The sequence below is a fragment of the Muscardinus avellanarius genome (assembly GCF_963383645.1).
Source record: "Muscardinus avellanarius genome assembly, chromosome: 3".
Taxonomy (NCBI): Eukaryota; Metazoa; Chordata; class Mammalia; order Rodentia; family Gliridae; genus Muscardinus; species Muscardinus avellanarius.
In genome coordinates, this window is record NC_137788.1 from 7,008,562 (window position 1) to 7,078,404 (window position 69,843).

Genomic DNA, 69,843 nt, shown 5'->3' on the forward strand with positions numbered 1-69,843 from the left:
GGACGCCCTGCAGCTCTGGCTGCGGCAGCGTGTCTGGGGTGGCTGCCAGCGCTTTTATCTTTGCATTTTATCTGCCAGAACGGAGCCTTCCCTGCTCTGGCCTCTTGCAGCCTAAGGCCAGGGAAGTCGACCTTGAGCACAGGTGTCTCCTGCTCCCTCCCGGTCTCCGCCCAGCTCACACCCAGGCCAGCTGCCCCCAGTCTCTCCTCCCTCTGCGCCCTTCCCCCCCAGGAAGTCAGGAGCAAAATTTGGGACTTTTCCCCTGAGACCTGGCTCAGGCGGCAGCAGTAGCAGCAGCCTGCCCTCGTGCCCAAGGGCATCGCACAACTCTTCAGACTACGGCCAAGTGGCCGCGTGGAGCCACACACCCCACACAGGGAGGAGAGGACCCTGGCACCTGCACCATGGCTCTGGCTTCCCAGCTCACACCTTATTCCCTGGACAGTGTGTGTGTGTGTGTGTGTGTGTGTGTGTGTGCGCGCGCGCGTGCACTGAGTGGTGCTGAGGATTGAAACCAGAGGAGTTCTAACTCTGAGCTATACCCCCGCAACTTAGTGAGACCCTGTTTTATTTTTATTTTATTTGTTATTTTTTTATTGGTGCATTGTAATCATACATCACACTGGAATACAAGACTTGAGAGGATATACCAGCACACGTCATCCAATTAGCCCTCATCCAGTCCCCATCCCATTCCCTCCCCCTTCCTCCATCCCATGCTTGTTTGGTGATTAACTTTGATACATTTGTTTATGTACCTCCTGCGTTTTAAAGAGGCTCCATCCTCCCCTATTCCATACCCTCTGATTGGTCACCTTAGTTGCTTCACTATAGGGCCCTTTCTATAGCTCGACCACTTCCTGTTGCCCCTTTCCTCCTAGTTTTTGCTGATTAGGGGAAGCATCTGATTTTTATTTTCTGCGATATTTTTCTGTGCATGCCGCATTGCAAGTACCGATCCCACTCTTGACGGCCCCAGTAGTGGCCTGGCTAGCCGGTGGACTGGTCCAGACCTCGCTGGCTCCAGCAGCGGCCTTGCCTCATGGGAGGCCCCGATTCTGTCCTCACTGGTCCCCGCACCAGCCTAACCCCTCAGCTGGCTCTGATCCCGGCCCTGGAGGCCCCAGCACCGGCCTTGCCTCACGGCAGGCTCTGATGCTGGCCATTGGCCCCGGCACCGGCCTAACCCCTCAGCAGGCTCCGATCCCAATAGCAGGGCGTGGTGGCATGTGCTTGTAATCCCAGGGTTTGGGAGGCTGAGACAGGAGGATCGCACAGGTTTGAAGCCAGCCTCAGCTACTTAGTGAGGCTCTCAGCAACTTAGTGAGACCCTGTTTCCAAATAAAATATAAAAAAGGTCTGGGAGTATAGCCCGGAGGTAGAAAAGCCCCTGGATTCCATCCCCAGTACCAAGAAAAAATTAAAATATAAAGAATAAGAAAATAGAGCCAGGCGTGGTGGTGCACGCTTGTAACCCCAGCGCTTGGGAGGCTGAGACAGGAGGATTACACAGGTTTAAAGCCAGCCTCAGCTACTTAGTGAGGCTCTCAGCCACTTAGTGAGACTCTGTTTTCAAATAAAATATAAAATAGGTCTGTGAGTATAGCCCAGAGGTAGAAAAACCCCTGGGTTCCACCCCCAGAACCACAAAAAGGGGAGAGGGATGGGAATGTAGCTTGGAGGTAGAATGCCCCTGGGTTCAATCTCCAGTACTGAAAAAAGAAAGAAAGAAAGAAAGAAAGAAAGAAAGAAAGAAAGAAAGAAAGAAAGAAAGAAAGAAAATCAAAATAGATAAAATAGATATCACCAGAATTAAACACTTTTATGCCTTAAGGACTGTGTCAGGAAAGTAAAGAGATAACCTTGAGGACAGGAGAACCTTTTTACAAATCACATTATCTGGTAAGGAATTTGTATCTAGACTATATAAAGAAGTCCAACAATTCAACAAGAAAGACGCAGAACCCAAATGAAAAATGAGCTAAGAATCTGCCTGGACAGTTCTCCAAAGAAGAGGTTAAAATGGTCAACAGGCAGGTGCGAGGGAGTCCAACATCATTAGCCATCGGGGACAGCAAGTCAGAATGACAGCTCCCCTTCACCCCCACCAGGACGGCCAGACTCCTAGAGTCAGGTAACAGCAAGTGTTGGCCAGGAGGCGGAGGGCTGGAAGCGCACCTGCGCACCTGAAGACACAAAAGGCCGCAGAGTGTGTGAGCCATCTGTACAGAGTGTCCAGAACCCGCAGCTCCATCGAGATAGGAAACAGATGGGCGATTCCAGGGTTAAGGGGGTCGGGGGTGACGGCTAGATGTGTACAGGTTTTCCTGTTGGGGTAATGAAAGTGTCTACATTCGATTGTGGCTGGTTCCATCGCTCCGTGGATGCACGAAACGTCACCGAGTTGCCCATTTCCAAGGGCGAGTTGTAGAGTATGTGAACTGTGCCCGTAAAGATCTTGTGTAAAACGATGTGAAGCTGGTCCTGCAGAATCGAGAGAGACTGAGAATCTGCAAATTTATAATCTGTTGCTGGCGGAGTAACGATGCCCTAAGGTGTCCAGGCCAGTGCCTGTTACCCGTAGGGAAAAAGGGACTTTGCAGATGTGATCCAGGGCACGGACTCTGAGATGGGGAAATTATCTCAGGTCTCATGCACACCCGCAATCCAATCACACGAGTCCTTAAGAGTAGAGACCCTTCCCAGCTGATTCAGAGAGAGGACCTTGATTTAAAAAAAAAAAAAAAAAAAAAGAGGATTCAAAGCACTGGCCCTTCCAGTATTGGCCTTGAAGATGGAGGAAGGGAGCCCCACGCTAGGAAATTCCCCAGCTAAAGCCAGCATCGAAATGGGGATTTCAATCCTAAAACCACGAGGTATCAGATTCTGCCTATACAATATAAAAAAGCAGCAAATACCTGATGCAAGACACCCAGAAGAAGACGGCTTCTCCGCAGGAGCTCAGCCCCACGCACCCCTCATTTTAGCCCAGGGAGGCCCAAATCAGGCTTCTGACCTCCACAACTACAAATTGCTGAGGCTGGCCTCCAACCTAGATCCTCCTGTCTCAGCCTCCCAAGTATTAGCATTACAGGCATGTGCCACCATGCCTGGCGTCTCCACAGCTGTAGGAAAAGAAACCCGTGAGCAGAGTGTGGTGGCTCATGCTTGTACCCACAGAACTTGGGAAGCTGAGACAGGAGGGTCGCGGGTTCAGGGACAGCCTCAGCATGAAGTGAGACTCCCATCAACCTAGTAAGATCCTGTTTCAAGACTAAAAATAAAAAATAGGCTAGGGGTGTAGCTTGGAAGTAGAATGCCCCTGGGTAAAATCTCCAGTATCGAGAAAAGAAAGAAAGGAAAGAAAGAAAGAGAGAAAGAAAGAAGAAAGAAGATAAATCTGTGGGCTAGGCATGGTGGTGATGCAGGCCTATAATCCCAGTACTTGGGAAGCTGAGACAGAAGGATTTCAGGTCTGACCCTAGCAATTTGGTGAGACTGTTTCAAAATGATAATAATAGAAAGAAAGAATGAAATAGGTCTGGGGTTATAGCTCAGAGGTAGAATGCCTCTGAGTTCACCCTCCAGTTCCAAAAAAAGAAAAAGAAAAAAAAAAGAAAAAAAAAAGGAAGAAAAAGAAAATAAACCTGTGACTTGTGCTATTGTTAAATTGTGGAAACTTATTACGGTGATTATAGAAAAGTCATCGTTACTTCATTACTTCATGAAGCCAATTGTAAGAAAATAAAAATTAAAAAGAGTTCTGGCTATCTCTTGCTGGTGATGCAGATCTACCGTGGCTGAAAATGGACAACACCTGCTCCCTCCCTCCCTGCCTGTCCCCTGCAGAAGGCAAGGATCCTGCAAGCTGGCTTAGGGAGTGGTACCTGAAAATAGAAACTGCGGTTTCTAACTCCCCGGACAGCTCCGGGAGTTGTTCATCAACGGGGTCTCACTCGGCATGTCTGCAGAGCAGCGGAGTTAACCTTGGCTTCGGCCTCCCCGCCGCTTAAGGACCAGGAAGAAAAATCCAAACAAAATGAGAATCATAAACAGAGGCCCAGGGGCTTTCTTATGCAGGGTGGGCTAGGGAAACTGCAGAGGCGGCTGGTCACAGGATTCTCCTGCCTCTAGGGGCACCCTCCTCTTCTGCTGGCGTGCTCTGTGGCGGGCTTGGGGCATCTGGCCCTTTGCACTGTGTCCGGGAGTGTAGAGTAGCCGCCAGGCGTACAGAGATGGAACCGGCTTCAGACAGACCAGCGGGCTGACACCAATCACCAGGCCCGCAGGGACAAGGGTTTAGATGTTTATTTTCGGGGACGAGACTCTCCCCCCTCGGCCACTGGCATTACTGTGGCTCAGTTGTTTCCATGATGGGGAGCAAAGCTATGGGCCCATCCAACAGGAAGGCAGAGAGGGGGAAGGAGACCCAGATTGGAGGCAAGGCGAGGCGAGGCGAGGCGAGGGAGGAGAGGTGAGGACCGACGCGCCCTCCCTGCTCACCCGGCCCACTGGTACCCAACCAAGTGGACACGCAGGCACTTCCTTGGGAGCCCAGCAACAACTCAGTTGGTATGAGGATATTTTACTTATTTATTTTTGTGGTACCAGGAATTAAGCCCAGGGATATTCTACCTATGAACCACTCTCCCAGCCCTATTTATTTATTTATTTACTCATGGTACTGGGGATGGAACCCAGTGGCATTCTACCTCCAAGCTACACCCCCATCCCTATTTTATTTGGAAACAGGGTCTCATTGAGTTGCAGAGGGCCTCACAGCTGAGGCTGTCTGTGAACCGTGATCCTCCTGTCTCAGCTCCCAAATGCTGGGATTACAAGCGTGTGCCACCACGCCCGGCCTTATTTTTAAATTTTGAAACAGGGTCTCACTAAGTTGCTGTGACTGGTCTCCAACCTGCCATTCTCCTGTCCCAGACTGCCAGTTGTCGGGATTTACAGGCTTGTGCCACCGCGCCTGGCTAGTATGAGGATATTTTTAAAGATGTCAGCCAGGTGGTACACACCTGTAGTCTCAGTACTTGGGAGGCTGAGACAGGAGGATAGCAGCCAGCCTCAGCTAATTAGTGAGGCCTTTCGCAACTTAGTGAAACTGTCTCAAGTTAAAAGCCAGGTGTGGTGGTGCACGCTTGTAATCCCAGCATTCTGGAGGCTAAGACTGGAGGATCATGATTTGCGGACAGCCTCAGCTACTTAGTGAGGCCCTCTGTAACTTAGTGAGGCGCTCTTTCAAAATAAAGAATATTAAAAAAAATAGGGCAGGGGTGTAGCTCTGATGTCGAATGCCCCTGGGTTTCATCCCCAGACCCACACACACAAAAAAAGAAAAAATAGCCGGGCGTGGTGGCGCACGCTTGTAATCCCAGCATTGGGGAGGCTGAGACCGGAGGATCGCAGTTCACAGACAGCCTCAGCTACTTAGTGAGGCCCTCTGCAACTCAATGAGACCCGGTTTCAAAATAAATAATAAAAAATAGGGCAGGGGCTGTAGTTCAGAGGTAAAATGCCCCTGGGTTCCATCCCCAGCCCCGCAAAAAAAAAAAAAAAAGAAAGAAAGAAAGAAAGAAAGAATAAAAAATAGGGTTGGGGGTGTAATTCAGAGGTAGAATGTCCCTGGCTTCCATCCCCAGTAACACACATGCACACGCACACGCACACGCACACGCACACACACTAGAAGAACTAGAAGATGCCCTCAAGGTAACAGGCTCACCCTGTGGTGACCACATGGAGACTGGGACACATCCTTGGTCCTTCCCTGTCCCTCCCATCTGCACCTTCCCTGGCCTGGGTCTTCATAGCTGTGTTTCACAGGGTTATGGAATACGGAAGGGCTCGCAGCCAAGGGTCTCGGCACCATCCATGTGGGTTCAGCTGACCCCTGCCTTGGGCCCCGATCCCCTTCTAGCTATGGGGTCCTGCCACCTGGTCCCCACTGCCACCCAGCCGCACTCAGCCTTTAGCTTTCTCGGAAGCTCTGCGTCCCCTGAGCCTGGTGACGGGAGCCTGCCTCCCTTGCTCCCAGCCTTCCCGGAATCCATCGCTCCTGCTGGCCAGTGCCAAGTCCCCTCTGCTAGTTCCTCCGGCGCCCTGCTCTGAAGGAACCATCGTGAATTAAAAAGCTGCTCTGTCCAGGCGTGGTGGCACACGCTTGTAATCCCTGTGCTTGGGAGGCGGAGACAGGAGGATCACGCAGGTTTGAAGCCAGCCATGCTGGCTTAAGAGACCCTGTTTCCAAATTTTAAAAAAAATGTATAAAATAGGTCTGGGAGTGTAGCCTGGAGGTAGAAGGGTTTCCAGGAACCCTAGTACCACACACACACACACACACACACACACACACACACACACACACACACACCTGCCCTGGGTGTCCTCTCAGGTCAGAGTCCCCTCCCCAGGGGTTCTTTAGCAGAAGTGGCCACAGGTCTCTGTGCCTGGGGTGCTTGGGAGGTGTCTGGAGAAGGGACAGAGCTGGGGTGCCCCACCGTGGGGATGGGGCACCCGTGTCCAGGTGGCCCTGGGCGGTCTGGCTGCCTTAGCTGGCTGCAGGTCGCTTGGGCTGTGCTGAGAGAAGGAGCAGGGACCACCGTGGGCCCTGGCAGAGCTGGAGGGCTGTGGAGACAGGCCAGGCAGGAGAGGCCAGGACGGACGGGCGCCGGCTGGAAATGACCATCTGCCCCGCGCCGGGAGAAGCAGCCAACACGGTTAGTCAGGTGAACACCTGTCACCTCCAGGGAACGCCTTCTTTCATTTAATGCTCTCTGTGTGTGTGTGTGTGTGTGTTACTGGGGATGGAACCCCGGGGCATTCTACCTCTGAGCTACACCCTCAGCCCTCTTTTATTTATTTATTTATTTATTTATTCATTCATTTATTGTGGTACTGGGGATTGAACCCAGGGGCATTCTACCTCTGAGTAGAACACCGTCAGCCCTATTTTTTATTCTTTATTTTGAAACAGAGGCTCACTAAGTTGCAAAGGGCTTCACTAAGTAACTGAGGCTGGCCACAAACCTGTAATCCTGTCTCAGCCTCCCAAGTACTGGGATTACGAGCCCGCGAGGAGGCGTGACTTCGGGTGTCCCCGCCCCCGAGACCGCGAGAGGGCGTGGCCCCGAAGCCCGCGAGGAGGCGTGGCCTTGGGCTTCGGTCCCCGAGCCCGCGAGGAGGCGTGGCCTTGGGCTTCCGCCCCCGAGCCCGCGAGGAGGCGTGGCCTTGGGCTTCCGCCCCCGAGCCCGCGAGGAGGCGTGGCCTTGGGCTTCCGCCCCCGAGCCCGCGAGGAGGCGTGGCCTTGGGCTTCCGCCCCTGAGACCGCGAGGAGGCGTGGCCTGGGCTTCCGCCCCTGAGACCGCGAGGAGGCGTGGCCTGGGCTTCCGCCCCTGAGACCGCGAGGAGGCGTGGCCTCAGGTGTCCCCGCCCCTGCGCGCCCCCGCCCCGGGCCCCGGAGCGCGCTCCTTCCCTGGGCGCGGGCGCGCGCCTGGCGCTCCGGAGGCTCCCGGGGAGACGCGCGCACCTGCCGGCCGCGGCCCCGAGAAGAGGAGGCCGGCGCAGGCCCACTCGGCGGCCCGCCCGGCCGGCCGCTCCCGGAGCAGCGACGCGAGTAAGCCGCCGCCCCCGCCCCCGCCCGCGGCATTTACAGCCCGGGCTGGCACCCCGCCCCTCCCGGCGCGGCCCCGCTCGGGTCAGCCGGAGGCGGCCAGCCGAGCCCGGCGGCCCAGGTGCCCGCGGCCCGCCCGCCCCCACAGCTGGACGGCTGCGTCCGGTCCCAGCCTCGGACGTCCAGCCAGAAGCGAGGCGTTCTGGGAACTTCCTAGGTCAAACTTCACCCTTTGGACAAACAGCCCCTCCCTCGGGGCGCAGGGATAGCAGATAGCAAAAAACTGGGACCTCGTGTGTGTGTGTGTGTGTGTGTGTGTGTGTGTGTGTGTGTGTGTGTGTACACATACATATAATTTTATTTTTGTGGTCCTGGTGATTGAACCTGGGGGGCGGGCATTCTACCTCCAAGTCACACCCCCAATCCTATTTTTTATTCTTTTTTTTTTTTGTGTGTGTGTGTGTGTGTGGTACTGGGGTTCCTGGAAACCCTTCTACTTCGAGGTTACACTCCCAGACCTATTTTATATTTTTATTTGGAAACAAGGTCTCTTAAGCCAGCGGTCTGGCTTCAAACGCGCTATCCTCCTGTCTCCGCCTCCCAAGCGCGGGAATGACAGGCCTGCACCTCCGTGCCCTACATTCAATTTGTTTTTATCCAGAGACTAGAGTTACTGTTACTGTCAGGTTATTGTTATTAAGTTACTGTTACTGCCAGACATTAGGGCCATTTCAAAGGAAACAGAAAGATACTTTTTTTTTTTTTTTTGCGGGTCTGGGGTTGGAACCCAGGGGCATTTGACTGCCAAGCTATACCCCCTGCCCTATTTTTCATTCTTTATTTTTGAAACAGGGTCTCACTAAGTTGCGGAGGGCCTCACTAAGTAGCTGAGGCCTCCCGAATGCTGGGATTACAACGTGTGCCACCACGCCGGGCTATGGCTTTGCCTTTCATCAGTGTGGTGGGAAGGGCCTGATAACCTAGCTTGAGCTGTGAGCTTGACACATTTTCTTCTTTTTTGTGTTATGAGATAGTTAATTGGTTTTGCAGCCGTTCCAAGAAGCTGGCAAGGCACCCTGTATTTGGGGTGCTGAAGCGTTAGCATTTCTGGAGTCCTTGCTGTTTGCCAAGCCTTGCCCAGGTGACTTCCCAGCATCACCTCCACGTTTGCTTGTAGCCAGCTTGATTTTCCATTCTGTGGCAAGGCACACAGAGGTCAGATATCTTGCCTGAGGTCACCGGCTGCAGATCAAAAGGCTGAACCCAAAGTCCTCACACTTAACCAGTGCTCTGGCAACTAGCCCCTGGCTTCCAGCATTTACTAGAACAACTAGGGCTTCTGCACCATGTCCTTCTGATGTTGGAGCAGGAATCTCTGCAGCAAAGTGGACGGGAGGCTGTGGTCATCAGCCATTAGCGCTCTGGGCAGCCTGGCCCATGGAGCAGAGCTGCTCCCTGTTGGCCAGCTTGTGTGGGATAGATAACTCGTGTGGCCTAACCCGCTGTTAGGCCAGCATTGTGTGTGTGTGTGTGTGTGTGTGTGTGTGTGTGTGTGTGGTACTGAGGGTGGAACCCAGAGGTTTTCTACCTCCGGGCTATACTCCCAGACCTATTTTAAATTTTATTTGGAACCAGGGTCTCACTAAGTTGCTGAGAGCCTCACTAAGTAGCTGAGGCTGGCTTCAAACCTTTGTAATCCTCCTGTCAGCCTTCCAAGCGCTGGGATTACAAGTGTGCGCCACCACGCCCAGCTAGTCCAGCATTTTTTTTGTGTGTATGGTACTGGGGTTCTTGGAAACCCTTCTACTTCCAGGCTACACCCCCAGAACTAGTTTTTTATATTTTTATTTGGAAACAGGGTCTCTTAAGCCAGCGATGCTGGCTTCGTACCTGCGCGATCCTCCTGTCTCCACCTCCCAAGCGCGGGGATTACAAGTGTGCGCCACCACGCCCGGCTAGTCCAGCATTTTTAATTTTGCCATTTGGGGGCATAGCCACACTTTTTATTTATTTATATTTTTGCGGGTCTGGAGATGGAACCCAGGGGCATTCTACCTCTAAGCTACACCCCCGGCCCTACTTTTTATTCTTTAATTTTAAACAGGGTCTCACTGAGTTGCAAAGGGCCTCACTAAGTAGCTGAGGCTGGCCGCGAACCTGGGATCCTCTTGTCTCAGCCTCCCAAGCGCTGGGATCACAAGCGTGCGCCTCCACGCCGGGCAAGTGCTGGTGTTTAGAGCTGACTCCTGTTGGGGTGGGGCTGGTGGTGGGGAATCTGGTTTACAGCCTTTGCCAATACATGTGGTATCAATATTCCCACAATTTCAAGCAGACCAATATAGAATATCCTTACTTTATTGATACGGTAGCCATAGTCAAGAGCATACGCGGCCAGTCATGATGGTGTGCGCTTGTAATCCTCATACTTGGGAGACTGAGACAGGAGGGTCACAAGTTCAAGGCCAGCCTCAGCAACTTACTGAGACCCTGTTTCAAGATAAAAAATAAAGCCGGGCGTGGTGGCGCACGCTTGTAATCCCCGCGCTTGGGAGGCGGGGACAGGAGGATCGCACAGGTTCGAAGCCAGCCGCGTTGGCTTAAGAGACCCTGTTTCCAAATAAAATATAAAATAGGTCTGGGAGTGTAGTCCAGAGGTAGAAGGGTTCCATCCCCAGTGCCACCAAAAATAAATAAATAAATAAATAAATAAATAAATAATAAAAAAATAAAATAGGGCTGAAGGTTCAGAGGTAGAATGCCCCTGGGTTCCATCCCCAGTTCTACAAAAAAAAAAAAAAAAAAAAAAAAAGATTTTTTAGAGCCAGGCGTCATGGCGCACCCTTGTAATCCCAGTATTTGGGAGGCTGAGACAGGAGAGTCACAGGTTTGCATCCAGCCTCAGCAACTTAGGCCCTCCACAACTTAGTGAAACCCTGTTTCAAAATGAATAAAAAATAGAGCTGGGTGTTTAGGTTGGGGGCAGAATGCCCATGGGTTTAATCCCCATCATCACAAGCACACACACACACACACACACACACACACACACCACCACCACCACCACCACCACCACCACCACCAACAACAACAACAACAATAAATGATCTTTAGTTTGACTTCCTTAGTTTTCCTCCCCCACGTCCTTTAAAAGGCCCTCACTAGTGGCCTGTGATGGGTAGAACATTTCTCCCTTCCTGCCTGGCACACTTAGAGAGCTGCAGAGTTAAAGATGTCCCCAGGGGGTGGGGAAAGGGACTGGGCAGCATCCAGAGCCTCTGACCTTTCCCCCCAGCTCCTCTCTCCCGCCCGTCTGCTGGCCGTTGTGGCTCAGGACCGCTCCCCGCTGTGGCTGACCAGAAACCGCTCTGCTGCCGGAGTTCCGGTGCAAGGGCGGATGGTGCGGGCCTGGGTGGGCACAGCTGCATGGGCTCTGGCCAGACCTGCCTCTTCTGGTTAGGCGAATACCAAGAGTCAGAGCCGGATTCCTATCCAAAGCTGCTGGCTGGCCAAGCGAGAGTTGCTTCTCCCGGGAGGTTAGCAGGATCCTCGTCTAACAGGTGAGTCTCTCCCGGGACGACCTCGTGGCCTTGGAGGCTGCCTGGGCCTGGGTACCTGAGCCCTGCCAGTCCTGGCTCCTAGGAGAGCTTGTCTGTTGGAGCATACCCCCTTGGACCTCCCTGCAGGAGCCCCAGCGCTGCGTGTGGTAGGGGGTGAGTTTCTGGACTCAGAAATGGCCCTGTACCTTCCACACTCTTCGGTTATAATATTAGAATTTCTGAATGACACGCAGGTGTCAGCTCTCCATTGCAATTGAGTTCTGTCTGTCCACCCTGCTGCCGGGGCCTCTGGCTCTGAGCATCTCCGGGCTGGTACAGGAAGGGATGGTGTCTCCCTGGTGATAGGGTGGGTACCACTTGTCCCTGGAAAACACAGACACTCACGCCTCCCCCCCAAGGTTAAATGACTTGTTCAAGGTCACGTGGTTACTGGGGGAAGGCCTAGACCAGAAGGACCACATTTTCTGGTTCCCAATCCAATACCCTGTCCTTCCTGCCCTCCAGCTTCTCAGACTTCCCACTAAGGGTTTTCTTATTGATTTCGTAATTTAAAACAAGAGAAGAAAGCTCGTAGTTGGATTGGCCGTTAGTTGGCCACTTCCACGTTTTATGGCTAACTTCAAATGTCCAGTCTGGGCGGATTGTTTTAGAGCCCGTTTCCCTCAGATCGACAAGGAGTCTGGAGGAGAAGTAAGCACTTCAGGAAAACCCTCCAAGCGCACAGCCTCTGGGTGTGCGAGCGGTGCAGCCTGCAGGTGGACAGCTGCCCTGGTGTCTGTCCTGAGCCCGGCCGCTGCTCCGGGGGCCGGGGGCCTGCTCTTGACTCTGCTGAGCACCTCTGGCTCTCCTTGGGAGGATGACTTTGCCAGTCTTCCTTCTGCTGTGGGGCCTGGCACGGGGCCTGGCCAGAGTGTTCCTTGGGTACTGGACTTTGTTCTCCAGGGCCGTCTGCAGGGCTTGGCTCTGTGGCTCCAGAGATCTGAGTGGACTGCAGTGTTCTGGACAGCAGTGGCATTCTGCAGCCCTTGGGGTCAGGAGGCACTTTACATTTAATTAACTTAATCCGCCTAGCGGTTTTTGTTGAAGGCACCACCTCAGGCAGTCTTCACAATGTACCTCTTAGGGTCAGGACGATCAGCCCTGTTTGATAGATGCAGAAACCGGGCCTCATCTGCTCAGGTGGTTTACAAAGGTCTTACATCTCGGGAAGTGTTGTCGGCCCTGGTCCTGGGACCCCTGCTGCTGCATTCCGCTTACTGACTAAAGCTGTTTGTGTGGGGACCCAGGGCCCAGGCTGCCAGACGCCATCGTTTATCCACCTCCCAGTCTCCTATTCTGTAAAACGGTCCTTTGAGCGCCCCCTCTAACATAGGTCACTTGCAGCCTCTGCGTCATCTAACAGCAGCTGTTTCTGGGGTGAGCCAGCCAGGTCATTGAGAGCTGTAGGAAGTACTGTGCTTGGACCTGCCGGGTCAGAATCGCCTGGTCGTGGTGCAGGGAGGAGGCAGGGTGTGCGCACCTGGTTCCGATGCCCGGCTCAGCCTTCCAGAGTCTTGCCACGCAAAGCGTGTGCCCCTTGGACCAGCTCTCAGCCCCCCAGGCCCCTCCCTTGACTCAGCAGCAGGATCTGCATTTTATCTGGCAAGATTCCCAGGGAATTCAGGTGCACCTTGAAGTCTGAGCAACAAAGTTAAGGTAAAAAAAATGGGACGAAGAAACACATGCATGCACACCACCCACACGGGCTGAGGAGAGTCGGCCCTGGTGTTACGCAAGCGCAGAGTGAGCAACCGTGTCGAAACACCCAGACTGTGCAAATTCCAAGGCATGGGGCGGGGGGGGGGGACAGGAGCAGGCAGCGAGGGCTAGCGGAGAGCTGGGCCAGGCCAAGCAGGGCTGGCTGGGGGTGGCGGCATGCCCTTGGAGCGGGCCCTGGATCCGAGGACCAGGAGGCAGAGAGGGCCTGGCGCCTTCCTCCCAGCTGTTCGCAGTCTTCTGGGGGTGTCGAGGGGTGCTGGCCTTGGGCTCCCCCACCTGCCCGGCCTGCACCGTGAGCCCATGGAGCTCCTCCCTCCGACCAGGCCCTTCAGAGCCCTGGCTTGAGCAGGAGTTTTTTTGTTTTGTTTTTTTTGTTTTTTTGCCGTGCTGAGAATGGGACCCAGGAGCGTTCTCCCTCTGTGCTACACCCTCAGTCCTATTTTTAATTCTTTATTTGGAATCAGGGTCTCACTGAGTTTGTTGCCAAGGACCTCACTAAGTACTAACGGAGGCTGTCCATGAGCTGCCTCTCAAATGCCGGGATTGCAAGGGCGCGCCACCACGCCGGTCTTCAAGCGGGAGTTGGAAGCACAGCTTGCCAGCCTGGGGGGATGTGGCACCCTGAATACAAATCCAGCCGTGGCCTGAACAGAAGGCCAGAGGAAGCAAATACTTGGTGCATTTGTGAGCCGCCCCGGGGGCCCGGGCAAGCCAGCCACTCCAGAGCGGCTGAAAAGCTGCTCCCGAGCCAGCGGCTGCAGAAAGGGGCGGAAATAGAGCCACCCACGTGGTTCCTTAGGGCTCCTGGCTGGATTCCGTGAGACGAGGGCCAGAAGCACCTGGTTATGTTATGACTGTTGCAGAATAATAGCTACATGATAGTGCTATTATAAAAGCAATCACTACTATTTCAGAGTAATAGCAACTTTGTACACAGTGCTGAGGAGGGGTGGGCACTGGGCTGAGCTTATTATGAGCATGAAGTGGTTTTAAGTTTGATCTCTGGGGGCTAAGTTAGGGTTGAATAGAAGCAAGAAGGTTTGGGTCACTGCTGCACTGTATGGTGACCAGATAACATAATTATGTATATGCATTTCAGAAAACTAGAGGAAAAGCTTCTGAAGGTTTTTACCACAAAGAATTGGCAAATGCTTGAGGAGATAGATATGCTTACCTGATTTTTTTGTTCCAGTACTGGGGATGGAACCCAGGGGCATTCTACCTCCAAGCTATTCCCCCAGCCCTGTTTTTTAATTCTTTATTTTGAAACGGGGTCTCACTGAGTTGCAAAGTGCCTCACTAAGTAGCTGAGGCTGTTCGTGAACTGTAACCCCCCTGCCTCAGCCTCCCAAATGCTGGGGTTACAAGTGTGCGCCACCACGCCCAGCCTTAACTTCATTTAAACATTGCTTGATATACCCATGTATCAAGCATCATGATGTATTCTGTTAATATATACAACTCTGGCCAGGCGTGGTGGTGCCCGCTTGTAATCCCCGTGCTCGGGAGGCGGAGACAGGAGGATCGCGCAGGTTCGAAGCCAGCCCCGCTGGCTTAAGAGACCCTGTTTCCAAATAAAAATATAAAATAGGTCTGGGAGTGTAGCACGGAGGTAGAAGGGCTTCCAGGAACTAGTACCACCACAAAAAAATTATATATATATAATATTTTTATATTTTACATTTTTATGTGTCAGTTAAAAATAAAAAAGACACAGCCGGGCGTGGTGGTGCACGCTTGTAATCCCCGCGCTTGGGAGGCTGAGACAGGAGGATCACGCAGGTTCGAAGCCAGCCGCGCGCACTGGCTTAGGAGACCCTGTTTCCAAATAAAAATGTAAAAATAGGTCTGGGAGTGTAGCCCGGAGGTAGAAGGGCTTCCAGGAACCCCAGTACCACCAAAATAAATAAATAAATATAAAAAAGACACATTAACTCCTTTTATCCTCAGGACAATCCTGTGTTGGAGGCACTCTTATCCCCATTTCAGATGAGGAAACAGGTGTGGTGAGGTTAAATGATTGTTCAGTTATTAAGGAGATGAACGGGGATTCACTCACAGATAGTGGGGCCCAGCGTCTGTGGGTTTGGGGTTGTTTTGCCTTTTGCAGTGTTGAGGATTAAACCCAGGGCCTGGTCCATTCTAGGCAAGCAGGTGCCGCTGAGCTACACCCCTAGGCCCAGAGTCTCGAATTACTGTGCCGTAGGCATTACTAGCAGTGATTTTGTGCAGAGTCCAGTAGACCTGGGAAGAAGAAGAGCTAGCGAGGTGGTGGCCAGGCCCACTCGCGTCTGGCGCTCACCTGGGGCCGGCTGCCGTTCCCGGGCTGGGGCTGCCCTGCTGCTCCAGGGGCCTGTGCCTGGCTGAGGCCCGCCATGGTTGTAAAGCGGGCAGACACTCCAGGCCCAGCGCGTGACGTGCCCTGGTGGTTTTTCCACTTACCCACACTCCCGGCAGCAGAATGGCCTCTGACCTTCCCAGGCACGGCCCCCGTGTGCCTGGCGGTCTCCCTACCCGCTGACTCCTGGCACAGAAGCCCAGTTGCCCAGGTGGAGGGGGTGTTGGGGGCTGTTGGCTTTTTCTCAAGGAGCCTGGCTGTTTCTCGCCTGGCAGGAGATGTTTGCTGTCCCGGATGCGTTGCGTATCACAGCCGCCTAATCCTTCCTGGTTCCTTGTCTGTCTTCTTCCCTGTGCACCCAGGTCCCCCGGCATTTGGAAGATGCTCCTGGTGGCTATGTGCGTGGTCCTTTTGGGCTGCCTGCAGGCCCAGGAGCTCCCGGGACACGTCTCTGTAATCCTGCTGGGAGCAACTGGGGACCTGGCTAAGAAGTATCTATGGCAGGGGCTGTTCCAGCTCTACCTGGACGAGGTGGGGAAGGGCCATCACTTTAGCTTCTATGGGGCGGCCCTGACTGAGCCCAAGAAGGGCCAAGAGCTGGTGGCCAAGGCCCTGGAATCCCTGTCCTGCCCCAAGGACGTGACAGCCAGTCACTGTGCTGAAGCCAAGGATCAGTTCCTGCATCTGAGCCAGTACCGCCAACTGAAGACGGCCGAGGACTACCAGACTCTGAGCAAGGGCATCGAGGCGCGGGTCCAGCAGGGAGGCCTCCGGGAGGCGGGCAGGATCTTCTACTTCTCCGTGCCGCCCTTCGCCTACGCAGACATTGCCCGGCACATCAACAGCAGCTGCCGGCCAGGCCCAGGCGCCTGGCTGCGGGTGGTCCTGGAGAAGCCCTTTGGCCATGACCACCTCTCAGCCCAGCAGCTGGCTACAGAACTTGGGAGCTTTTTCCAAGAGGAGGAGATGTACCGGGTGGACCATTACCTGGGCAAGCAGGTGAGCTGCAGCTTAGCATCTGCCAGGACTGGGCTGTGCCGCGTGCCGGTGGACCCCGTCAGCAAGGCCGGCGCCACTGATTGTGGGACGAGGTTGAGGAATCTGAGCCCCCACGGTCGCACTCCAGGAGATGAGGGCGAAGGACACCCCGCTGCAGGCAGCACTGCCGGCCCTGTCCCTCTGCCGCTTCCCAGCCAGGGTGTATGCTGATTCCTCGGTGTTACCCGCCTCCACTGCAGAGGAGGCCCAGGGCCTCTGGTGTTTGGACCTGGCTTTCTGTTGGGGATGCTATGAGAATTAGAATTAGCTCTCTTTATCTTATGCCCATCTACCTTAAAAAAAAAATGGGTTTCTAGCTGGGCGTGGTGGCGCACACCCACATTTGTTAGGCTGAGATAGGAGAATCACAAGTTCAAGACTGCCCCAGCAAGTAGTGAAACTCTCATTAACCTAGCGAAACCGTGTTAAAAAAAAATGTATATATATATATATATATATATATATATATATATATATATATATATGGCTGGGGGTAGAGCTCAGAAGTAGAATGCCTCTGGATTCAGATTCAATCCTCAGTAAAACACACACACACACACACACACACACACACACACAGAGTTTTCTTCCTGAATTCTTTTTTTTTTTTGGTGGTACTGGGGTTCCTGGAAGCCCTTCTACCTCCGGGCTACACTCCCAGACCTATTTTATATTTTTATTTGGAAACAGGGTCTCCTAAACCAACGCGCGCGGCTGGCTTTGAACCTGCCTGATCCTCCTGTCTCCACCTCCCAAGCGCGGGGATTACAAGTGTGCGTCACCATGCCTGGCCTTCTTCCTGAATTCTTAAACTGAATACAGCAGCCGGCTGCGGTGGCACACGCTTGTAATCCCAGCATTCGGGAGGCTGAGACAGGAGGATCACGGTTGGAGGACAGCCTCAGCTACTTAGGCCCTCCGCAACTCAGTGAGACCCTGTTTCAAAATAAAGAATAAAAAATAGGGCAGGGGGGTGTAGCTGGGAGGTAGAATGCCCCCAGGTTCCATCCCCAGTACTGCCAAAAAAAAAGCCTGAACACAGGGCAGTGAGATGCTGACCCCTGGAGTCTGGGCACCAGGTAGTGACCTGGGCAGCGGGTTTACTGTCCATCAACCCCGCATGCACTTGCCACAGCGGTAGTCCCAAGTAGTGGTCTCCAAACTGGGGCCTGTCCTGGTGAGGTTTTTACTCCTTGATAATTGAGTGGTACTCCCCAGAGCAGGGCTAGTCCTGGCGAGGTTTCTACTTGTTGATTGCAAAATGAGAAAAAATACTCAATGTATTCAGCTTGAAGCTTTTCTTGCTATATTTTTGGTATTGCATATCTTCATTTTACTAAGACTTGATACTCAGCCAGGGCGTGGTGGCGCACGCTTGTAATCCCAGTCCTTGGGAGGCTGAGACAGGAGGGCTGCAGGTTCGCAGCCAGCCTCAGCTACTTAGTGAGGCCCTGTTTCAAAATAAAGAATAAAAATGGGGCTGGGGATGTAGCTCAGAGGTAGACTGTCTCTGGATTCAATACCTAGTATTATAAAAGAGAGGGAGGGGGAGGGAGGGAGAGAGTCATAGAAGACTGGTGATTTGAAATCCTTCTTTCTTTCTTTGGTGCTGAGGATGGAACCCAGGGGCACTCTGCCTCTGAGCTATACCCCCAGCCCTATTTTATTTTTTATTTTGAAACAGGCTCACAAGTTTCAAGCCAGCCTCGGATCCCTCCCTCTCTCTCTCTCTCTCTCTCTCTCTCTCTCTCTCTCTCCCTCTCTCCCTCTCTCCCTCTCTCCCTCTCTCCCTCTCTCCCTCTCTCCCTCTCTCCCTCTCCCTCTCCCTCTCCCTCTCCCTCTCCCTCTCCCTCTCCCTCTCCCTCTCCCTCTCTCTCTCTCTCTCTCTCTCTCTCTGACACACACACATACACAGTTCTTGGAGTCTTTACTGGGCTGAGACCCCAAAGTCCGGAATATCTGTTACTCAGCAAGCGGCGTCTCCCCCAAGTGGACAGTGGAGAGGTTTGGAGCCAGGGCTGCTTCTCCAGCCCAAGAAGAGCCCGCAGGATGACCAGTCTCCCTTCCTGACAGGCCGTGGCTCAGATCCTGCCCTTCCGAGACCAGAACCGCAAGGCCTTGGACGGCCTCTGGAGCCGGCACCACGTGGAGCGGGTGGAGATCGTCCTCAAGGAGACGGTGGATGCTGAAGGTGGGTGCTGCGCCACCTGCCTGGCTCCGGTGCCTGGCTCTGCCCTCTGAGGGAGGTCGCTGCAGGCGGTGTCCGCTGCCGGGCCTGCAGTGTGGGCTCAGTTCTGGGCCAGCCTGCCCATGTCGTTGCTGCGGCCCCCAGGGAAGGAGTGACCCAGTGCCACGCACCTCGGCGCATTGCTTCCTCGTCTTGGGTTGAGCAGGCCCCTTGGAGCTCAGGCGTCTGTGATGTTATCACAGCTTTTGAGCATCTCCCTGTGTTGGTTCTTACCTCCTAATAAAAGTTCATTTTCACTGTGCCCTTAAGCCCCCAGTACGAGTCATATGAGGAGGGGCTGTTCCTGGCCTCATACAGATGAGTTTGCTGGCACGCCCGAGGTCCCTGGCAGTGGAGCCTCGGCCTGGAGGCAGCAGCGTGGCCCCAGCTCGCGGGCCGGGTCCACAGCACGGGCTGGCAGAGCAGCCTTTTGTCCTGCCTGGTGCTGTGACCAGCTTCTGCCGCTGCGGGGGACGGGGAGGGGCGCAAAGGCCACCACACAGCCCTCCTGCCCCGCGGGAGTGCCCGGCCAGGGCGCGGCGTCCTGAACCCCGGGACCTCGGCCCTGGGGGAGACCAGGAAGCCTGCCTCTTCCCCTTTTTTCTCCAACTGCCTTTTCTTTTTCTTCCTCTCCCCTCGATTACTCTTTGGCTGTCTCTCCTCTCTTTGGATGCGTATTTAGCGTTGGAAGCTCCGTGCGGAGCCTCAGGGCCTCTGTCCCCGGGTACCTCGTGGACAAGCCGCACCAGGGGCAGCAGCTGAGGTGCCAGGGCGGGCGGCCAGGCGGGACCCAAGCAGACCTTGGAGGACATTTCTAGAAGGCACTGAGTTTCTCCACTCCAGGATCTACCTGGAAGAGGGGCTCCTGTTTCCCAGGCAGTGAGCCCTCGCGGGCCGCAGGGACTCCTCGGAGCCCCTCCAGTGTCCGTCCTGGTCCCCAGGAGCGGCACAGGCCCCTGTGGCCTGCTGTCCTGGGGGCTGTGTGCTGGGCCTCATCCTCGCCCCGCAGAGATGAGCTGGCTGAGCTGCGGGCCTGGCACTGAGGGCGGAGTGGGCGGGCGGTGCCTCTGTTGCCCTGCTGCGGCCAGCGACCCGGCCTGCTCTCCTCTCTGCTGCCTGGACTGGGCCCAGGTCCTGACAGCCTGAGAGTGCTGGGAAGATGGGTCTCTCTCTCTCCCTCCTTCTCGTCCTCCTCTTCCCCTTCCTCTCCCCTCCTTCCTCCTCCTCCTCCTTCTCCTTCTCCTCCTCCTTCTCCTTCTCTTTGGTAGTGAGGATTGTACCCAGGGGAGTCTTCCCTCTGAGCTGCACCCCCAGCCCTTTTTATCTTGAAACAGGTCTCACTAAGGTGCTGAGGACCTGGCTAAGTTGCTGAAACTGGCCTCAAACCTATGCTTCTCCTATCCCTGCTTCCCAATCCTGGGATCGCAGGCGTCCCGCCACGCCCAGCTCCTCTCCCATCTTTCTGGCGGCTCCTGCCTGCGCCCACCGTGGGGCAGGGAGGACCTGCCCTGGACACACGCGTGGGGGCCAGTGCTGCCCTAACCTGGAGTCTCCCACCCTCCATCCCATTTCATCTTGTACCAGGTGCCATTGGTGGGTTCTTCACAGGGTCCCTGTGGAGCCAGGGGCTGGGCACCGGCAGGCAAGAAGACAGGCACGCAGAAGGACAGACAGGGCTGGCGGAGGCAGCTGTGGGGGAGGAGCCCGGGCTGCCTCCTGGTCCCTGATGGAGGGACAGGCCGGAGCTCCATCGGCTAGGCGGGTCCTCGCCACCCCCGCACCAGGGCGCCGTGTTCTCCCACTCCTCAGAGCCCTGGTGCTCAGCCCTGGCCAGGACCCGACCAGGGACGGCGCCCCCCACCCCCAGGCTCGACCCCTGGGTGGGGCTGGTCTGGAGTGTGTTTTTGTTAGGATTGGCCTGCAGGCCTGAGGCGGGCTGGGGTTTGGGTCACCCTGGTCACTTTCTGTTCCCCTGCGTGCCCAGCCGGGGCCTCCCCCCTTTGCATGTGTGTGCGGAAGGACAGATTTGTCTGCATCCTGAGAAGGTGCCTGATGCAGCTCTGGGACCCAAGGGCAGCTCACGCCCCTGCAGCCCCCGATTCTGCGTGTGTGTGTGTGTGTGTGTGTGTGTGTGTGTGCACGCGCGCGTGTGTACTTGGGATGGAATCCAAGGGCAGTCAAACTCCGAGCTACACTCCTAGCCCTATTCTTAATTCTTTTTATTTTGAAACAGGTTATCACTAAGATGCAGAGGGCCTCACAAAGCAGCTGAGGCTGGCTGCGAACCCATGATCCTCCTATCTCAGCCTCCCAAGTACTGGGATTACAAGTGTGCACCACTAAGCCCAGCTTATTTTTTATGTTTGAAACAGGGTCTCACTAAGTTGCAGAGGGCCTCACTAAGGAGCTGAGGCTGGCCTCAAACCCCTGATCCTCCTGTCTCAGCCTCCCAAGTAACTGCAGTTACATGTGTGGGCCACCATGCCCGCCCCCTGTGCTGCTTTGAGAGGAGAGAGACTGCTGGCCTACCTGCAGCCTGGGCTCAGCACAGGGCACCTGTTCCATCCTGTGGGGTGGGATGGGAAGCCAGCTGGAGGGAGTCACCCCTGCTGGAGTCCTGGGGCTTCTGAGGCCAAGGCCAGCTTTGGCCTAGTGCTCTCCTGCACAGTGACAGAGCACTGAGCTCCGCACCAGAACCTCAGGCAGAAGCACCGAGTTCATGGGCCCTGCTGCTCCACCTTCCGCCCCAACTTCTGCCCGTCCAGTGTCCAGAGACCCTGCTCCTCCTTCTCCTCTGCGGCTGCTCCCGGCCCCAGGGTGCCTAGACTGCACCCCGCATGCTGGGTGCTGCAAGCCAGGCCCGGACGCAGAGCTCTCGCTCCAGCCTTGCCGCAGCCCTGGGAAGGGACTCAGGAGCTGCAAGGTCGTTCGTATGTCTTCCCCCAACCCCCATTCACCCATCTCCAAATGGGTGGCAGCGTGGCTTCCCTCCCCTGTGTGTGTGTGTGTGTGTGTGTGTGTGTGTGTGTGTGTGTGCGCGTGTTCCCTTCCTTCTGCCGCAGCCTCTGGCCCGGAGGAGCCTGCTGCAGTCAGGCTGCTGCACAGGCTGGGCGGGGGTGGGGGGCAGAAGAGTCTGTCCCTCAGCTAGGCAGCAGCCGTCTGTCCTGGTGCCCCCCCAGGAGTCCCAGATGCCGGGGCCCTGGCCAGCGACCCCTGATGCAGTGGCATGGGCCTGGAAGCGACCTTGGCCAGGTCACTCAGCCGTGACCTGCTGGCCCTCAGCGGCTGCTGAGTCTGGAACCGCAGCTGCAGAACCTCAGCCTCTACCCACTGTGCCTGCATCCCTGCAGGATGCAAACGGGCGCCCCCCTATGGCCCTGCTTCCCCTCTGGCCAGAAGCTGTTCTTTGGCAGGGGAAGGAGGGAGACTTCCTGGGGAGGTGCCCACTGGGCTTTCAGGATCCCTGTCTAGCCTCAGACCTGAGGGAGAGGAGCAAGGTGCGTGCTCACGGCTGAGGGTTGGAGTCACCCTTGAGCACCCTTCACCAGGGGCCCGGGCAGCCAGGTCCTCCAGGTACACAGCACCGGCCTGCCGCCCGCTGTGCCCTGGGGGAGGGCGAATGGCGCTCGCTCAGCAGGCCGCTCCCCTCCCTGCCCATCTGCAGTGCTGCCTGCAGCTGCAGGCAGTCTATCCAGAGCGGGAGCGCCAGCCAGCTGCCCCGCGCTCCCCTTCGCCCCCACCTCTCCTTATTTATGATCCCAGAAGATACTGGTAGGGATGGCAGCCAGCTTTGCTTTTTTCTTTTCTCTTCTTTTTTGACAGCTGGTTTTGCTGGGGAAACCCAGATCCCCGTAGTGTGTAGCAGCAGGGGTGGGTGTGTGGGGTCCGGTTCTGAAGGCAGTGACCCTTAGCACGGCCTCCGCAGAGCCCCAGAAGCCCTGGTACCTCTCTCCACAGGGTTTTAAGGATTAAATCAGATAATGTTCACGAATCTTTTTTTTTTTTTTTACAATTGGAAATGTTGTTCTTCCGAGTTTGTGAGTAGTGGCAGTGCTTCAGGATGTCTGGATTCCATGTGACTTCTACCGGATTCTTATATAAAACCTGTAATTGGTCTACAACGCTCTTCTCTGCCTTTTCTTACCTAAATCTCTCTCTCTTTCTCCCTTACACACACGCGCACACACACACACACACACACACACACACACACGTGCGGACTTGTATAGTACTGAAGTCTCCTTGAATTGACAGTCGGCATAGTCCATCTTTTAGTAGCTGTATATTTCCATATTTCCATTCAGTTCTGTTTATACCACAAAATATGTGATATAAATGATCTAATCACGCATTTTGATTGTTTTCAGTGTTTGCCCATCCTAAATAATATGTTCTGATTTTTTTTTTTTGTGGTACTGGGGTTCCTGGAAGCCCTTCTATCTCTGGGCTACACTCCCAGGCCTATTTTTATATTTTATGTGGAAACAGGGTCCTGTAAGCCAGCGCGGCTGGCTTCGAACCAGCGCGATCCTCCTGTCTCCGCCTCCCAAACACGGGGATTACAAGCGTGCGCCACCACGCCCGGCTTGTTCTGATTTTTTTTAAAATTGAGATAAAATTCACATACCATAAAATCCACCCTTTAAAGTATATAATACAGTCTGAGCATTGGTGGCACACACCTGTAATCCCAGTACTTGGGAGGCTGAGACAGGAGGATCGCAGATTCAAGTCCAACCTCAGCAGCTTAGACCCTCAGCAAGTTAGCAAATTAAAAATAAGTAAATAAAAAGGGCTGGGGGTGTAGTTTGGTGGCAGAGTGTCTTGGGTTCAATTCCCACACATCCCCTGCCCCCAAAACATATATGATCCAGTGTTTTTTTATATATTTATTAAGTTGTAAAATCATGGATTCGCAAACATTTATGAACATTTAATGTTTTTCCCCCTTTGAGTATATTTCTGCGGTGGAATGAGTAGCCAGCCGGTGAAAGGCACTTCCCAGCCATCCTCCCAGCTCGTTAGATTGAGCAGCGTGACCAAGAGAGCTTGATCCTGTTTTTTTTTTTTTTTAAATATATATATCTTTTTATTCTATCGTGGGTGTTAGCCTTTAACCTTCAACCTGGGAAAGGGTGCAAGGAGCCAATATAGATACTTTTCGGGAAGAACCAGGAGCCGGAGCAAAGCGGCGCGCTGGGCATCAGTGGGGTACTGGCCCTCGCTTCCCGCCGGGCGCGTGGACGCACGCGTGCCCTCTTCCCCTGGACGCACCCAGTACTGAGCCGACACAGAAAGGGCAGAGGCGCGCTGGGACGGGAGCAGAGTCCATAAACCTGCAGCTGTGCTAAAAACAGGTGCACCCCTGGGAGCTCAAGTGAAGGAGCAGAGGAAGGCGCGTCTCCCAGCGGGTAGCAGATCCACGGCACGCATTCTCCCCAAATCGAGAATCCAGAGGCTAAAAATAGGAAAAGGGCCACTTAGGGATTTGCTAAATTAATGAACAGTAAGCAGATAATAGGGCTTTTAAGGACTCTGTTACAATTTCTCCATCAAAAATTCATCTCTTCCTAAAACCCGAACCGTCCCCTTTAGACTCAGAGCTACCGTAATGCGCTGATTCCGCGAGACGCCTCTTCTTCACATTCAAGCGTCCGCAGTCGGGCTGGGGCTGGCCACCGGGGCCGCAGCTGGGCCGGCAGCCCACTTCTCAGTGGCTCCCAGCAGCAGTGGTTTTGCGGCTGCCAGCTCTGCAGCTCGCCGTCATCGGCTCATGGCGGTTCCGCCGTCCTCACTGAGCCTCCGACGGCACCCCCGGCCACCTTTCCCCACTTGGAGTCAGAGATTGAAACTGAAACCATCATAATACCAGCTACTTAAAAAAAAAAACAAAACTCTTCTCTTTCTTTTTCTTTTCTTTTTTCTTGTTTTGATTTTTGTACTGGGGATTGAACCCAGGGTCATTCTACCTCCAAGCTACTCTCCCATCCCCCCCCCCTTTTTTTTGAAACAAGGCCTCGCTAAGTTGCCGAGGGTTCCCCGAAGTTGCTGAGTCCTCCTGCAGTCCTCCCGTGTCGGCCTCCCAAGTCCTGGGGTAGCAGGCACGTGCCAACATACCTGACTAACTCCTTTCCAAGCGGCCACAGTGAGCTCGGAGTTGGTTGGCCCCTCTCTCTTACAGCCTGTAAAATAACGAACACACCAGGCACTCTTCCAAGCCTCGTGTGTGTGTGTACAGAAAGATACATGAGCCACAGCCCTGCGAGGGAGGTGCAGTGATTGTCTGGTTTTTCTGTGTGTGGTGGTATTGCTTGGTTGAGATCACAGACCAGAGATGGCGGCGCTGGTGTTTAAACCCTGGCCCCAGAGATCACGCCCCAGACTGCGCTGATCGTAGGTCCAGGCACCGTGGCCCAGTCTCGGCACCGCACCGTCTGCCACGCTGCCTGTGGTACTTTCTTTGAAGGCAGCACTTACAGCCTCCGTGATGCCACGCCCGCCAGCCCCGTCTGGGTCAGTTCCTCTTGTGCGTCACACAGGGCTCCATCCTCCCCAAACACCTCTTTAATGGTACCACATCCCTACTCTGGAATGTTCTTAGAAGTTTTACTGAGATGTAGCCGGGCGTGGTGGTTCAGGCTTGTGATCCCAGTACTTAGGAGGCTGAGACCGGAGGATGGCTGTTTGTGGCCAGCCTCAGCTATTTAGCGAGGCCCTTTGCAACTCAGTGAGACCCTGTTTCAAAATAAAGAATAAAATATAGGGCTGGGGGTGTATCTTGGAGGTAGAGTGCCCCTGGGTTCCACCCCCAGGACCACAAAACGTTTTCATCACCCCCAAAAAAGCTCTATGCTTCTTACTCGTCATCCTGTAAGGGGCTCCACCCAGCCCCCCTGCAACCTCTGGCATGCTCTCTCACCTCGGATTTGCCTATTCTGAGCTTCCTTCCTTCCTTCCTTCCTTCCTTCCTTCCTTCCTTCCTTCCTTCCCTCCCTCCCTCCCTCCCTTCCTTCCTTCCTTTCTTTCTTTCTTCTTTTTTGTGGTACTGGGATGGACCCCAGGGGCATGCTACCTTCAAGCTATACCCCCAGCTCTATTTTTTATTCTTTATTTTGAAACAGGGTCTCACTGAATTGCAAAGGACCTCACTAAGTAGCTGAGGCTGGCCTCGAACCGCGATCCTCCTGTCTCAGCCTCCCGAATGCTGGGATCACAAGTGTGCGCCACCACGCCCGGTGAGATCACTTAGTATTGTTGAAGTTCACCCACATTGTAGCAAGTCTCAGTATATCATCTCTTTGTTTTTACTATTGAAAGATATTTTCTGTAAATATCTAAAGCTGCTATGATGGTGCACGCTTGTAATCCAAGCATTTGGGAGGCTGAGACAGGAAGGATTTCAGGTTCTCGGCCAGCCTTAGATACTTAGTGAGGCCCTCCACAACTTAGTGAGACCCTGTTTCAAAATAAAGAATAAAAAACAGGGCTGGAGGTATAGCTTGGAGGTAGAATTCCCTTGGGTTCAATCCCCGGGGGTGGGGGGGAGCTATTTTCTTACACAGATACGTAGGGTGGAGTATCCCTTATTTGAAGTGCTTGGGACCAGAGTGTTTGGGATTCGGGATGTTTGCAGATATTGCAGTATTTGCATTTACATAATGAGCTCTCTTGGGGATGGGACCCACGTCTAAATACAGAATTCATTTATGTTTCATATACACCGTATCCACATAGCCTGAAGGTGTCTTACACTGTGTATATGTATATATTTATATATGTATGTGTGTGTATATATATATTTTTTCTTTTTTTCTTTTTGCGGTACTGGTGATAGAACCCAGGGGCATTCTACCTCTGAGCTACACCCCCAGCCCTATTTTTTCTTCTTTATTTTGAAACAGGGTCTCACTGAGTTGCAAAAGACCTCACTAAGTAGCTGAGGGTGTCCATGAACCCTGGTCCTCCTGTCTCAGCCTCCCAATGCTGGGATTACAAGTGTGCGCCACCACGCCCAGGTGTGTGTGTGTGTGTGTGTGTGTGTGTGTGTGTGTGTGTGTGTGAGAGAGAGAGAGAGAGAGAGAGATAGAGAGAGATTGATTGATTGATTGATTGATTCTGGGGATTGAACCCAGGGGTATTTTATCCCGAGCTGTACTCCCAGCCCTATTTTTTCTTCTTTATTTTGAAACAGGGCCACTAAGTTCCAGAGGCCTCACTAAGTAGCTGAGGCTGTCAAGGACATGCGCTCCTCCTGTCTCAGCCTCCCAAGTACCGGGATCACAGGCGTGCGCCACCACCCCTGGCGTGTGTGTGTGTGTGTGTGTGTGTGTGTTTTACTGGGGTTCCTGGAAGCCCTTCTACCTCCGGGCTACACTCTGAGACCTATTTTTTATTCTTCATTTGGAAACAGGGTCTCTTAAGCCAGCAAAGCTGGCTTCGAACCAGCGCCATCCTCCTGTCTCCGCCTCCCACGCGCCGGGACGACAAGCCTGGCCCCCACGCCCGGCGTCCCCTGGCTTGTATTTTGATTGTGAGTTGTCACGCGAGGTCGGGCATGGACGTTCCCTCTTGTGATATCACCTTGGTGCTCACAAGGTTTCAGATTGTGGAGTGTTTTGGATTCCAGGTCAGGGCTGCACAGCTTGTGCCTTCTTTTATGTATGTGCTCACCAGCTGGGGGAGTCTGTTGTCTGCTCTGGGCAATTTGACTGGTACGGCGATAGACACTCGTATACAGTTTTGTGTGTGTGGATGTATGGTCTGATTTCCCTTGGGATAGACCCAGGAGCGGGATTGCTGGACCATAACCGCACTTAACTGCCGGAGGTCTGGAACCCTCTGTGGCTCCTCACGCTGCCGGTGCGGTCCCAAGGCCGCTGTGCTCTGTTCCCAGGTTCTATACTCTGAGTCACAGTGGGCTGCTCTGCCAGCAGGGCCCAGACTGCCCGGGGGGCCTGGATAGCTCACTCTGTACCCAAATGTGGCCCAGGGCAGTGTCTGTCTGTCTGTCTGTCTGTCTCTCTCTCTCTCTCTCTCTCTCTCTCACACACACACACACACACACACCTCTGAGATACAACAGTTTTAAAAATCTGAGTTAAGAGCGCACACGTACAGATTAAACAGGGCCTGGGAGTGTAGTTCCATGGTCGAGAGCTGCCCCACGTGCACGAGGCCCTGGGCTCCATCCCCAGTGTCACAGAAAAGAAGAAGAAGAAGAAAGATTTTAAGCCGAGTGGCGCACGCCTGTCATCTCAGCACTCGGGAGGCCGAGGGTCGCGGTTCTCAGACATCTTCAGCTACTCAGTGAGGCCCTCTGCAACTCAGTGAGACCGCGTTTCAAAGTAAAGAATAAAAAGTAGGGCTAGGGGTATGGCTCGGAGGTAGAATGCCCCTGGGTTCCATGCCCAGTAAAAAAAATAAAAATTTCAAAATCACTCTGAACAACCCAAAGTTTTTGCATTTTTATTTTTTATTTTTATTTTTTTTTATTGGTGCACTGTATTCATACATCATAGTGGGATACAAACTTTTGTAGACATACATGCACACATCACCCAGTCAGCCCCCACCCGATCCCCACCCCATTCTCTCCCCATCCCTCCCTCCCATGCTTGGCTTAGTGGTTGACATCTAGTATTATAGCAATTTATCCAAAATTAAAAATTATACTCTCACATAACAGTTTCATTTGTCTGATACCAAGCTTTTGATGACTTAAAGATAACATTTCAATATTTCTTTTTGCTTTCTTTCTTACCAGAGAATATTTTTTTCTATTTTTTTTTCAGGTGAAACTATCATATATTTATATATTTATTTTTCAGAAAAAAATCTATCCTAATATGGAATATGGATTCTAGATACCCAAAAACGATCTTGAAAAAGAACAAAGCTAGAAGATATATATTTTCTGATTTCAAACCATATAAAGCTACAGTAATTGAAACAGTGTAGTACTGTTCTAAAGGCAGATATATAAACCATTGGAGTTAAATAAAAGCCTAGAGCTAAATTCTTCCCTATATTATCAAGTTATTTTTGACAAGGTTTCCGCGAACATTTGGTGGTGGAAATAATAATCTTTTAACTAAATATTATTGAAAAATAATAATTACATGGAAAAGAATAAAATTGGACCCTTACCTAATCCCATATACAAATATTAACTCAAAATAGATAAAAGACCTAAATATAAATCTTAAGACTATAAACTTTTAGAAGAAAATCTGGGTCATAAAACCTCACAACATTGAGATTGGCAGTGATTTCTTGGATATGATTTCAATGGCACAGGCAACAGAAGAGTATACAAACTCCCTAAAAAATAAAAAAATATTATATATCCAAAGACAATGTAAACAGAGTTAAAAGTTACTAATAGAATGGGATAAAATATTTCCAAATGCTATATCTGAAGGTATATTAATATTCCAACTAGAAATCCTAAAAATTAGCAACAATAAAAGCAAACAATACAATTTAGAGATAGGTAAAAGACTAACATAAATAATGAATCTCCACAGATAACCAATCTTAGTTGTCTGTTGGATGGAAAATCTTGTTTCTCTGGTTCTGGTGTGTGTTACCTATTTCTTCTTTGTAGTTAATCTCTTTGAGTATTTTCTCTAGTGCTGGTTTTGAAGACATAAATTCCTTCAGTTTCTGTTTGTCATGGAAGCTTCTTATTTTTCCATCTAATTTGATAGAAAGTTTTGCTGGGTAGGAAATTTTTGGCTGGAAGTTGTTTTCTTTCAGAGTTTGGAATATGTTACTCCAAGCCCTTCTGGCTCTCATAACTTGGTTTGGGAAGTCTGGAGTGATTCTAATTGGTTTGCCTCTGAATGTCACTTGGCCCTTTGCTTTTGTTGCCTTTAAGATTCTCTGCTTGGCTTCCACATTGGTCATTTTGACAATTATGTGGCGTGGGGATCCTCTTCTCTGATCCTGTCTAAAGGGAGTTCTATAAGTTTCCTGGACCTGTGTATCGACCTCTTGCTCTATGTTTGGAAAATTTTCTGCTATTACTTCCTTGAAGAGATTGTTTATCCCTTTGGTTTCACTTTCTTTTCCCTCCTCTATTCCAATTATTCTTAGGTTAGCTCTCTTAAAATGGGCCCATATTTCTTCAATGTCAGATTCCTGCTGTTGGATATTTTTTTCTAAATTAGAAACTATGCGTTCATTTTTGGAATGATCATCCTCTAAGAGCGAGATTCTGTTCTCCATGTGTTCTATTCGGTTGTTTGTGCTTTGAATTGAGGCCTTTACTTCATTAATTGCATCCTTTATCTCTTTTTGGCTCTCTCTGAGTTCTTTTCGAAGCACCTCTATTATTTCTACAGTTATTTTCCTGATTTGATCTTCTAGAAATCTCTGATTTTCTGTTTTATCGGGTTCTGATGTTGTGAGGTTGTGAGCATTCATTGCTCCATTATTATTCCTCTTTCCCATGATTTCGGAAGCTTGTGCCTTCTCTGGGTTCTTCCCTTGGGTCACTAGGACTTCACTTAAGGTGTTCTGGATCTCGAGTCAGTAGTATCTCAGACCCCACTACTCCTTTACTGGGTTTGTATCACAGAGTCTCCGACCCAGGGAGTCGATAGAGGCTGCTTTAGACTGTGGGGGGGTGCCAGGTTTCGCTTTCTCCTATGGTGTGATATCTCTGCCACCGCCACTCCCCCACTGGGTCAAGTCCCAGGGAGTACAGTACTGGGATTTCTCCTCTGTGGCCCGCAATTTGACTCACTGTTCTTGAGTTCACAGATGTAGCTGTATTGGACTTGGTGAATTCGCTGCTGCCGCTGCCGGTGGCAATATGGCGCCGCTGCTATGCCCTCGGCCGTGAGGCTGGCTTATTTATTCTTGGTTTTGAGTTCCACTCTGAGTCCCTGCAGCGTGTGCTGAGCTCAGCCACTGGGAGCTTTAGATGCTCCCTGTGCTGAAAAATCCCGCCTGGCTGTTCCGCAGCAGCTCACCTCGGCTTGCTGTAGCCGTCCGGTGAACTCGCCGCTGCCGCCGGCAGTATGGCGCTGCTGCCGCGTCCTCGGGCGTGAGGCCGGTGTACCTCCTCTGTGGCTCTGAGCTCTGTTCTCAGTCCGCTTTCTCTCTGGAGCCTGGTGATTTTTTTGTTTCTCTGGTGATGGTGTTTTATGGCTATGAAAGGCGCTGATTTTGTGGTAAGGAGATTGGTTGCTAGCGGGGCTCTTAAGCCCCGCTTTTCTCGGTCGCCATCTTCGCATTTTTATTTTTTAAAACAGGGTCTCAGTAAGTTGCACCTCACTAGATTTCTGAGGCTGGCCTTGAACTTGGGATCCTCCTGTCTCCACCTCCCAAGTACTGGGATTACAGGTGTGTGCCACCACTCTGGGCTCATCTATTGAATTTCTAATTTCCAATGATACTGTTATTGGAAATGATGATATTATTTCCAATAATTTCGTTTATTGGCGTTCTGTTTAATCTGGGCATTCTGTATCGCCGTTTCAAGTTAATTTTGGTTTCTCAAAGTGATTGTGTGTCCTTCTCAGGATGGATAGGAGTCAGCTGCTTGAGAAAACTGGTCCCACCTTGTAGGTAACACACCGAGCATTAAGCAAACGACCGGTGGCTCCTCGACCGTGTGTGAGGCTTTCTCTGTGGCTCTGGGTGCTTGCAGGCAGGGCCCTGAGCCGGGTGGTGTGCCCTGAAGCCTAAGCTCAGAGCCGTGCCTGTATTTGCCTCAGGGATAATCAGCGCATGGTGGGGTGAGCCTGGGGTGTGCGCTCACTAGCTCCTCCCTGCCCCGCCCCACGAGCCCTGCTCACCTGGCTTCTCCTGCCTGGTGTGTCAGCTAGCGCTCCCCGGGCTCGACGGCCCCGTGCACCTGCCCGGTTGATGGCTCCACTGGGATGTCTCCACACCTCTCGTCTCGCTGGAAGCTCTGGTTTCCCTCCTCCGCAGCTGGTTCCCTGCCCCTGCCCCGCCCGCCCTGTTGCCGGGGGCCTGGTCTCCAGGACCTGCCGGTCCCCCTGGCAGCTGCAGTTTCCTCTCTGCAGCCCTCTCCCCAGGCGGCCCAGGGCTCTTCTCTAACACCCGGGCCAGGCCTGCTTCAGTCCCTGCAGCAGCTCCTCCTGGAGCCCAGCACCAAGCCTGGCCTCCGCACGGTCCCAGCGCCTCTGCTCGTGAGCCTCCTCCCCGCAGTGCTCTCTCCCTGGACGCCTCCGGTCTTGGGGACTCTCTCGTACCCTCTGCCAGTCTCGGGGGGCGTCCCCAGGACCCCCGTCATGGTCTGTAATTTTTTAACTTTCTATTGGTGCAGTGCAGCCGCGCATCTTCACGGGCTGCAAGATGGTGGAGGCGCATGCCTGCACACATCACCCAGTCAGCCTTCCCCAGTTCCCTCCTCCCTCCTCCTCACGCTTGGCTTGTGACTGATTTGATATGTCTGTTAAAGCTCGCCATGTGCTTTAGAGGAGCTCTCTCTCCCCTCCCATCCTTCAGGTCGCCTTGTTTGCTCCTCTATAGGATTTCCTTCTTCATCTAGAGTTCGTCCGATGACCATTTTCTCCCTGGCTTTCGCATACGAGGGAGAACATCCAATTTCTTATTTTTTGTGACTTAATAATCTCACTTAGCATAATGTCCTCCAGGTCCATCCATTTCCCTGAAAATGATGTAATTGAGTTTTTTTTTTTTTTGATGGCTGAGTAAAATTCCATTGTGTACATATCCCACAGTTTTGTAATCCGTTCATTTGTTGATGGGCATCTCGGCTGGTTCCATGGTTTGGCTATGGTGAACTGTGCGGCTATGAACATAGATACACATGCACTAGTTTGGTAGTTTGGTGATTTTATTTTAGGACGTTTCTCTCCTTCTTACTTCCCATCTGTCCAGCCTCTTTGAGGGGCGCTTGGCACTTGTGGGCCCTGGGTCGGGGCCTTCTGAGAAAGAAGGGTCAAGTTCCTCTCAAGCTCACATACCGGGAAACCGCAGGCCGACCCGGGGCTCAGCCCCTCCCGTGCTACACCTCCTGCTGGCCAGCGCCCGGGCAGAGCCAGGGGCCAGCCAAGCGTCTGCTCGTGGGGCTGGCCTCTGCTGGGAGGACCCTTCCTATACAGAAAGTTCTCAGAGTAGAGACATAGTATCTCTTAGCTAGCTCTCACTGAAGGGCCGTAGCCCCAAGACATCCCCCTTCCCTCGCCCTGTTGAGCTTTACCCAGGCATACAGCCTTGGCCGGGGCTGGTGGACAAGTGCACAGATTGGGGGTCTGGGTGCACCCCTGGGGTCCCCCTGACCGCTCCCCTCCCCCTCAGGCCGCACCAGCTTCTACGAGGAGTACGGCGTCATCCGCGACACCATCCAGAACCACCTGACCGAGACCCTCACGCTCCTGGCCATGGAGCTGCCCGACGACGTGGGCAGCTCGGACGCCGTGCTGCAGCACAAGCTCCAGGCCTTCGGCGCCCTGCGGGGCCTGCAGCCGGGTAGCGCCGTGGTGGGCCAGTACCAGGCCTACAGTGGGCAGGTGCGCCGGGAGCTGCAGAAGCCGGACGCCTTCCACAGCCTGACACCGACCTTCGCAGGTGGGCAGGGAGCTGGCGCGGCACCCGGAGGCAGCTCTCAAACCCGCACTCTCTGGTTTGGGGGGCAGGGACTCGCAGTGGGGTTTTCACCAGCATGCGTAGTGCTCTGGGCTTCTCTGGTCACTGTAGGCTCCCCTGGCAAAGGCAGTCTCTTCAGGCTAGCCTCCATTCAGGCTGAGCGCTTGGGAGCTTGCTGGGTGGGGGATACCTGTGAGGCTCCGACCTGGAGCCGCCCCGGTGAGGTACACACCTCTGTGCGACCCAAGCCAGACTCACTTCCCGTGGGCAGCACCGTGCTGGCCAGCGATGCCCGCCAGAGCCGTCCTCCTTGACAGTCTGGGGCTCAAAGCCCGGCTGTCCCGCGGGTAATGAACAGAACACAGGAGCCTCTAAGGACAAATGTCTACATCCTGTCACTTGGTCCTCCCGGGAGGAGGCACAGACCGGGCAGGTGCACGCAGCTGTTGGCTGCATTTTCTAGGTGAGGAGGCGAGAGGAGACCATGAAACCAGGCCAGGCTGGGGACTTCAGTGTGAAGGACGCTCTGTCTGGCTCCTACCAGCAGCGTCTGGCACACCCACACACAGGTGCACACACCCAGACACACACTTGCGTCTCCTGCCCCGCGCCCCCTCTGCTCACCCTCCTGGCTTCCCCCGCATATTAGACCTTACTCTAAAAACCAAAGGAGAAGGTGCCTTTCCCGGTGGGACCTCCCTCACCCCAGGGCTCTGCCTCCCAGAGAGCCCACGGTGGGACTCCGCAGGTCTCTGGGTTGCTCCCACGCTGGCTGGACCAGGACTCTCAGAGGGGCCCAGGGAGGTGGTGTTGTGGCTGCAGGGTCAGCCCCAGTCTGGTTTCCGGGCATTGACTGAGAGGAGATTGGGAGGGCGGGGGAGGGCTGGGGGCCAGCCCCAGGGTGGGCGGGTGGGGGGCTGGCTTTCAGCACTGCAGCAGCACCCTCTGCCCCTCCCCAGGCGTCCTGGTCCACATGGACAACCTCCGCTGGGAGGGCGTTCCTTTCCTCCTGATGTCCGGCAAGGCCCTGGACGAGAGAGTGGGCTATGTGCGGGTCTTGTTCAAGAACCGGGCGTACTGTGTCCAGAGCGAGAGGTACTGGGCCTCGGAGCACAGCCGCTGCCTGCCCCAGCAGATCATCTTCCACATCGGACACGGCGAGCTGGGCCACCCGGCCATCCTGGTCAGCCGGAACCTGTTCAGGCCCTCCCTGCCCGCCCAGAGCTGGAAGGAGATGCCCGACCGGCCCGGCCTCCGCGTGTACGGCCGCCCTCTGTCTGACTTCTATGCCTACAGCCCTGTGGCGGAGCAAGACGCCTACGCCGTCCTCCTGTCCCACATCTTCCACTGCCGAAAGGAGTCCTTCATCACCACGGAGAACCTGCTGGCCTCCTGGGTCTTCTGGACACCCCTGCTGGACAGCCTGGCCCGGGAGGTGCCGCGCCTCTACCCCGGGGGAGCCGAGAACGGCGACCTGCTGGACTTCGAGGTCAGCGGCGGCCAGTTGTCCTTCTCCCAGCAGCAGCTGGAGCAGCTGGTGCCGGGGCCAGAGCCTGCCCCATGGCCCAGCGACTTCCAGGTCCTCAGGACCAAGTACCGAGAGAGCCCGCTGGTCTCGGCCTGGCCCGAGGAGCTCATCGCTAAGCTGGCCAACGACATGGAGGCCGCCGCAGTGCAAGCGGTGCGGGACTTTGGCGCGTTTCACCTGGCGCTCTCGGGCGGCTCCAGCCCCGTCGCCCTGTTCCAGCAGCTGGCCACGGGGCACTACGGCTTCCCCTGGGCCCACACGCACATCTGGCTGGTGGACGAGCGCTGCGTCCCTCTCTCGGATCCCGAGTCCAACTTCCAGGGCCTGCAGGCGCACCTGCTGCAGCACATCCGGGTCCCCTACTACAACATCCACCCGATGCCCGTGCACCTGCACCAGCGTCTCTGTGCCGAGGAGGACCAGGGTGCCCAGACCTACGCCGGGGAGATCGCTGCCCTGGTGGCCAACAGCAGCTTCGACCTAGTGCTGCTGGGCATGGGCGCCGACGGGCACACGGCCTCCCTCTTCCCGCAGTCGCCCGCCGGCCTGGATGGCGAGCAGCTGGTGGTGCTGACCCAGAGCCCCCTTAAGCCACACCGGCGCATGAGCCTCAGCCTGCCCCTCATCAACAGAGCCAAGAAGGTGGCCGTGCTGGTTATGGGCAAGGCGAAGCGGGAGATCACCCTGCTGGTGAGCCGCGTGGGCCAGGAGCCCAGGAAGTGGCCCATCTCGGGCGTGCTTCCCAGCTCTGGCCAGCTGGTTTGGTACATTGACTACGAGGCCTTCTTGGGCTGATGGGGGCACCCCTGCCCTCTGTTCCATCCTGGGCTGGCTCTCTGGTCATCTCCCTTACTCTGCCTGACACCAAGCTGGCCCAGCTCTGCCTCCTCCGGCCAGCCCCTTGTCCAGCCTCCACGCGTTTGGCCGGCTGTCCAGTGCCTTTCCACCTGCCTCTGACTGCTCTGTGTCCGAGGCCCCCTGCCCTCTGGGGTACCTGTCCCCACCCTGGGCCTCCGTTGTCCCTCAGCCCCCCACTGTCTAGAGAGAGGAGGGGTGATAATGGGAAACATTAAGACTTGTTTGTGGCGTCTTCCCAGTCGAGATCTGCTCTGCCTGGGAGGTGGGTCAGGTGCCCCAGCAACCTTGGGAAGGACCCCGGCCCTCCGCCCACGGTCCTCTCTCCTGCAGGTCTCACCCCAAGACACCGGGCACACGGGCCATTCCAGGGGTCCCTAAATGGAGGAAGTCATTGCCTCTCGGGGTCTGCGGTGGGCGATTCTGTTCTCAGTGCCCTCTCATTTTACCAGGAGAGGTCCAGTTCAGTTGTCTGTGATGGGGGAAGATGTGGCCTCAAGGGGCACTGGACCTTCAGCCATCTCTGCTCTGAGCAGATAGCCAGGCCTGCTGGCCAGGGTGGCCGTGGCCCCTTTCTGGGGCCGACGTGCAGTGTGGGTGGGGACAAGCTGCAGCCAGCCCTGGTGGGGGACCTCAGGGCCACCTCCGCCTTGAGCATGGCCACTCGCTGCCAGCTGGTCTCTCCTGTCCACGCCCACTTCTCCGCCTCTCTGCCAGGCTTTGTGGAGTTGGCAGGCAGCCCCACGGTCAGGATAGCTGGGCTCCTGGCTCTGGAGAAGCGTGGGCCAGTTTGCTCTGAACCCTCCAGGGAGCTTCTGAAATTTTTTTTTTAAACTAGGAATTAAACCCAGGGGCATTCTACCTCTGAGCGACACCCCCAGCCCTATTTTTGGTTTTGAAACTGTCTCACGAGGTTGCAGAGTGCCTCACTGAGTAGCTGAGGTCTCACTAGGTGGCTGAGAACCCGCCGATCTCCCAGTCTCAGTCTCTCCCAGTTTCTCCCCAAGTAATGGGGAGAAACTGACAAGCGAGTGCCACCATGCCTGGCTTCTGAAATTCTTTCAAGAAAACCAACAACAGAAAGCACAATGCCCAGGACCCACTCCAGCTTGGTTCCAGCCTCCCACTTGGTCACCCCCGAGGCAGGACCGGGCAGGGCTACAACAGGCCTTTCTGAGCGACCGTCCCCGTGTTTTAGGGTGACACTCTACACTGAGCAATGCGAGGTCTCACTGTCTCCTGAGTTTTCCTGGGGGACGGGCTTCCCTCTGGGGAGGAGCAGCAGGAAATTCTGCTTCTCTACTTTGGGGTGTTTATACTTTCTTCTAGGCCATAGATTAGAAAGATTTCTCTCCTTCCCTGGAGATGTGTCCATGGCATAGTTATCTGTGCTGGGCCTCCCTTGCCAAAAGTTGGCTTCCTCTGGCCTCCAGCAGCCCCACCCAACAAAGCTGCTCCATAGCAAGAGCTGCTGCCCTGGCAGAAAGCCACTGCCAAGGGCCCAGCCGGGTGGTGGTGTCTGTGGGGCTCAGGGGTGCACTTTTGGCTGCAGTCCCACCTCTGGCCACAGGACGGCGCCCGTGCACCACCACTGCCCTCTACCCAGGCCAGGCTCCCAGGCCAGGCGGTCTTGTCTTCCCTCTCCCAATCTGCCTGTCCCGGGGCTGGCCAGCCCCCTCCCATCTGTCCTTTGGGACTCCTCCCTCTGCAGTTGCAAAACCAGAGAGAAAAGGGGCCTCCACGTGCCCCGGTACCACTCCAGGAGAAAGGGTGAGCTGGCTTGGTGTCACCGTTTGTGAATAATGGTGAGTCACTGTGGGGCCTGAGCCTAGAATGTTCTGTTCTTACTGGGAGGAGTGACTTGCTCAGACGTCCCCTTTATCAGTGGAGAGTGTGGGAGTCGGTGGGGGCAGAGGTGTCAGAGATTTCTTCTGCAGAATCAAGTGCTTTCGTAAAGTCCTGTTGAAAAAGTCCAGCCCGGGAAATACAGTCAGTCCTTGACACCTGCCTGGGCCCTTCCCACGGAGACGCTCTGACGCCAGGGCCAGCGCTCCTCAGCCCCCTGCTGTATGTCATGAGTTGGTCACATGTGAGTATGAATCTGTGTCTCATGCAGGTTTCACAAAGCAGCTCCTACCCTCAGGACTGGGATACCCTCTGTTTTCTATTTTTCATTTAAAAAAAAAATTCTGCTTGAAGCCAGACATAATGGCCCATACTTGTAATCCCAATACTTGGGAGGCTGAGACAGGAGAATCACAGTTCGTGGCCAGCCTCAGCGACTTGGCGAGGCCCTCTGCAACTCAGGTGAGACCCTGTTTCAAAATAAAGAATAAAAAATAGGGCTGGGGGTGTAGTTTGGAGGTAGAATGCCCCTGGGTTCCATCCTTACTACTGTGAAAAAAAAAGTCTTCTGGAAATCCACTGAATCGAGTCCCAGTCCACACCGCGCTGGGTTTGGAAGTGAGGGTGCTGAGGCCGGGAAGACGGGTGTGTGGCCAGTCCCCGGGGAGGGCTGGCGGCTGGCGGGTCTTTCCCGTAGCTTCCCCCTCCGGCTCCCAGCTGCCTCTCGCCCAGGCCTTGCAGGTGTGTGCCATGGACTGTCTCGGGCAGGGGCACCTGGGTGCTGCTCCAGCCAGGGTAGCTCCCTCCTCCGGGAGGTGGTGGGCATGGCAACGAAGCAGCTCACAGCAGAAGCCCGAGGCGTGTCCCAAAGGCTCCTCGTCCTCTGCAGAGGGGCCGGTGCCAAGCACGCCGCCCAGCTCCCTCTGCTTAGGCCTTTTGACGGTGCAGTGAGGCGGGTGGGGCGAGCCTCGGCTCCTGATGGTTTTAAATGGAAGCTCAGGTTCCATCTAGGAACTGCTGTAGAATGACGGCCGGACAGGGACAGCCACGCTGCCCAGGTGTGCAGGATCCCGGAGCTCTGCTCCCAGCACCTTGTGCTGCTGCCGCCTCTCCCAGGAGCCCCTGCATGAGGTCCCAGGGGCTTCTGGGAGAGGAGGAGGTGACACAGGGCGCTCAGGGCAGGCAGACACTTCCAGGCACACCCACAGCTGGCCCGCAGCTTCCTCGCCCGCACCGAGGTGGGTGTGCTGCAGAGACTCCAGCACACTCGGCTCCCGCTGAGCGAGGCGCCCCGCACCCGAGCCGCCATGGTGGCCAGGGGTCTGAGCGTGCGTTTCAGAGATTCCAGCAAGCCCAGGAGCCGGCAACGGCTGTGTCCACCCGTGGGGAGGCGTCTGCAAAGCAGGTCGCAGAGGTGTGCCTGTCTGCTACCAGGGCAGGACCAGGGAGATGTAGCGCACTGGGTGAATTATCCTTCTGCTGGTTCCCATTCCCAAGGACGAACCTTCTCTCCGCACCTTGCTCTCGGGCGTTTTAAAGGATGTCTCTGCAGCTCTTCTGTCCCTTGGCATGGGGGGGGGCAAATGTGTCTCCATTCTCGGAAAGCTGTCAGGGTCCATTTGACTGGCTGGAGTTGGTGTTGAGAGGTGGAGGCGCCATGTCCCGGTGAGATTTTGGTCCTTATCCTCAGCCATCTGAAGTCTACAAGGACCAGTTATAAAATGCTCTGTGGTGCGGGGCATGGTGGCACATGTCTGTAACCCAGCGCTTGGGAGGCTGAGACGGGGGTCGCAGGTTCACAGCTGGCCTCAGCCTCTTAGGCCCTTTGCAACTTAGTGAGAGCCTGTTTCAAAATAAAAGAATAAAATCAGCCTGGGGGTGTAGCTCAGAGGTAGGATGCCCCTGGGCTCAATCCCCTGCGCGTGCATGCGCGTACACACACACACACACACACACACACACACACACACACACACAGAGAGCTATGTGAGTGCAAGGGACCCTGGATGGACTGCTAACCAAGAACCTCCGCTGGCCTCCATTTCTCTGAGATAGGATGCATCCAGGCAGCTCCTCTCCGTGTAGGACGAGCCGGCTGAGAGGGGGCACCAGGGCTGGTCCTGCCCGTGCCCGGGGAGGAGCCCAGGAAGGTGGAGTTGAAACAGGGCAGAGGCCCGGGCAGCAGGACACCCAGGCGACGTGTCAGGGCTGAATCCTGTGCCCTCAGCCTGCCCTGCTGAGCCCTGGGAACTTGGGGTCGGGCCTCTGTGGGACACGGAGAAGAGGGGCTGCCCCTGGTGGGGGCGTGATGGCCACCGCTGCCGAGCAGCAGGAACAGCCGAGCTCCTCTCAGAGAGCAAAACGGCACCCAGATTTCTGAAGACTTAGACACGGCCAAGAGGGCAAGGGGGGCAGGGCAGATACCTTGTTAAGCCTTTTAAAACGATTTTCAAAGTTTAAAATGATTTTCAAAGTGCCTTTTTGTATGTCAAATGTAAGGTTTATTTTTTAAACGATAAAACAGTTTTGCCAAAAGCGGTGCTTCGGTCTTTTCTTTGGGAGGTGGAGCACCAGGGCCGGGGGCTGCTCACCGGGCGCGTGTGTTCTTGGAGGAAGGGGCTGGGGCGTGAGTGTCCCCGAAGAGGCCGCGGTTGTGCACCCACACGCATCCTAGTGTCTTGGGTCTTAGTCTGCTAGTGAGTTAACGAATGACTGGCAATAATGATAGCGAGGCGGGGCCTGGGCTCCGGATTGTTTCAGCTCTCAGCCGTGGAGGGCCCTAAGCAGGGCTGTCCTCACTTGTAACGCGGGGAGGCCGCCAGCAGCTGCCCGCCGTGGAGCACCACCTGGGGCCGAGCTAGCAGGAAGACTCAGGAGGGGCTGCGGGGGCAGCGGGGGCGCAGCCCTGTCCCTGCACCTGGGTGAGGTGGACAGGAGCAGCCGGAGCCCCAGGGTCCCTGGGCTGTGGTCAGCGGGTGGGAGGGGCTGGCCGAGTGGAGGACCAGCGGGCTGCAGGGGAGCCTGTGTGTAGCATCACTCTGGGGAGGAGGGCCCGGAGGACGGGGATCGCCAGCTCTCAGGGTGGGCCAAGGCTGCATCAAATGGTGGCTCAGAGCCGGGCGTGGCGGCGCACGCCTGTCATCCCAGCACTTGGGAGGCTGAGACAGGAGGATCGCGGTTCTGGCCAGCCTCGGCTACTACTTAGTGAGGCCCTCTGCAACTCAGTGAGACCCTGTTTCAAAATAAAGAATAAAGAGGCAGAACTGCGAGTAGCACGCCAGATCCCTGGAGAAACCAGGCCCAGTAAGACGCTGGGTTCTGGGCAGGGGTCGCGCGCGGCGCACAAAAGCTGGGGCCTGGGTCGCGGGACCCTGGGCCCCGGGCCGAACTGTGCATAGCACGCCAGACCCCTGGAGAAACCAGGCCCAGTAAGACGCTGGGTTCTGGGCGGGGGTCGCGGGCGGGGCACGCCTAATGGGGCTCGGGTCGTGGGACTCTGGGCCCCAGCCGAACTGCGCGTAGCACGCCAGGCCCCTGGAGAAACCAGGCCCAGTAAGACGCTGGGTTCTGGGCGGGGGTCGCGGGCGGGGCACGCCTAATGGGGCCCGGGTCACAGGACTCTGGGCCCCGGCCGAACTGCGCATAGCACGCCAGACCCCTGGAGAAACCAGACCCAGTAAGACGCTGGGTTCTGGGCGGGGGTCGCGGGCTGGGCACGCCAGATGGGGCCCGGGTCGCGGGACTCTGGGCCCCAGACCGAACTGCGCATAGCACGCCAGACCCCTGGAGAAACCAGACCCAGGAAGACGCTGGGTTCTGGGCAGGGGTCGCGGGCTGGGCACGCCAGATGGGGCCCGGGTCGCGGGACTCTGGGCCCCAGGCCGAACTGCGAGTAGCACGCCAGACCCCTGGAGAAACCGGGCCCAGAACAGAAAAAGATAAAGAAAAATATCGGAGAGGTGGTAAGAAAGCCGTTATGGATGCCAGGACACTGGAGATGCAGACGAAACTTATCTAAATGCACTGGAACTTATGGAAAAATTCGCCATGAAAGAGGACTGCTATTTCTCTATATTGTTAAGAATCTCAGACATCACATATAAGGAGAGAGTTTAGCGGAGACCAAGGAGAAATGCGGTGTTGAAAGAATTCTTCGCGATGGTGGTAGAGACTTGTATTCAGGAGAAGCAGAAACCGGATCTTACCAACTTTATTTTTTTGGAGAAATTACACCAAATGTCGAATGCTACCATCACGCATGCTTAGGAACACTGGACAACATTCAGAGTGGAAAAAGAGCCTGGGAAGGATTTGAAACGGTGGAGGCAGTGGCAATGCCAGTGGCCAATATTCGGGGGAGGCAGAGATCTGATACATTACAACTGGATCCTTTGAAATACTAACCACAGAGACAGTGATCGGAACCTGCTGAGGGGTTAGGCGGGCGCCGGGGCCAGTGGCCGACATCGGAGCTTGCTGTGAGGCAAGGCCACTACTGAGGCCTCCGTGGCTGGGATTGGAACCTGCAGAGGGGTTAGACTGATGCTGGGGCCAGCGAGGCCGGCATTGGAGCCTGCCATGATGCAAGGCTTGTGCTAGGGCCTCCGAGGTCGGGTCCGGAACTTGCTGAGGGGTTAGGCCGGTGCTGGGGTCAGTGAGGCCGGCATCGGAGCCTGCCGTGAAGCAAAGCCGGTACTGGGGCCTCCAAGGCCAGGATAAGAGCCTGCCGAGGGGTTAGGCCAGTGCTGGGGCCTCCGAGGCCAGGATAAGAGCCTGCTGAGGGGTTAGGCCGGTGCTGGGGCTGGTGAGGACGGCATCGGAGCCTGCCTTGAGGCATGACCAGTGCTGGGGCCTCCGAGGCCAGGATCGGAGCATGCCGAGGGGTTAGGCCGGTGCTGGGGCCAGCGAGGCCGGCATCGGAGCCTGCCTTGAGGCAAGGCCGGTACTGGGGCCTCCGAGGCCAGGACAAGAGCCTGCTGAGGGGTTAGGCCGGTGCTGGGGCCAGCAAGGCCGGCATCGGAGCCTGCCTTGAGGCATGACCAGTGCTGGGGCCTCCGAGGCCGGGATCGGAGCCTGCCGAGGGGTTAGGCCGCTGCTGGGGCCAGCGAGGCCGGCATCGGAGCCTGCCTTGAGGCAAGGCCGGTACTGGGGCCTCTGAGGCCGGGATCAGAGCCTGCCGAGGGGTTAGGCCGCTGCTGGGGCCAGTGAGGCCGGCATCGGAGCCTGCCGTGAGGCAAGGCCGGTGCTGGGGCCTCCGAGGCCAGGATAAGAGCCTGCTGAGGGGTTAGGCCGGTGCTGGGGCCAGCGAGGCCGGCATCGGAGCCTGCCTTGAGGCATGACCAGTGCTGGGGCCTCCGAGGCCAGGATCGGAGCATGCCGAGGGGTTAGGCCGGTGCTGGGGCCAGCGAGGCCGGCATCGGAGCCTGCCTTGAGGCAAGGCCGGTACTGGGGCCTCCGAGGCCAGGACAAGAGCCTGCTGAGGGGTTAGGCCGGTGCTGGGGCCAGCAAGGCCAGCATCGGAGCCTGCCTTGAGGCATGACCAGTGCTGGGGCCTCCTAGGCCGGGATCGGAGCCTGCCGAGGGGTTAGGCCGCTGCTGGGGCCAGCGAGGCCGGCATCGGAGCCTGCCTTGAGGCAAGGCCGGTACTGGGGCCTCCGAGGCTGGGATCGGAGCCTGCCGAGGGGTTAGGCCGCTGCTGGGGCCAGTGAGGCCGGCATCGGAGCCTGCCGTGAGGCAAGGCCGGTTCTGGGGCCTCCGAGGCCAGGATAAGAGCCTGCTGAGGGGTTAGGCCGGTGCTGGGGCTGGTGAGGCCGGCATCGGAGCCTGCCTTGAGGCATGACCAGTGCTGGGGCCTCCGAGGCCAGGATCGGAGCATGCCGAGGGGTTAGGCCGGTGCTGGGGCCAGCGAGGCCGGCATCGGAGCCTGCCTTGAGGCAAGGCCGGTACTGGGGCCTCTGAGGCCAGGACAAGAGCCTGCCGAGGGATTAGGCCGGTGCTGGGGCCAGCGAGGCCGGCATCGGAGCCTGCCTTGAGGCAAGGCCGGTACTGGGGCCTCTGAGGCCGGGATCGGAGCCTGCCGAGGGGTTAGGCCGCTGCTGGGGCCAGTGAGGCCGGCATCGGAGCCTGCCGTGAGGCAAGGCCGGTACTGGGGCCTCCGAGGCCAGGATAAGAGCCTGCTGAGGGGTTAGGCCGGTGCTGGGGCCAGCGAGGCCGGCATCGGAGCCTGCTGTGAGGCAAGGCCGGTACTGGGGCCTCCGAGGCCAGGTTAAGAGCTTGCCGAGGGGTTAGGCCGGTGCTGGGGCCAATGAGGCCGGCAGCGGAGCCTGCCGTGAGGCATGCCCAGTGCTGGGGCCTCCGAGGCCGGGATCGGAGCATGCCGAGGGGGTAGGCCGGTGCTGGGGCCAGCGAGGCCGGCATCGGAGCCTGCCTTGAGGCAAGGCCGGTACTGGGGCCTCCGAGGCCAGGATAAGAGCCTGCCAAGGGGCTAGGCCGGTGCTGGGGCCAGCGAGGCCGGCATCGGAGCCTGCCTTGAGGCATGACCAGTGCTGGGGCCTTCGAGGCCGGGATCGGAGCCTGCCGAGGGGTTAGGCCGGTGCTGGGGCCAGCGAGACTGGCATCGGAGCCCGCCGTGAGGCAAGGCCGGTACTGGGGCCTCCGAGGCCAGGATAAGAGCCTGCCGAGGGGTTAGGCCAGTGCTGGGGCCAGTGAGGCCGGCATCGGAGCCTGTCTTGAGGTAAGGCCGGTACTGGGGCCTCTAGGCCAGGATAAGAGCCTGCCGAGGGGTTAGGCCGGTGCTGGGGCCAGCGAGGCCGGCATCGGAGCCTGCCGTGAGGCAAGGCCGGTACTGGGGCCTCCGAGGCCAGGATAAGAGCTTGCTGAGGGGTTAGGCCGGTGCTGGGGCCAACGAGGCCGGCAGCGGAGCCTGCCGTGAGGCATGCCCAGTGCTGGGGCCTCCGAGGCCGGGATCGGAGCATGCCGAGGGGGTAGGCCGGTGCTGGGGCCAGCGAGGCCGGCATCGGAGCCTGCCGTGAGGCAAGGCCGGTACTGGGGCCTCCGAGGCCAGGATAAGAGCCTGCCAAGGGGTTAGGCCGGTGCTGGGGCCAGCAAGGCCGGCATCGGAGCCTGCCTTGAGGCATGACCAGTGCTGGGGCCTCCGAGGCCGGGATCGGAGCCTGCCGAGGGGTTAGGCCGCTGCTGGGGCCAGCGAGGCCGGCATTGGAGCCTGCCGTGAGGCAAGGCCGGTACTGGGGCCTCCGAGGCCAGGACAAGAGCCTGCCGAGGGGTTAGGCCGGTGCTGGGGCCAGCGAGGCCGGCATCGGAGCCTGTCTTGAGGCAAGGCCGGTACTGGGGCCTCTGAGGCCGGGATCGGAGCCTGCCGAGGGGTTAGGCCGCTGCTGGGGCCAGTGAGGCCGGCATCGGAGCCTGCCGTGAGGCAAGGCCGGTACTGGGGCCTCCGAAGCCAGGATAAGAGCCTGCTGAGGGGTTAGGCCGGTGCTGGGGCCAGCGAGGCCGGCATCGGAGCCTGCCGTGAGGCAAGGCCGGTACTGAGGCCTCGAGGGCATGAGAAGAGCCTGCCGAGGGGTTAGGCCGGTGCTGGGGCCAGCAAGGCCGGCATCGGAGCCTGCCGTGAGGCAAGGCCGGTACTGGGGCCTCCGAGGCCGGGATCGGAGCCTGCCGAGGGGTTAGGCCGGTGCTGGGGCCAGCGAGGCCGGCATCGGAGCCTGCCGTGAGGCAAGGCCGGTACTGGGGCCTCTGAGGCCAGGATAAGAGCCTGTCAAGGGGTTAGGCCGGTGCTGGGGCCAGTGAGGCCGGCATCGGAGCCTGCCGTGAGGCATTACCAGTGTTGGGGCCTCCGAGGCCAGGATTGGAATCCTGCCAAGGGGTTAGACCGGTGCAGGGGCCAATGGCCAGCTTCGGAGCCTGGCGTGAGGCAAGTTCACTCCTGTGGCCTCCAAGGTCGGGACCAAAGCCAGCTTAGGGGTTTGACCGGTTCAGGGGCCAGCGAGACCAGAACTGGGTCCTCCCATGAGGCAAGGCCGCTGCGTGAGCCAGCGAGGTCTGGATCAGTCCACTGAGTAGCCAGGCCACTACTGGGACCATCAAGAGTGGGATTGGTACTTGCAACGCAGCATGCACAGAGAAATATCGCAGAAAATATAAATCAGATGCTTCTCTTAATCAGCAATAACTAGGAGGAAAAGGGCAACAGGAAGAGGTTGAGCTATAGAAAGGGCCCTATAGTGAAGCAACTAATGTGACCAATCAGAGGGTATGTAATACTGGAGGACGGAGCCTCTTTAAAATGCAGGAGGTACATAAACAAATGTATCAAAGTAAATCACCAAAGAAGTGTGGGATGGAGGGAGGGGGAGGGAATGGGATGGGGGCTGGAGGAGGGCTAATTGGATGATGTGTGCTTGTATATCCTCTCAAGTCTTGTACTCCAATGTGATTGATATATGACTACAATGCACCAATTTAAAAAATAAATTAATTAAAAAAAAATAAAAAATAAAGAATAAAAAGTAGGGCTGGGGGTGTAGCTCAGAGGTAGAACGCCCCTGGGTTCCATCCCCAGTACCGAAAAAAAAAATCTTATAAAATCTAGATCCTCCTCCTGGTATTAATTTCCATTTTAATAGCATATATCAGTAATTTTATTTGCAACAGAGGGAATTGCTGAACTTCAAATAAATATTTTGTCACATAATACATTTTATTCTTAAAAACATCACTTTAACATTAGATGTGTATATAAAACATTAAGACGTGTATATAAAGCAGGATTCTTTCCTGTTTTTTTTGTGTGCGTGCGTGCGTGTGTGCGTGTGCATACGTGCGTGCGTGTGTGCATGTGTGTGCGTGTGCGAGTGCATACGTGTGTGCGTGCTTGTGTGCATGTGCGTGTGTGATGTTTAACTCTCTGCCTCAGCTTCCACTTTGGGTTCAGTTCTTTTCACCTTTTCAGGGCTGAACACGAACTCTTTGCTACCACCTGGATCCTCCTGTCCCTCCTATCCTTCCCGCCTGGCTTTTGGGAGAGAGAGAGGTGCGTGCGCGTGCGCGTGTGTGTGTTATTGGGGATTAAAACCAGGGGCATCTATCTCTGAGCTACACCCCCAGCCTTATTTTCCATTTGGAGGCAAGGTCTCCCTAAGTTGCCGAGGCTGTCCTCAAACCTGCAACCCTCCCTTCTCGGCCTCCCATGAACTGGGATCCCAGGTGCGCACCGCCACGCCCGGCTTAGGTGTGCCGTTTTTCTCTAGCTGTCACCCAGCTCTGGTGGCTTCTCCGTGTCAGCCGGCCCTCCGCTGGCTTTGCTTTCTCCGGGCCCCGCCCAGCGGTCCCCCCTTTCTTTTGGTCGCCGAGTACCATGTGCTGTCTGATTTCCGGGGGGCTTCTTTCTTTTCTTTCCTTTCCTTTTTTTTTGTTTTTTTTTTCCGGGCCTGGGGATGGGACCCAGGGGCATTCACCTCCAAGCTACACCCCCCGCCCTATTTTTTATTCTTTATTTTGTTTGTTTTTTGCGGGTCTGGGGATGGAATCCAGGGGCATTCTACCTCCGAGCTACACCCCCTGCCCTATTTTGTATTTATTTTGAAACAGGGTCTCACTGGGTTGCAGAGGGCCTCACTAAGTAGCTGAGGCTGTCCGTGAACCGTGATCCTCCTGTCTCAGCCTCCCGAATGCTGGGATGACAAGCGTGCATCCATGCCGGCTTGGCTTCTTTTTTTTTCTTCTGACGTGTCCTGCCCTCCCTGTGTCCTCACCCTGCACTGTGTGCTCCACCCTGCACTGCCCGAGCCCACCTGTCCACCCACACGTGCAAAGCACAGCGTGGGGCTCAGGCCTGACACCTGCCCCCCCAGGACCCCAGGACCAGAACCGGGGACCAGACACCTGTGCTCTCAGGGTTCCTGTCTTTGTTCTCTCAAATCCTGAACTGCTTTATTTTGGGTTCATCCACCCATCTTGGGGAGCCCTCCTTCCCCTCCCCCTCTGGGTTCTCACCATTTTAACCCAGACACTATTTTCGGGGCCGCCTCCCTCTGCGCTGTCTTGACCTCTCAGGAGCTTCCTGGCTCCTTCCACCCACAGTGTTCTAGGAAAAGAACTCTCTGGAAGGCTGCCGCTGCCCTGCTGCCGGACACGCCACAGCTCGGGGGTTGCTGCCACTGGAAGGTAATAGGCAGCCAGGTGTGATGATGTACACCTGTAATTCTAGTACTTGGGAGGCTGAGACAGGAGGATTGCAGGTTCAAGGCCAGCTTACAGTAACTTAGTGAGACCCTGCTTTTTTTTCTCTCTAGTACTGAGGATGGAAACCAGGGGCATTCTACCTCCAAGATGCACCCTCAGCCCTATTTTTTATTCTTTATTTTGAAACAGGGTCTCACTGAGTTGCAGAGGGCCTCACTAAGTAGCTGATTACAATGAGCCTCCAGCTCAGCATTTTTTTTTTTATCCCCCTTGAGTCCTGGAGAGAGAGGGACCAAGACACTGACCCTTCGGGCCTTCCTTTGCTCCTTCACCAAGAGGCCAGACGCCCAGGCTGGGGCCTGAGGGTCCTTCCGCTAGCCACAGAGGCGTCTAGGGAGGGACCTCGCAGGCGGCTTGGGCCCTCTGTGGACGTCTTCTGTCTGTCCTGCGGCTCCCCATCCATCATGCCTCCCCTGATCTGAGAGGAGGTTTGTCTATACCCGCTCAGGGAGTCCCTGGCCCCCGACCCAGGTGGGATCATGGAGAGGAGGGGTCCACAAGTCCCATGCAAGTTGTCCTGCCTGCCTGGCTCTTGACTTTGGGGTTCCAGCCTCCTTCCCTCCCCCTCCTCACAGACCAGCCCCAGAGAGCCAGGCCACCCACCCCTGGGCTTTCCTGTGAGTCTGTTCTTCTCAAAGCCCAGTGGAAATGTCCTGCCTAATTTGATTGTGCCGAAGGTTGGGCTTGGACTGATCTGAATCAAGTCCCTGAATTTTTGCTACCCGGCTTGATGTAAAAAGAGCTTTCCCTCTTCCACTCAGAGCCGCGCCTGTGTTTGCCTCTGTCCCCGGGAAGCGGGTCCCAGGGACAGAAGTCGGTTGTAGGAACGCAGAGGGCTAGCTGGGTGTCCTGGCGCGCGCTTATAATCCCAGCATCTGGGAGGCTGAGACAGGAGGATCACAGTTTGCGGACAGCCTCAGCTACTTAGTGAAGCCCTTTGCAATTCAGTGAGACCCTGTTTCAAAATAAAGAATAAAAAATAGGCCCCAGTACTGCAAAAATAAGTAAGTAAGTAAATAAATAAATAAATAAATAAAGCTGGGGTGTAGCTCAGAGGTAGAATGCTCCAGTACTGGGGGGGGGTGGTAAAGGAATGCAGAGGGTTGCCCAGGCTGCTTCCCGATCCATCCCACCCGCCTTTCTATCTGAAACTACTTTATATTAGATTTTTGTCATTCCCACGAACGCGCCCTGGCTAATAGACATGAACTAGAATTCCAATACTGTCTAAGTTGGAGCTAGTGGAGTCCCGAGGCAGAGCGCCTGCCCCCCCTGGGGTCCGGAAGTCTTCTTGGAGGAGGGGCTGCTGGGAGCGCCTTGAAGGATAAACAGACTCCAAACAAGAGAAGGCCGTGGGCACAAGAGGGGTTCAGGGCGCGGGAAGGAGCACGTCTTGGGGGGGCTGCACGCAGTCCTGAGCCGGGGCAGGATGGAGGAACGACCCCAAGGCCGTGAAGCTCAGCCGAGGACTCAGCTGTCAGCCTGGGTCAGTCTCGGCCTCTGAAACAAGCCTCAGGATGAGGGCAGCACCATCTCCCAGAACAAAAACAGTATCTGAGAATGGGAGAGAAAGATGGTCTTTTGACCTAAATCATACCTGGGACAAAATTCCATCATTTTACAACATCAGAGATGCGACTTCAGGACTTCCCCGCTGAAGGCGGGGAGGGCGGCTTTGGGAATCACTCCTGGCCCGGGATCATCAAGGGGGTCATCTTCACTGCAGAGGGGTCCACTGGATGTGACCGCTGTATCATTCATTCATTCTTTCTTTCCTTCATTCATTCAGTGAATAGCTTCAGTGCCAGGGCATGATGTGGGGTGCTGGGTGCCTCATGGCAAGGTGGGCAGGGTGTGATTTGGGTGTGACATCTCTCTGCAGTCAGGGCACGGGCCCGGCACTCCTGGCTCTGGCCCCGCTTGGCACGCAGCCGGCGCTCTGGTGGGGTCCCGGTGGGCGCTGCGGGGTCTGCGCGGTGGCTTCTGGCGCATCCTGTCCGCGGCTGTGCGCTCGGCCCACACAGACCCTCACCGACTCGCATGGCCGCTGCCAACAGTTCAAACTGGGGCCCGTCCCAAGCCCACTTGGGAGGCTCGGCTGTGCCCACGGCACACTTCCGACCATCTCCGTAGGATGCGAGGGGCAAGGACATGGGCCTGCTGTCCTCGGCCCGCTGAAGACCCCTGGGAAGAGAACTCCAGGTAAATCTGCAGCCTGGGCTCTGGAGTCAGAAAGATCTGAGTTAGAATCCGCTGCAGTTGCCTAGCAACAAGTGATGGGGTGATTTCACAGCTGTGAGCTTTGGTCTCCTGTGAACTGGGTACTAACCAACCCTGGGAGCCAGGTGTGGCCCTGGCCAGCCGAAGGTGCCTGGCGCCCCTTGGTGGGGTCAGCCCTGCTGGGCACAGAGGCCTGGCACGGCCAGGACCTGAGGAGCCCGGGCGGACGGTCCTGGAGCCAGCCGGGCCCTAGACGTTGGCTACAGAGCGTCTCCCAGAGGTGGCTTCAGGACGGAGTTCAGCCCCCTCCCGGTAAGTGCCAGCCGCCTGGGTGGTCTGGTGTCAGAGTAAGACGCAGAGGCCAAAAGGAGCCCGGGTTCAAGTTGCTACCAATTTCCTGAAAGTACCTTCTGGAGCTCCAGGCAAACCCACCAGTTGAGCAGAGAGAAAACAGACCCGGCACTTAAAGCCAGATGTCAGCCGCTCTCCCAAGCCAGCCTGAGAGACAGAAGGTCCCAGGTTCCTTCCTCCCCCATCCCTTCCCCCTTCCCCTCTTCCTCTCCTTCCTTCTCCCTCTCTTCCCCCTCCTCACTGCAGACCTGGTCAGCTACCACTCAGCCATACAACAGACCCTCTGCCAAAAAAGTGGCTTCTTAACTGGCACCTAAAAATATTGACTTGCGTGTTTTCTTTTCTTTTTTTTTTTTGGTGGTACTGGGGTTCCTGGAAGCCCTTCTACCTCCGGGCTACACTCCCAGACCTATTTTATATTTTTGAAACAGGGTCTCTTACGCCAGCGCGGCTGGCTTCGAACCTGCGCGATCCTCCTGTCTCCGCCTCCCAAGCGCGGGGATTACAAGCGTGCGCCACCACGCCCGGCTTAAAAATATTGACTTGCGTGTTTTCTTTAAATAGCAAAGAACCTTGGCTGGCTGGCTGGCTCCACCCCAGGCCTCCGCCCCCCAGGCTCTGAGTGGGCACCCGGGACCTCACCCAGTGCCTGTACGCTGGCAGCTGGGGGCAGCCCAGAGACTGCGTGTGCCTCTAAGCTGGGTGTGCACCCACAGGGCAGGTGCAGGGCTGACCGGCAGTCGCCTATTGGCCCCACATCCCAAGCTCCATATAGCCAGAAGGGAGGGTCTCTCCTCAGAGCCCAGGGCTTCTCCATGGCGCAGGTAGACCAGAAGGCAGGAGCCTGGGCTGCCAGGTGACCTTTAAGACCAGAAGAGGGACAGCTGAGCCTGGACCAAGGCTGCCTGGCTATGTGAGAGACCCCCTCTGCCCTTTTTGTTTTGAAACAGGGTCTAAGTTGCCGAGGATCTTACTGGGCTGGCCTTGAACCCGGGATCCTCCTGTCTCAGCTTCTCGAGTCCTGGGATTGGAGGCGTGTGCCAGCTCAGCGCGCTTCCTCTTTGAGCAAGGGTCCAGCAAAGACCAGGGACAGTCGGAACGAACACCCAGCTCCCGGTCCTAAATATCTCTCTCCAGTCAAAGCAACCACAGCTCCTTAGAAAAAATGACTGATTCCAGGTGGGGCAGGGAAAGTATGAATGAGGCCGGAACAGCTTTCTGTGGGGGCGAGGAGATCCTCAAAGAAAAGTGGGGACCTGTCAAAACCATGTGAAGGAAGTCTGCTGGAAGGGGCTCCCAGTGATCGAATTGGGCACGATACGAATATTAAAATAAAGACTGCGCCGGGCGTGGTGGCGCACACTTGTAATCATAGTACTTGGGAGGCTGAGACAGGAGGATCGTGGTCCATGGCCAGCCTCAGCTACTTAGCGAGGCCCTCAGCAACGTAGTGAGACCCCGTTTCCAAATTAGAAAATAAAATAGAGCGGGGTGTGGGGGCGCAGGCTTGTCATTCCAGCATTTGGGAGGCTGAGACTGGAGGATCGAGGTTTGTGGACAGCCTCAGGTACCTAGTGAGGCCCTTTGCAACTCAGTGAGACCATATTTAAAAAGAAAGAATAAAAATAGGGCTGGGGGTGTAGCTCTGAGGTAGAATTCCCTTGAGTTCAATCACCAATACCGCCAAAAAAAAAAAAAAAAAAGACTGGCCCAGTATGGTGGTAATCCTAGTGGTGCTTGGGAGGCTGAGACAGGAGGATCGAGGGTTCGAGGCCAGCCTCAGTAACTTAACAAGTCCCTGTTTCAAAAATTTTTTTTAAAAAAGGGTCTAGCAATATAGATTGGAGATATACTGCCCCTGGGTTCAATCTCCAGTACCCTTCCCTCAAAATCTGCATTTATCTTGTGGGCTGGCACACCTTAATTCTTTCTCCCTTCACCCTGATCTCCCCTGGAGGAAAAGATTCAGGATACCCCCTTCCCTCCCCAGGTGGGTCCCCAAGTTCCCAGCTGGAATGTTCTAGACTCAAGTGCCTCAAACTCTTGGAGGTATATTTCTCTAAGAACCCGGCAGAACGAGAGTGGGTTTATTTATTTATTATTTATGTATTTATTTATTTATTTATTTATTTATATTTTTTGCTTACTGGGGATGGAACCCAGGGACATTCTACTTCCAAGCTACACCCCCAGCCCAATTTTTTTCTTTCTTTTGAAACAAGATCTCACTGAGTTGCAAAAGCCTCACTAAGTGAGGCTGTCCACGAACCACGATCCTCCTGTCTCAGCCTTCCAAATGCTGGGAGTACAAGTGTGCGCCACCACTGGGCCCAGCTTTATTGATTGATTGATTTTTGTTTTTTTCAATCCTGGGGATAGAACCCAGGGGCATTTTACTTATGAGCTGCACCCCCAGCCCTATTTTGTATTCTTTATTTTGAGACAGGTTCTCACTAAGTTGTGGAGGGCCTCAGCAGCCGGGGCTGGCCGCGAACCTGCGATCCTCCTGTCTCAGCCTCCCAAGTACTGGGATTCCGAGCGTGCGCCACGCCCGGCTCTGTGGCTTTAGTCTCATTGTCCACATTCTGTCCTCCTATCCATCTCTATCCAGGAAGTCATTCTACCGATAAGGAAACTGCGCCTTCACAGGATAAGCACTTTGTTCCAGCCCTGGCTGCTCAGTGGCAGAGCCAGGGTTCGCCTTAGCGTCTGATTCCAGATCCTTCGTGTATTCACACCAGCCAGCAAAAGAAACTCGGAGGAGAGGGGCGCCCGGATCTCGCAAGGGCAGGAGGGTTCGGCTCTCAGAGCCCCGAGGGTGTCCCAGAGCCAGAACCACCCTCAGAGAAGCTCCTGCTACTTTCCTCCCTGATGGTTTATCCTTATCTTCCTGGGTCAGATTAAAGAAGCAAGCAAATCACATCAACTGCATCACTAACCCACTGATGAAATATGTGTGAGAGTGGGGGTGGAGTTGGGGTGCCGGGGTGGTGCTCGGGGAGCCCAGAGCCGCCTCCCCCCGTGGAGTGCAGATCTCCCTTTAAGACTTGAGTCAGGCTCCAAATTCCTGGAGAGACTGGGTCAGCTGATGTTCAATGCCAGGAGGTGATGTATCTTTTTAACCGACAAGGCTATCAGCAGCATGGATGAGGCGCTGCCGGTTTTACACACCATCTGGCCTTCAGGATTGCTCAGCCTGGCTCTGAGCAGCAGCCTGACCTGACCCCTGATGACTGGCTCTGGGGCACCCAGCCCCCCTGCCCGGTGCCCTGGAGGAGAGGGAGTCTCCCTCCTCGGGGTCCCTCTGGGAAACTGAGGCCAGCAGGATCTGATCACCTCACTAGATCAGAGCTGACAGTGGGGGGTGGGCTAAAGACTTCTAAAGACTTTTACCTGGGAATCTCAGAGCCAGCACATCAAAGGTGAGGTCTGGGGGGGGGGGTTGCGCACCTGTAATCCCAGTACCTGGGAGGTACAGGCAGGAGGATCACAGGTTTGGGGCCAGACCCGGAAATGAGGGAGACTCAGCAACTAAGACCCTGTTTCAAAGCAAACAATTAAAAAGTAGAGCTGGCGGTGTAGCTCAGAGGTTGAATGCCTCTGGGGTCAATCCCCAGTACCAAAAAAAAAAAAAAAAAAAAAAAGGTGTTTTGAACCCTAAAGGACCACTCTAAGCACAGGCACCCCCCCCCCCCCCGGCCTGCCTCAGAGGCTGTCCTGCAGAGGAGGTGAGGCCTGAGGAAGTCCCTTTAGGGGTGCGGAACACCCGTGGCCCTGCACGGGCTGTGCGCAGTGCTGCCGGAGGACAGGGCCTGTCAGGGCCACGCTTCCTGCCGGGCACACTGAATCGGCTGCTGTTCCAGGGAGACCCCATCTGTGGTCTGTGGCAGCTCTGATTAATCTCCAGTGCTGTGATGTGAACAACTATCCTCAAATTGCCATGTGGATTAGAGGGTCCAGGAGTCATGAGCAGATTATTATTATTATTAATTATTTATTATTAATTATTTATTATTATTATTATTATTGGTACTGGAGGCTAAACCCAGGGGCATTCTACCTCTGAGTTATACCCACAGCCCTATTTTATTTTTATTTATCTATTTATTTATTTTGCAGGTCTGGGGATGGAAACCCAGGGGCATTCGACCTCCAAGCTATACCCCCCCCTCTTTTTTACTCTTTATTTTGAAACAGGGTCTCACTAAGTTGCGGAGGGCCTCACCAAGTAGCTAAGGCTGTCCATGAACCTCAATCCTCCGGTCTCAGCCTACCGAATGCTGGGATTACAAGCGTGCGCCACCATGCCCGGCTTTATTTTTTATTTTGAAACAGGCTCTCACCAAGTTGATGGGAGTCTCACTACTTGTTGAGACTGTACTCGAACCTGCGATCCTCCTGTCTCAGCCTCCCAAGTACTGGGACTACTGTACCTGGCTACCAGCACCCTTGGGTTGGTGATAGTGGCTGTTAGCCCCAGAAGCCCGGCAACTTGAATCCAGCACGTCCCCAGGCTATCCACTATCCACGGTGCTCGGCAGCACACCTGTATTTTTATTCTGGATTCCACAGGAAACTGAGAACTGGGAAACTGGCGCGACTTCCATCAGCCTCCCCAGCAAATCCTGTTCCCGGCCCCCCTTCCATGGACACCACATGCAGTGCAGAAACGTACGGTTTTGCTCTTAGAACAGTAACGGGTTCAAAATCTTCCTAGTCCCAGGCAACTGCTCAGTTGAGGGGGGGTAGTCTCTTTGAAGAGCTGAAGCCCCGGGACACTATGTGGAGTCCCCCAGGAGCGGACCCTGCAGGCCATCGCACATGCACTCATTCAGAAACATCCAGGGAACGAGCCTGCCTCGAGCGGGGAGCCATCGAGGGCACCGCGGATGCCCCGGTGCCCGGGGTCCTGGGGTCTCCAAGCCCGGGGCCCCAGCCCCTGCACGGGGGCACCCCTGCACGGCGGCGTGATGCTCCGGTTCGGGTACCGGGAGCTCCCCGTGTCCCTTAACCCGCGGGAGGAAGCGAGGCCTCGCTCCCCGAGTTACTGAAACCACCCCACTTTCCCCAAAGATCTTTTTAATTTGAGTCCGCGGCCCTCCCGCTGCGGCGGCCCAGGCCTCCAGCCAGGCCTTTCCCAAAGACGCCTCCGGAGGGCCCCGCCCGGGCGGGCCGCGGCCTCCGGGAGGGCACGTGACCCCGCGGCCCCGCGGCTGGAGCCCGGAGGCCGGACCGGACGGGGCGTGGCCGGGGCGTGGCGGCGCTGGAGGGCGTGGTCGGGGCGTGGCGGCGCTGGAGGGCGTGGTCGGGGCGTGGCGGCGCTGGAGGGCGTGGTCGGGGCGTGGCGGCGCTGGAGGGCGTGGCCGGGGCGTGGCGGCGCGGGGGGCGTGGCCGGGGGCGTGGCGGCGCGGGAGGGCGTGGCCGGGGCGTGGCGGCGCGGGGGGCGTGGCCGGGGGCGTGGCGGCGCGGGAGGGCGTGGCGGCCCCGCCCACGGCGCGCTGCCCTTTCCCACTTTAAAGCCAGCGGTGGCTTTTTCTCCTCCGCGCTCACGTCGCGTCCGCCACCCGCGCTCGCCGGCCGCAGGACCAGGCTCCGGGCGCCCGCGCCCCGACTCCGAGGACCCGGTGGGTGGGCGCGCGGCGGGCGGGCGGCGGGCGGCGGCGCCCTCAGCCCCGGGGCGGCCCGGGCGCGGTCGAGCCGCGGCCTCGGACCCCAGGGCCCGGGGGCGGCCCGCCGATCGATTGGAGCTCGGGCTCGCCTTTCCCGCCAGCCCCGGCCCCGGGGCGGCGCGGGCCTCCCGGGGGAGTCGCGGGAGACGGCGGGCGGCGCCTTGGCGGCACCGAGGAGCGCGGGATGTCAGGAAGCCACGGGAACAAAGTCCGGAGCCAGCCCGGCGCGGCCGGCCGTCGTGCTGCCCGAGTTCAAGTGGGGACTCTGCGGGGCCGGGACGATGGCGGCAGGTGGTGGCCGCTGCCCCCGGGAAGGCGCGTGCGTGTGGTTGTGAGTGTGAGTGTGCCCGCCCGCAGGCGAGGGGCCGGTGGTGGCCCCCGTGGGTGTGTCTGAGTGTGCAGGCCCCTCGGTGTTTTTCTGAGGCTCCCAAGGTGTGGGTTCTGTGTGTCTCTGCCTCCCACCCCGGACTGGGGACAGGACGCAGGGCACTTTACACGAGCGGTACGCCCCCAGCCCCATTTATTATTCATTTATTTTTGTTTCGAGGCAGGGTCCCGCCAAGTTGCCAAGGTCGGCCCCGGAGGTGATGCTCCTGCCTCCACCTCCCCCGTACCTGGGGTCACAGGCGGCGCCACCGTGCCTGGCGCGTCTTTGTGCTAGTATGGGTGTCTCTGCGTGTCTGGTGGGTGTGTGTGTCCGCGGGAGACACTCCGAGTGTGTGTGGAGACAGCCGTGATAACTCTGAGTTCTGTAAAGTGGGTTGCGCTGGGCGGCCCCGCTGGTACCAGCTGAGAGGGCGCCCTCTCCTCTCTTCCTCCGGCTTTTTCTCTGCAAACGAGCTGTGCAGTTTGGGGTGAGTTGGCAGGGGCAGTTTCCTGAGTGAGTAATATTTAATTAAACACTCCAGCCGGTAGCATCAGCGGCCACGAGTTGAGTTTTAACAGGAGTCCACGGTAAGAGTGCCCTTCCCCATGACTAAGGTTTGGTGTTCCTGGAGGAATTTTCTGTCGGGGGGTAGGCTGGTACGGGGAGGGGGCTCTCATGCCTGTTTGGGGGATGAGGAGGGCTGTAAGCGAGAAAGAAAGGAGGGGGCTGCTCCTCCCTCCTCTGCCTGCACTTTCCCCACCCTCCCTCTGGGAGGCAGAAGGCTCTAGATTTAGCTGTAGTGGCACAGGCAGCAAGGGGCCATGAGATAGGGAAGCCCCGGGTTACTTACTGGCGGGGCGTCTAGCTAGCAGAGGCTCTGAGAGGGCGGCTGGTCCCCCAACTGCACAGCCAGGGCTGTGGACCAAGACTCCCGAGTGTTGGCTGTTGCTATTGGTTACTGTCCCCAGCACTGAGGTCATGGACCAGGCAGCTGCAAAGTGATGGGTGGATTAGATCATTGAAGCACTCCTGTTCCTCCTCTCTCCCCTCCTCCTCCTCTTCTATTACTGCTTTTTACTTCTGCAGGGAGCATTTTATCCAGTGGATGGAGGGATGGAGTGTGTGTGTGTGCACGCGTGTGTGTGTGTGTGTGTGTGTGTGCGCGCGTGTGTGAAGTCCTCTAATGCAATAACTTTTCTTGCCCTAGAAGCAGAACAATAGCAGTAGCACATTGGCCCCTTGCAGGGGAGAAGCCTGCTCTGGGCTTCTCCTGGGTTTTGGGGTCTCGGGGAGGGGTGGTCCTGCCCGGCCCTTGGGTGATGTCACTTTGGAACTTGGAGAAGGCATTATTTCTTGGGCTGCTCCAGCAACACTGGACCCACCCTTTGGTGGCTCCCTGGGGCTACTTTATGGAACTCGCCTTCTTGCAATCTGCAGAGATGTTTAATTTCTCCCCGCTGGTAGAGGCCGGCACTGCTACCCACAGCTCACTCAGGAATGTGCGCGCGCTCTTTCACCTTACAGGACCTACGCTTTTACCACCGCCTCCTCCAGGGTGGGGAGAGACAGGCCTACAGATGCGCAAACACCCTTACAAAGCCTCTGATTCTGAGGGTGCTTGTGAGTTGAGGCTGAGAAATTTACAACAGTTTGTTTCAAGAAATAGGATGTGTCTGGTGTCTGGGAATCGATTTATCTTTTGAGAACAAATTTATCTTTTGTTAAGATAAATTGAGAACAATTTTATCTTTTTGTCCTGTTAGGACAGAAGCTCAGCACAGGTACAGGCGTGCTTCCGTGTGCCTAGGGGCAGGCAGACTTTTTGTTCCGGGGCAAGCCAGGTCAGTGGAATCCAGATTCAAAGGGACTTTTTTTTTTTCAGGCTTTCAGTGTAGCTATCTCCCCTTTCCTGGTCATCTGTCAGCACCCCCACAGTCTAAGAGTTCTGATCCCAGCCAGGTGCTGGGCTCTGTGCTGCTGCGGATCTGATTTGAACCCTGGTTATAACAACAGCAGAAAGAGTTTTTTTGTTTGTTTGTTTTTGGTGGTACTGGGGTTCCTGGAAGCCCTTCTACCTCCGGGCTACACTCCCAGACCTATTTTTACATTTTAATTTGGAAACAGGGTCTCCTAAGCCAGAGCTCGCGCGGCTGGCTTCGAACCTGCGCGATCCTCCTGTCTCTGCCTCCCAAGTGCAGGGATTACAAGCGTGCGCCACCACGCCCGGCTCAGCAGAAAGAGTTTTATAGACCATGCTGCTGAGTCCTCGACCCTCTGACTCGGAGATCCTTCCTGTGAGATCCCCCCCCCCCCCCGCCTTTTCCTGAGCAGGCCGGTGACTTGGCCAAGGTCTAGCATGGTGGAGCTAAAACTGGCTCTACTACAGCCTGTCCCCCTTGTCCTTGCCTCTCCTCTGGAGGTGTGTGTTACTTTATTTTATTTTTTGCAGTACTGGGGATGGAACTTAGGGGCATTCTACCTCCGCGCTACACTCCCAACCCCATTTTTTTTATTCTTTTATTTTTGAAACAGGGTCTCACTGAGTTGCAAAGGGCCTCACTAAATAGCTCAGGCTGCTCACAAACTGTGATCCTTCTGTCTCAGCCTCCCAAATGCTGGGTTTACAAGAGTGCACCACCACGCCTGGCGTGTGTGTGTGTGTGTGTGTGTGTGTGTGTGTGTGTGTGTGTGGTGTTTTTTTTTTTTTGATACTGAGGATGAAACCCAGGGCATTCTATCTCCGAGCTACACCCCTAGCCCTATTTTATATTCTTTTTTTTTTTTTTTTTTTTTTTTTTTTTTTACGGTACTGGGGATGGAACCCAGGGGCATTCTACCTCCGAGCAACACCCTCAGCCCTATTTTTTATTCTTTATTTTGAAACAGGGTCTCACTGAATTGCAGAGGACCTCTCTAAGTAGTAGCTGAGGCTGTCTGTGAACTGCGATCCTCCTGTCTCAGCCTCCCAAATGCTGGGATTACAAACGTGCGCCACCACACCTGGCTTCTATTTTATATTTTTTATTTTGAAACAGGGTCTCACTGAGTTGCAAAGGGCCTCACTAAGTAGCTGAGGCTGTCCCCAAACCTCGATTCTCGTCTCAGCCTCCCGAATGCTGGGATTACAAACATGCATCTCCAGGCCCAGCTTGGGTTAGTTTTTTTTAAATGAGCATTTTTTTATTATGGAAAATTTCACCCAGCACCCGGGAGGCTGAGGCTGGAGGGTCTGGGTTCGTGGACAGCCTCAGCTTCTTAGCAAGGCCTTCTGCAATTTAGTGAGACTCTGTTTCAAAATAAAGAATAAAGAATAGGGCAAGGGGTGTAGCTTGGAGGTCAAATGCTCTGGGCTCCATCCCCAGACCTGCCAAAAACAAAACAAAAAAAGTTTCAGATGTACACCAAAGTGCAAAGGAGAGTAAAATGAGTCCTTGGGTTCCCTTGCCAACTCAAGGGTCGACACAGGCACACACATTACACATGCACACTTGTACACACACACACACACACACACACACACACACACACACACACACACACTGGATTATTCTGAGGCAAATGCATGGCATCAGGTCATCTGTAGCTCCGTCCAGCAAAGCCATTCCGGGAAGAGCCCGAGCTCAGCAGTGGGCTGCTGGTGAGGTCAAGGGTCCGGGTGAGTGCGGCTTCCTGCCTCCGAGGTGAGGTCGATACTGACCGAGCCTCCAAAGGGAGGATTGTGTGCCCCGTGGCTCACTGTGGCCACTCCTGTTGCCACCCGCCAGACTCTTTGGGCAGCTGCTTATTTGTTTTGTGCTGTGAAAATTCTGGCCATTGCCCCACATTAAAAATAACAAGTCCAAGCCAGGCGTGGCGACGCATTCCTGTATTCCCAGGACTTGGGAGGCTGAGACGGGACGATCCCAGGTTTGAGGCCAGCCTCGGCAGCTCAGTGAGGCCCTCAGCAACCTAATGAGGCCCTCAAAACAGTGAGACCCTGTTTCCAAATAAAAATTAAAAAGGGCTAGGAGTGTAACTCGGTGGTAGAATGTCCTTGGTTCAATCCAAGGTGCCGATAAGAAGGAAAAGGAGGAGGAGGTGGCGGCCCACCATGAGGGAGCTGGAGATGCCCCATCCCCTGGGTTTATGGTAGAGGAATGGCTTGGGGGCGTTGTGATGCTGGAGGGGATGTGGCCCTTGAACCCCCCCCCCCCCCGCAGGGGGAGGGTCCAGAAGACCCGCTCCTCCGTGTGCCAGGCCTTACTGCAAACTGCAGTCACTTGGAAAATTGCCACGCAGTGGGAGAAACTGAATTCTGGGGTGATAGCGGCCAAGTGCCGACACTTGCCCCCTAAAGGCAGGGAGGGCGCAATGAATAATTATACCCGTGCGGACAGCACGGCGGAGGCAGAGCAGCAGACATCGGTGTTCCCAGCAGTGAAATAGACGGGAAGCCTCCCACGGTCTTGCTTGGCGTGTGTAAGCAGAAAACTTCCAGGGCGAGCGAACGAAAGTTCAGCTCAGACTAGCAGGACAGGATCATGGCCCCGCAGTTAATTCCCAGACCTGAGCCAGCTTGCACACCTCCTGAGTGGAGGGGAGACGGGTCCCCGGAGTCTGGCCCCCAGTGCACCAGCAAAACCTTGTACCGTTCATCTCTTTCCCAGCTTGCCCCAAGAAAGCATCAGACTTCCTGGGGCTGCTGGGCTCTGGCTCTGAACTGACATTGGCTCCAAAAGACGGGAAATATCACCGGACCCCACCCCCAGTGTGGGGGGCAGGCCACCCGTGGAGTCTTAGCATCCCTGAAACTCGCCATGGGTCTCGTGGGGCCCCGGGTGTGTCTTGTGGTCGTTTTTCCAGTTGCAGAATGCGGAATTGGAATAGATGTACGTGCTTAGCAGCTAGCAGAATCCTTATGCTGGACAAGGTAGCACACACCTGTATTTCTACTTTTTGGGAGTCTGAGACAGAAGGATCGCAGGTTTGAGGACGGCCTCAGCAACATAGCAAGACCCTGTTTCAAAACAAAATAAAAAGGACCGGGGCTGGGCGTGGTGGCGCACACTTGTGATCCCAGCATTTGGGAGGCGGACACCAGAGGATCGAGGTCCACGGAGGCCCTTAGCAACTCAGTGAGACCCTGTTTCAAAAAAATAAGAGGACTGAAAAATAGGACTGGGGGTGTAGAATGCCCCTGGGTTCCATCCCCAATGCCACCAAAAAAGAAAATAAATAAATAAATAAATAAATAAATAAGGACTGGGGATGTAGCTTGAAGGTAGAATCCCCTCCCCCCAAAAAAAGCATAATTTAGATTTTGGAGACAGCACATCCCTCATTTGTGTGTGTTACAACAGCCCATCTACTAAGACAGCTAGTTTGTTTTTTGTTTGGTTGGTTTTGGTGCTGGGGTTGAACCCAGGGGCGTTCTACCTCCAAGCTATACCTCCAGCCCTATTTCTTATTTTGAAACAGGGCCTCACTAAGTAGCTGAGGCTGGCTGTAAACCCGTAGCCTTCCAGTCTCAGCCTGTCAAGTACTGGGATTACAAGCATGTGCCACCACGCCCGGCCTTGAACAGCTAGTTTTGAGTGAGGCCCAGAGCAGGGGAGGCCCGTAGCAGGCCCAGGGAGCAGAGCAGCTTGGACCACGTGACCCAGCAGCTCCAGTGACACCCCGGGGTGTCGGGGGGGGGGGGCAGAGAGGCATTCCAGCCCCTAGGCGAGTCACAGTCGGGCCTTTGGGGTTTGGGAACAAGGCTCAGCCATCACCCGCTGAGAGCCAGCCCTTGGCTTGTTACTGGGAATCGAACCTTTGACCATGAGCCAGATTGCCCTCTGACCCAAGCTGCCCGTTATGAGCCGGGTGTTATCTCTGATCCACCAAGCCACGGGGTTGTGTCGCACCGCAGCGCTCCATCAAAGGGAAATGGTGTGTACACGATTGGGCCGAGCACACAGGTCACAGGCCCAGGTCACAGGAAGGTGTGACCCAAATGCCCTGTACACTCCCGCTACCTTGCCTCCCGCCCCCCACCCTGCATCTACAAGGGTCCTGGGGCGTAGGGTCCGTGGGCCTGGTCTATGTGTGGCTTCGGATAATATGCCGGCACCCCCAAGAGTGGACAGGTGCAGCCCCTCTGTGACATCATGGAGGACAGCAGTGGAGTGGAGGAGGCTTCCTGTGTGCAGAACTCTGGACGCGCCCTGCGCGGAGCGGGGCCAGACGTGTGATTCTGGACTGATCCCCGGGCTGCAGCCAGCGGTTGACTTGGAGGGAGCATGATTGGAATTACGGTGGAGAAACTTAGAGAAGAGGGACGTGGACAGACCTCTCTGGGTGGACAATGGACCGCAAGATATTTGTGTCCCATGTTAATACTGGCCAAAAAGCGAGCTCGGTAGACCGGGACTTCATTTTATTTGTTTGTTTTGTGGTACCACAGATGGAACCCAGGGGCATTCTGACTCTAAGCTACACCCCAGCCCTATTTTATGTTTCAGTGTGAAATCAGGTGTCTCTGAGTTGCTGAGGCTGGCTTCAAGCCTGTGAGCCGCCTGCCCAGCCTCCCAGGCGCTGGCATCACAGGAGAGGGGTTTAGTGATCCGTGGGCAGGGTGACCTGTTCTGTGGATGCCTTCCCCAGCCACCCTGTCTTCACCCAGCGGGCTCGTGAACACAGGGCAGCCGTGATGGGCAGGAAGGAGTCACGTGTGGTCTCAGCCACATGCGTTGGCACTCGGCAAGGCTGTCTTGGCTGTCACCGCCGACGAGTGCCCAATCTGTCCACAGCGGGGTCCAGCACTGAGCACCACTATGGCGCCACTCCCTGGGATGACCTGTCCCCCGGTGCCAGGGTGAATGCCTTGCGCCCCTTGGCATCATGGCCGCCTGGGGCAGCATTTTGTCTTGTTTGAAATAGATGCTTGTTCTGGGTACAGATTCACCTTCTCTGCACACAGGCTTCTGCCAAAAGCTATCACCTGTGGACTCCCAGGATGCCTCAGCCACTCCCGGGCATCCCACAGGGTGTTGCCACAGCCAGATGAGTGCGGGGCGGGCCCGTGCCCCGGGGCCTGCAGGTCCTGCGCCGCTCCCACCGTCCTGGAGCAGCCGGCCTGGTGGGACGGTGGCCAGGCCTTTTGATGACACGCCTGCAGCGCCAGCCAGGTGGCAGTACTTTGCAGGGCTGGGTATACTTCTAGAAGGCTGGGTACGCTTGACTCCGAGCGAGTCAGGCTGGCTCTGCTCTGAATCTGTGGTACTGTTTCTCCCGTAGTGGATTGTGAGTCCAGGAGTCGGGCGGCCACAGAAGTGGCCCCGTCGCCACTACCCCTGGCGACCCACTGGCAGAATTCCTGCTTCCTGTTCCCGCAATTTTATCTCCGCTGGCCTGGAAGTTTTTTTATCCCAGAGAGGGGAATGCTTTCACTGGGAGGCACGATGATTCCATTGGATTGGGAGTCCGCACGGCCTCTCGGCCACTGTGGGCCCCTCGTGCCCCCGGGTCAGCGGTCTGCGACCGAGGGTGTTGGCTGGTGATTGGTCCAGACCACCGGGGGGATGGGACCACTGTGGAGGCAGAGGCGGGGAGAGTGTGCAGGATACCTGGGATGGCCTTCCTCTTGCCACACCCCATCAGGGAGAGGGGAGCGTTGCTGGTCGAAGGCGGCAAGCAGGGAAACTGAACATGGGCCATCCTGAGGGGCTGGAGGGGAACAGAAAGGCAGGAAGGACCACAGACCCCGGGGCTGGTCATGGAGGAGGGCCAGTGCGCTGAAGCCTCTTCGGGCATTCCGGGGGCACGGAGGAGCGGTGTGGGGGAGTCTGACAGCAGCCGGGTCACCGGTGATGCCTCTATGGATGGAGGCTGGGACCTGGGGCGTCTGGGGGTGCAGGATTGAGGTAGTCAGAACCTTTATGGGATGCCCACTGTGAGCGGACGCCAGCCTTCCCACCTCTCGGCCGCCCCGGGAGGCAGACACTGCATCCCCATTTCCAGACAGGAAGCGCGAGCTCCAGGGACTCTTTCTAAGCTGCAGGAGGTGATGCTGGACGCTGACTTCCCACCGTATTCATTCTCCTGTGGCCACCCATCCCCCAGCGTGGCAACCGGCACTTCCCGGCTTGCTTAGCCAGCAGGGCAGCCCTGGGAGACAGGGACTCCCGGATGTGTGCAGGGGTCCAGCCTCTGCAGACCGGGAGACGTGGGAATCAGAACTGGGCTGCCCGGTTGCTCTGAAGGCAGTGGGGTACGGGTGGGGGCGAGAGTGGTTCTCCTGCGTAGTTTCTTCCTCAGTTTGGAGACTTTCAGAAAACGGTAGAGAAAAGGTCACCTTGAGTTTGTGAAGCTCAGAGAAAAGTTGCCCTAAGGGGGCAGCACCAGTGTTCACCTTACGTCATTGCCTATAAATTATAGATAATGCCAGGGATCCTTTGAAAGGACATCTTGGTCTTTGGAGAACTGTGATGTCCAGAAAGATAGATGTCCCCCACTGCGGTTGTATGGATTTCTCCCGTTCGGTGGCTGGCATCCCACCTGGCAGATTTTGAGTTGTTTTGTGGGATCAGCCCTCCCCTTGCCCTCTGGAGTCCCTCAAAGCCAGTTTTCCCAACACTGGGGCTGTCTGGGCAGCTGGGGATAAAGGTTTTTCTTTCTTTTTTAACTTCCTTCACCGCTCGGCCGCCGGCCCTGAATGCCGCCTCTGTCCCGGCCGGCGCTGAGATGCCCAGACAGGGCGGCCGAGGCTGCGTCTGACCGAGCCTCCCGTGACTGGGGTTCTTTTTTCCCCTCTCGTGTCTCGCCGAGCTGAGGTTTCTCTCTGCTTGTGTGTTTTCATGATGGGAAATTTCAGACGCAGAGGCGCGGAGGCTGCTGTCTTGAATCCTGGTCACCGGCAGCACCCACAAACTGCTGTCCTTCCTGTCTCTCGGGGCCGTGGGCGGGGCATCCTCCTTTCTGGAAAGACCCATCAGGCTTAGGAAGAGCATTTAAGTCCTAGAGAAGCGGCCGGGTGCTTGGGAGGCTGAGACAGGAGGATCACGGTTCGCAGACAGACTCAGCTACTTAGCGAGGCCCTTTGCAACTCAGTGAGACCTGGAATCAAAGAATAAAAATAGGGCTGAGGGTATGGCTTGGAGGTAGAGTGCCCCTGGGTTCCATCCCCAGTATCTCAAAAAAACAAACCAAAACAAAACAAAAACTCTAAGTCCTAGAGAAGAGCAGATGGGGCTCTGCGCTTTGGGGGCCTAACGCTGATTCCTCCCAGCACCTTATTTCCTGCAGTGCCCAGGATGGGGTGGGAATTAGGCCATTTGGAACAAGCGGGGTCCCACTTTTATTTGGGGCGGGGTTCTCTAGGAGCTGTAACTTTGAGGGGAGTAATCGGAACTGCTTTCCTCGAGCTGCCTATCAGTGGCCGTCTCCACCCCACCTGCCTCCATCCCTTCCCAGAAACACTTGCGGTAAACCGGCAGAAACAGAAAGAAATGTCGGACGTCAGGGTCAGACAGGCAGCATCCGTGGTGTTTCTTCGAGCGGCTGGGTGTCGTGTGTGAAATGTGGCTTTACCTGTCCCGTTAGGGGAATCTGGAGTGTCACCTCTAGTTTCTCCTGGGGTAGATGGGTTTGGAGTATCTTTAGGGAAGGTGAAATTTCTGTGTGGGCTTGACCAGTGCGTTGGTGCTGGCCAGATAAACTAGCTGGGCCTCAAGTAGAAAGTGGGGTTGATTTGTTGTTTTGTTTTGGTGCTGAATATTGAACCTAGGAGCGGTCCACGTCTTTTGAGTTTCACCTCCAGCCGTTTTTATTTTTTATTTTGAAATAGGATCTCACTAGATTGCTCAGGGTTTCGCCAGGTTGCTGAGGCTGGCCTCGAACCTGCAATCCTCTTGCCTCAGCCTCCCAAGTACTGGGATTAGGGGCCCGCACCACAGGGCCTGAGAGGATGAGGCTTCCGTTCTGGTGGGACTGTTTTCCCTGCCCCTGTCTTTCTGTCTGGACTCTTCATAAGACGCAGCAGCGACGCCTGGCCCTCCTGGGCATCCTACGTGCGGCGCTGTGTCTTCAGGGCCGAGTGTGCACGGCGGTAGCTGACGTGGGGTTTGCTCTGCACAGCCCACCGAGGCGCCGCAAGGCTCACCTGCCATGGATGTCACGTTTTGGGGCTCGTGCAGAGTCAGGCAGCCGTAGACGCCGTCACTGGATTTAGGTCTCCTCAGTACTGCAGACCCCAGAGGCGGGGACGGGTCTCCCGGTTCCACGAGTGCCCGCAGTGACCCAGGCGGCACCACCGCAGAGGCGCAGCCGCTCACAAAGTGAACTCTGTCAGGGCGGCGCGACCTCAGGCTGACGGATCGCACCAGGGCCAGGGGGTCTTGGGAGGCGGCGAGGGAAAGCGTGTGCGGGCTCGGGGATGCACGACCGCGGGCAGCCTGTGCCGACGGTCCCCAGCTGTGTGCCCAGTGCCCCCACCCCAGGGCTTCGGAAACGAGGCCAGTGCATTCAGTGACCACAGAGCTAGGTCTTTCTTTCTTTCTTTTTTTTTGGTGGTACTGGGGTTCCTGGAAGCCCTTCTACCTCCGGGCTACACTCCCAGACCTATTTTTACATTTTTATTTGGAAACAGGGTCTCCTGAGCCAGCGCGCGCGGCTGGCTTCGAACCTGCGCGATCCTCCTGTCTCCGCCTCCCAAGCGCGGGGATGACAAGCGTGCGCCACCACGCCCGGCGAGCTAGGTCTTTCTATCATTAACTTACAACTGTGCCAAGAACCCTGTCGAGTGGGGGCTCATTTTACAGATGGGAAGACTGAGGCTAAAAGGAAAGGCAAGGCCAAGTAACTTGCCTGGAGCCACACAACCAGGAAGTGGAGCTGGGTGCGCAGGTGGACGGCCTGTGCTCAGAGTCCGCCACAGAGCCCCTGCCTGAGCTGGGAGCGGCAGGCCGGCCCCTCCCATGCGCAGCGATGGCTGAATGGATTAAGGGGTGCTGCTGGAGAAACGGGGAGACCCCAGGGCACCTGGAAAATGCCCCATCTGCCCGCTGGGCATTTCCAGCGCTTCTGCCGGGCTGAGAACATCCCACCCTGACGCTCCCCAAACTGGAGGGCTCCCGAAGCCCCAACGGTCCTAGAGCTTCCTGTGGGAAGATGGGGCGCTTCTCAGCCTCTGGACCCTGAGCCTGCGTCCTGCAAGTGTTAAGAGTTGAAGGGGGCTGGAAGGCCATCTGTGATCACAGCCGAAGGGAGATGGAGCCCAGTTAAAGGGGTCCAGGGATGCCCGACACTTGCTTCTGCTCTGTCTAGGACATCACACGAAGAATTTCAGAGCACGACAGCCTTGCTCCCCGGGTTTCCCCTGGCCAGCCTGGGATGCAAGTCCTACAGTCGTCTTGTTTTTCTTCAAGAAAAAATCGGCCTTAAGCATCAGACTCTAATTATTACTTTCCCCAGGGATGCTCCCACGGGCATTTGTAGTGACAGTGTCTGAGGTCGCGCTCCTAGGTAAAACTAGGGCTTTAAATCGGGTCACAAACTCACATGCCCCCGGGGGCGGGGGGGGGGGGCCTGCGGCAAAGCAGTGTGTCTTTCTGAGGACATAGTTGTTTCTGGGGAGATGGAGCTGACAGTGTCCTTAAGCAGAGCTGAGAATCCAGACTCTTTGAAACGTTGGCAAATAATTCGGCAAGTTCTTTCTTGTTTGCTTTCCAAGTCACGACACTTCAGTGCTTTAAAATAAAGCATCTGTGGGATGAACCTGCCCTCCTGCCAGCATGAGGAGAGCCCCGCAAGGTCACAGGGCTTGGGCCATGGCGGAGGCTGGGGCTCCAGCTGCACCTGGCCTGGCCCTCTGCCCGCTCACCGGGCTGCACGACAGGCAAACCCAGGGCAGGGAACCGACGCAGCGGACTCCACAGTGACGGACGGAGCCACAAGACGGCCCATGCGCCGCCTGGGCCCTCCTGCCCAGGGCCCCTAGGCCAGAGCCAGTACTTGGGGTTGTGTTTTGGATGCCTGGGCCAAAGCGCTTCCCATAATCCTCTCTTGCTACTCTGCTAACACAACATGTACTCGGTAGATTCATCCATCCCCATTTTGCACATGGGGAAACCGAGGCCCGGAGAGGCCCAGCTCCTCAGTGGGTGGGATCGGAATGTGAGTCTGGTTCCTGGGCTGTGGCTCAGGACCACGGCGTGTGTCACCCTGCAAGATGGGCACCACGCTCCCTGCAGGAGCCCCGACCTGCCCTCGATGCTCCGGCTGCCTTCGAGCGGCCAGGGCACGGGCTGCCATTCGAGGCGCAGGGAGTGGGCTGGTGGGGAGGCCAGGGGCACCCTGCTCCCCTCGGGTTGGGGGCACCTCGGGAGCGCCGCAGCCCCACCTTCCAGAGAGAGCTCACGGGGCTCTGGGGGTTGCTGACTAATTCTCTTTGCAAACAGCTCGGTTTCACACGCTTGCTTGCGTTTCCAGTAACTCCGTGGGTGGATTTGTTTCGTTTAAGGGGAAAACAAAACAAAATAAGACGCAGAGGGGTTTTCTTTCCTAAGAAGAGGGCTCGCTAATTATGGGTCTAGCGCGTGTGGCTCCGGGCACCCGGCGCGGGTCTGCAGCCTCCGGCCCCTGGGCAGCCTGGTTGCTCCAGGCAGAAACCGCTTAGTCATGTAGCAGCTGGGCCAGGTGCTGGAGGTCACCGCCCCATCCTGCCCAGGACCTCAGCTGTGCGGTGCTCCAGGAGGAAGGGGCCAGGTGAGGCAGCGGCCTCACCCACCCAGGACCTGGCTGGGAAAGGAGTTGGTGCCCGGGCATGTGGGATACTGCTGGGGTGAGGGACAGGAGCTCCCGGCGGGCAGGCAGGTGTGTGTGTGTGCTCACACAACCTCACCCACATCATTGCATGCTGCTTGAGCCTGGGGGCTAGCGAGCAGAGCAGGCTTTGGTGTTGGCATTGGGCAGGGGCCTGGGGACCTCCGCTGAGCCGATGGATGGGCAGGGAGGCAGGGCGCTCCCACAGGTACGGGAGAATTTCAGTCTCCTACTGCCCACATGTGATCCACAGTTTCAGAGCAGAGGCGGGTGGCTGTTTGGGGACATCCCTGCATGCAGGAGGGGCAGTGTGGACCATGCTTAGCAGGGCGCTGCTTCTCAGGCCGCCCCGGGAAGCTGTGTGTAGTCTGGGGTTGGGGGCTGAAGGGTTCAGAGCCCGGCCGGGTTCCAGGGAGGTGGCTGTGGTCCTGCATGGGTGCTGCCAACCTGTCTGACCCGGTGTGCTGCTCAGCCTCTGAGAGCCTCAGTTTCCCCTTGTGAAAGGGGGTGCATTTTCCCGTGGATGGAATGAGGTGGTGCAGGGGAGCTGCCTGGTGCTGTCTTCCAGTAGCTAAGGTTCCTGTAGAATTTATGATCCTTGCCGGGCGGGGTGGCGCACACTCATAATCCCCGTACTTGGGAGGCTGAGAAAGGGGAATCGCAGGTTGGCAACCAGCCTCAGCTACCTAGTGAGGCCCCCTGCAACTTAGTGAGGGCTTGTTTTGAAATAAGAATAAAAAATAGGGCTGGGAGTGTCGCTCGGAGGTTGAATGCCCCTGGGTTCCCTCCCCAGTACTACAAAAGAAAGAAAAGGAAGAAGGAAGGAAGGAAGATCTTGTG

General features: G+C 56.1%; 1 protein-coding gene across 1 annotated transcript; it reads left to right on the forward strand.

The window, feature by feature from the left end:
* Nucleotides 1–15,646: 15,646 nt before the first annotated feature.
* H6PD (hexose-6-phosphate dehydrogenase/glucose 1-dehydrogenase) lies at nt 15,647–35,448 on the forward strand (the record flags this gene model as incomplete). The annotated part of the gene is made up of 4 exons (XM_080693329.1): nt 15,647–16,273; nt 18,386–18,503; nt 32,838–33,107; nt 34,085–35,448. The coding sequence occupies exons 1-4, from the start codon at nt 15,656–15,658 to the stop codon at nt 35,446–35,448; spliced, it is 2,370 nt and encodes a 789-aa protein (XP_080549455.1). The 5' UTR covers nt 15,647–15,655.
* Between the last annotated feature and the right edge of the window lie 34,395 nt (nt 35,449–69,843).